The sequence below is a fragment of the Nicotiana sylvestris genome, chromosome 7 (assembly GCF_000393655.2).
Source record: "Nicotiana sylvestris chromosome 7, ASM39365v2, whole genome shotgun sequence".
Taxonomy (NCBI): domain Eukaryota; kingdom Viridiplantae; phylum Streptophyta; class Magnoliopsida; order Solanales; family Solanaceae; genus Nicotiana; species Nicotiana sylvestris.
The window spans coordinates 103,276,593-103,348,681 of NC_091063.1; the positions used below are offsets into that span (position 1 = coordinate 103,276,593).

Here is a 72,089-nt window from a genome sequence, read left to right on the forward strand (position 1 = left end):
GATAGGGCGACAACTAGTCCATGCCCAAGATAATATCAAAGTTTACCATACTAATTAACAATAGATCAACTCTGGTCTTAAAACCACCAATAACAACTAAACACGACCACCATGCGATCCACAATAATAGAATCCCCCACAGGTGTGTACACATAAACAGGAGAACTCAAAGAATCACGAAATACATCCAAATACGAAGCAAAGTAAGATGACACATATGAATAAGTGGATCCCGAATCAAATAAGACTGATGCATCTCTATGGCGAACCGGAACCATACCTATAATGACTAAGTCCGAAGCAACTGCCTCTATCGCACCCGGAAAAGCATAGAATCTGGCCTGGCCTTCCCTTCTAGGGCGACCTCCACCTGCCCGTCCGCACTTCTAGCTGACTGTGCTGGTGGAGCGGCAACTGGGGCAGCAATCATGGCCTGAGAAGTTTGCGGACCTTACTGAATCCGTGGAGCTTAAGTAGTCTGAGAAGATGCACCCTTCCTGAGTCTGGGACAGTCTCTGGCCGTGTGGCGGGTATCACCACACTCAAAGCAAGCTAATTCTGAGATTTGATAATCCACCAGAAGGAGCCCAAATCTTACTCTTTTACCATTGCCAGGCAGTTGAAGACTCCAAAATCTGATTGAGTTGGCTTCAAATTTGAAGCATAAACATATATTAGAAGATTCAGCAAAAGGCCGATATGAACTGGGCAAGGCAAGACAAGCTAGAAATGTGCAATGATAGCTCTTATGCATGAGTAGAAACTCCTAAATTGAAATACTTGATAAAATCTAGAGATAAATCCACCTATAGCATAAACTCAGAAAACTATATAGAAATCTTATTACTACAATGTTTGATCATCTTCTGGAAACATTTGTTCATGGAACGAATGAAGCAGATCGATATAATGTTTTACTGCCAACTCAAATTTTAAGCTTAAATGCTTATGGAGATGAGTGTTGGGAAATGCTATAAAAGAAGTTTGAGAGTAAAAATATGTCAAGAGCACAGTAGGATCAAGCAATTATAAAAAAAACGATAAACAAGTAGGATATGTTTAAGATTAGACATGCATAGAAGAGTGTGGACATAAGGATAGAATTTAGCAATCACTTGAAATCATTAATTTCTCTATTTTAAAGCACAAAAAGGGGACAAAAGAAATTTCAGATCCACATTGACATGGCTGTGTAATAATGCTAAGGGATTTATGTAAAACATAAAGCATTGTCGAAAGAAGAAGCATGTGAAAAATAAACCCTCTTGTTAAGTTACCTGTGCTTTTAAGAGAAAGATAAAATGAAAAAGGGAACTAATTTGAACGTAAGACATGCATTTACATGGTTGAGGGATTTCTGTGAAACATAAACGACTATATATAATTCCAAAAATCATGATCATGACGTACGCTTCAAACACATGCATGTATTCCTTGTTCGTTTGCATGTTTCACATTAATTCGACGAACACAAATAGATAGTAGCAAATTAGTTGTCAAATACTTAATACATACATTTGTTCTATGCATCAACAGCAACATGCATAGAACAACAACAAAAAAAAGAGTGAGATCGATCGATGTGGTTTGATACAAAGTCATTCAACAAAACATACTCCGATTAATTAAGCTATATATCAATCATTTCGAAACCATGCTTTCTTCATCTTAATTGCAAACATTTATAACCAGCCGAAGGATTTGTGTGAAACAACATAAAGGGCTAGCATATTCGAACTCCCACATAAACAAATGCACCTTAATTATATTCACCTTACTGTTTCACATCACATAGTATATAAATCCTTCTACTATATACCCACAACCACGCTTATGTTTGCAAAACAAATAAAAAGAACGTTACACTAATTTGATTTTATACATGTACATGTTAGAACATGCGCAGCGGAAGCAAGCATACAACCATGCATCAAATACATGTAAACTAGACAATGCTATAATCACTAGATTAGAAGCACTAACTTCTTGAAATCGTTGCACAAATCCTCCACACAGCAAGAATCCAGGGCTGCAGTCTTCTGCTATATGCCTAGTAAAACCTTGGACGATTTTTGCTTTTGGGTGGGCAAGAACAATACAACTCTAAAAAGTGGGTGAAATTAGTCTTCATTAATTAAGTAGACTAGTTTTGGCCGAAATTCTACTCCAAAAACGTGTAGGATTCTGCTTTCACAAGTAGAATCCTACTCCAACTCTACCGGATGACTTTTCTCCCAAGTCACTTTTTATCCAAGTTAAGTCCAGGTTTTTACTAGGTATAGCAGGGACCACAGAAATAATAAGATGCTACCAATTATAACATTAATTCGCAATTAGCATGAATTAATTTACTATAATTAATTGTAGTTTATTCCACTAAAAAACTGCAATTGAACTCCTCAATATGAATTTCGAAAATTCAATAACACTTATTTTAACTCCCCATGTTAAGATCTCAAATACCATTCAATTAAATTAAATCACTGAAAATTTAATTTAATCAACTAATTAAATCTTTTATAATTCCGCTTAAACAATTTCATGTGACGGATACAAAATTCACTGGTCGGGTATCACATGAAAACTTATAAGCTTACATAAAGGGGTATCATCAAACTCAAAACCGAGTCATGGATTCTATCAACTAATTATTATTTCACAAATGTTATTCATTATTGTCTAATCTATTAGGCATACACTAACTCTGAATAGAGTCGTACCTTTTGATAAATCAAAACAATAAATAAATTACATTGATCATAATAATTATATCAAGATTAGGAGTATAAGTTCATTTAATGAATTAGAGAAAATATTTTATATATATTTAGTACAAAAATATCTTTTCTCTACTTGGTCCGTTCAATATACACTAAGTATACTAGCACAAAAAGTCGGAGTAAAATCACTCCCATAATCAAGACAAATTATACTATAATCTTGTGCTACAATCATCAAGATATTTTGTCCACTAATATCTTTGATTGTGAATATAGTTTATTAATTATGAGAACCGACAATTTAATCTTCTGTGCATGAGCTAAGACTTCATACACTAAATTGTCTACTACATAACTAAAAGGACACATATGTAACAAATGATCTATTAAATAGTACTTTATTGAATTGAATAAATTAAATAAATAATTGTTCCATAAAGAATAAAATAAAATACTATGTCTAAACCGCATGATTAATAGTATATCCCAACAGTATCTTCGATCAATAGTATATTTATTTATGCATTTTGAGGTCCAAACACAACCCAAACTGAAATTTATGTTCAAACACAACTCTAAATTTCAAATACCATTTTCACTTGAAATTTTTTTTCACCATTTTTTAGAATTTTACAATCTTATGTCCAAACGCCTACTTGTCAACACAACTGCAAATAACACCAAATAAAAACTCCTATAATAAATCTTAATTAGTTGCCAATTCCACATAACGTAAATTTGAAAGCTCAGTACCCATATAATGAAAAGTACTCTAGAATAACTTAGCATCAATAAGCCAAGTGTGTGAAAGGGTTGGCGGCTATGCGAAAGCAATACAGATTTAGGTTAAAAGAATGAAGGATTTATCTAAGTTCAGTTTTGCCGTTGAAGTTATTTTTGTGTCAAATCAATTAGGTGGTTGAATTTGAAATATTAAAGATTGTACATGTATATGGGTGTGTACAAAAATTTAATAATTAAATGATATCAAGCTCAAATCATGCTAACTTATAGCACATTTTGCCAAGCTTTTAGGAAGTGAAAAGCACTTTTCTTACCACCAAAGGATATGACGCAGTAAATGGGACTGCTCCTCCCTTAATTAGAGGTCTCGAGTTAAAGCCCTGGGTATGAAAAAATTCTTGGTAGGGAGCATTTTCCCCCGAATGGGGCCCTACGCGGTTCAAGTCCGGATATAGTCGGGCTCCAATACGGGTACCGGATACCGAGTGAGAAACCAAAAAAAGAAAAGCACTTTTGTTCGACAACAAATATTTTTAGGAGATTTATATGTATTTGGCCAATAAGTGAAGTGTTTTTAAGCAGTAGAAGAATTAATTTTTTCATTGTTGAGAGATTTTACAAATTTCTACTTCTTGGCAAAGGTAGAAAATTAATTTTTTCAAACAAAAATATTCTTACAAAAACTTATATTTACTAAATTATCTCTCATTAATTTAATTCATATATTTCTCAAATATAAATACTGCCTTTCCTAATCTTCTCTTTTGTGGTTTAATTATATTTATATTGAATACCTTAATTATCCATTTTTGTTCAATATTTTAATTTTAACTAAATAAAAATTAAAACTTAATTAAAAATCATGCATAAAAATGTTTAACGAATTTCTTGATTTAAATAATATATTTGAAAAACAAATTTTAATATTGTTCTCATCGTAATTTGAAAACATTTAAAGGCACTTTTTGAAAATATAGGTCAAGCATAATTTATTTCTCAAATATTATAAAAATATTTCTCAAATACAGTATTCTCTAAAAGTACTTCTCTGAAAAAAATAGTTTGACAAAAATATTTCTCGAAAACAAGTAATCCTTCCGTCTCAATTTATGCAACACTTTTTGCTTCTCTAGAGCTAATTTGACTAATTTTTGAAGTTGAATTGGATAAGATCAAATAATATTTTTTAAAATTAAAATTAAATACTCAAAAACTATACGAAAAGTACTATACATTTCAATTTTTCTCGTGATATGACGAAAAATATATTTTAAAATATCGATCAAAGTTCATATAATTTGACTCTCGAAAAGCGAAATGTACCACATAAATTAAAAACAGAGGGAGTAATTTTTAGAAGTTGGACCAAACAAACTCTTACCCGAGCAGGTTTGCCTTAGTTGAAGTTGGGGCTGGAACGAGACAAAAAGCTTTATTTTGTGCCTTACACAGCTGACACTAGTTGTGTGAGCCATTATTTTGTCTCGCAACAAAATGGATCCAATATTTTTGTGGACATAAATGTATAAGAATTAGGTCCACTTTGTTGTGCTACAAAGCAAGATTTCACGCAAGGATTAGTTACTTCTTATAACAAAGGTTGATATCTTATTTATTTTAAATAAATACCTTTTTAAAAAATTATATTCCATAGCTACTTTTTAATTTTTTATAGCCAAATATCTATTTATGATCACCTCCTACTCTTAAGTCATAAAATAAGCTTTGTATTATTTTTCTCTCGCATGTCCCCTCAAATTTCTCCTATTCCAACTTTTCCCAATTCCACTGTTTCCACATGCCTACAGCACTCGCTATTTGCTTCAGCAATTGCTGCTTGCTCAACGTGGCTTGCTGTGTCAGGATTACCCTGAATAGAAATGTTCTGATCAACAATCACAGGTGCTATTTCCATATGACAGTCACCAGATGCATCTTTTTCATCAGCGGAAAGGGGACCTGGACGACCGTGGCCGTTATTCATTAATACCGCCGTCCTCAACCTCCCAATCTCATTCACAGTCGAATTTCAATCTAGCTGAAGAAGGAGAAGAAGTCGTGAAATTTCTCTCTTAGGTCTAATATTCTTATTTGCTAAAAGAGTACACAAAATCGACACAGCCAAACAAAAGACAATAAAATTGTAGTCATTTACACACAATTGCTCTTGAAAAAATAATGGAAAGATATTTTCTCGCTGTAATGGAACTTGTATTTTATGTTAATATATTTTAATGTATCTCGTTGTATTTCATTGTATTCAATATCTTTTTTTTCCATTGTATTTCAATGTATCTCGCTGTATTCTATGTATTTCATTGTATTCATTGGCTTTTTTTTCATTGTATTTCAATGTATCCCGCTGTATTCTATGTATTTCATTGTATTCACTGTCTCTCTATATTCCATGAATATATTTATATGTTTTTTTAATTAATACTAGTTTTAGCGTACGCGCTTTATGCGTGTACCTATATTAATAAATACACTTAAAAATTACATACATGTTATTAGATAATTTGTTTGAGTTATGAAATATAATTTAAGATTTTTTTTAAAATAATAAATATTATTCCCATTTAATTAGCTTAACAAATGAAGGAATTTTATTTAGATGCCTTATTGTTATTTTGTCCGGACTCATGTCGAAACTTATGAAAATTGTTAATATTTACAATTCTTTAAAGATTTATCAAATAACACAAATTAAAAATTAAATCTCTTGGTCTCTTAAAACTTTTGCGAATGAAAAAAGTTAGCATTATACTTTCTAAGAATTTGATAGTTACAATGTAAAGTTTAAAGAATGAGTAATATTGAACTAATATTTTACAAGCAAAAACTTAGTATAAAATTGTAGCGAGACATTTTCCTTTGTTAGACTGAATGCAAAAAAGAAACAAATGACAACTTATTTATAATCTGCTTGCCTTCTACAATTTTACCTTATTGCCTAAAATTTCTTTTTTCACCGATTTGAATATTTATTTTTTACTATAATTAATTTTGCTATATTTTATGATTTATTTTACAGTCGATATTCTTCTTACAAAAATAAAATTTATGTACTTTAAGTGTTTTGTCAATTTAACAACAAAAAAAATCTTATATGATGAATTTGTAAAATAATTGAATTGGATTCGTTTACTAATTAATAAATTCAACGACTTAATTATTTGTTCTCAACATTAAAATAAATAATTCAATTTTTATTAATTCAAATTTTGAATATTTGCTCATTCTAAATATTTGAGAATAATTATAATCTTTCCAATAAGAATTCGATTTACTGTGATGACCCAAAAGGTCATCACTTACTTTTAAATTGAATTCTGTGTTCCGAAGCCTTGAAAACCTCATTTAGCATCACCTCGATTTGCGTGCGCAATCCGGACGCGTAGCCGGAAAGCCTAAATATGAAAATCTATGAAAAATGATAAGTTTTGACTATAAAATGAGTTAATTTGACTTCGGTCAATTTTTTGGGTAAACGGACCTGGACCTATGATGTGACGGTCCCAGAGGGTCTGTAGGAAAATATGGGACCTGGGTGTATGCCCGAAATCAAATTCCGAGGTCCCAAGCCCGAGAAATGAATTTTTAAAGAAAATTGTTTTCTGAAATTGTTTAAAAGAATTTGAAATGAATTTTGATTAGAACATGTTGGTATCGGACCCGTATTTTGGTTCCGGTGCCCGGTACAAGTCTTATATGTTATTTAAGATAACTCTGTGAAGTTTGGTAAGAAATGGATGTCATTTGACGTGATTCGGACCTAAATTGCAAAATTTGATGTTTTAAGAAGTTTGAAATAATTCATTGATTTTGAGGTTTAATTCGATGTTAATGATGTTAATTTGGCGATTTCATCGCACGGATAAGTATATATGGTGTTTTCAAGTTAGTACGTATATTTGGTTTGGAGCCCCGAGGGCTCGGGTGAGTTTCGGATGTGTTTCGGAAGGTTTTAAACTCTTAAAAAGTTACAGGTTTTCAGCTGTTGGTATTATGATATTTCCTTCTTCGCGTTCGCGGGAGGACCCTCGCGAACGCGATGTATTAATTATGCTGAAGGAAATTCCTTCTATGCAAACGCATAACCCAGGTCGCGAACGCGAGGCGTTGTGGGGTTTTCCCTTCGCGAACGTGAAGGCTAATTGAGCCTGGGCAGGGGGTGGGGCATTAAACCTACGCGAACGCGACCACATGGATGCGAACGCGAAGGCTTGAGGGGTCATTTCTCCGCGAACAGGAGCCAAATTCCGCAAGCGCGAAGGACTAGCAGGCCTAACCCATCGCGAACGCGATGAGTAATTTCGCCTAGTTATTTTAAGTTCCAAAAACTGAACACATGACGGGATTTTCATTATTTTTCACAAACTTCATCTTCTCCACACCTCTTGGGCGATTTTTGAAGAATTTCTTCACCATAACCTCTTGGGTAAGTAATCTTTAACTTGTTTTCTTCCATTTTTATCAACACCCACTAGATTTTTAGGCCTAAAACATGTGATTAAGGGTAGAAATTAGGGATTTGGGTAGAGTTAGGGCTTTTTGATTATTTGGGAATTTGACCTCGTTTTGGGGTCGGATTTGAAAATAAATTATATATTCGGGCTCGTAAGTAAATGTGTGATCGGGTTTTGGTCCGAACCTCGTATTTTGATCAAGCGGGCCCAGGGTCAATTTTTGACTTTTTGGGAAGAATGATTAGAAAGCTATAATTAAGCATTGAAATTGGATTGTTTAGCGTTTATTGATGTTATGAAGTTGATTATGTATAGATACAATTGATTTGGAGCCGAATTCGAAAGGGAAGGTGGTGTTTGAGGCTTGAGCTGTCCGTGGAAGTTCGAGGTAAGTGTTAGGTCTAACTTTAGCTTGAGAGATTAGGAGTTGTGTCCTATTTGCTATTTGCTTCTTGTTGAGTACGACGTATAGGCATGGTGACGAGTATCTATATGTTGGTGTCGAGCATGACCGTGAGTCTTAAATTGATATTTGTTGTGTTCTTAAATGATACTACGGATGCTTTAATTGGTAATTCTCGATATTGAGCAAGGATTTAGTTTATTTTTGTGGAAAGTAATTATGATTGAGTATTGGTGTTAGCTGAGATGAGTAGGGATTGAGTTAAGATTGGTTATAGCTGATTCTTCCTTGCCGGGACGTATATACTTTTACTGTTGAATACTTTTGACGGGATAGTATCACACCTCCCTTTTACACCCGGAAGAGTATAAGGGAGTTTTTCCAATTAAAGTGACATTATTCGAAATGAGATTATTTAATTATTTCAGAGTCGCCACTTGGGATAGTTTATGGTGTCCCAAGCCACCGATTCAATCCCGAATCGAGGAAAAGTTTGACTCTATTTAACAGTCCGCGAATCAGAAATCCGAGTAAGGAATTTTGTTAACCCGGGAGAAGGTGTTAGGCATTCCCGAGTTCCGTGGTTCTAGCACGGTCGCTTAGTGATTTATACTTGGCTAAAATTGTCTAATTACTTATTTAAAAACCTATGTGCCTTTACTTTTTACCGCTTTTAACCACTTGATTTGTTTGTAATTAAAGAATTGAGTTACGCGTACTTATACTCTTTTCTTTTGGCGCGTCAAAAAATCATGTCACGCAAACGTGTCCACAATTAATAATGCTTGGTTTATTTATATTAAGAAAGGTTTGGTTGAAGTTGCGCGAACGCATCCCTTGAGTTACTTTTTTTGAAATTAAATTCGCAATTATGTTACGCAAACGTATACATAATCACAATACTAGTCTAAATCGAGCCTAAAGCAAACTACGATGTTCTTGAACTATTATTATTCCTAAATTAGATAATCACATGGACAAATCAACCAACGATCTTCATAACTAATCAACCATCTATTGCGTTAATCTTCTTTTTCTTATTTTGAATTATAAGCAACATAAATAGTGGTATCAATTAGGTAAGTAATTAAGTATGACTATTTTCCTTTTCTTTTTCTTGAGATCATACAAATATACATCCCCACATATGAATTACTACAATATAATGAACAAGTACGGATCAACATAGTGCAGATGCTTTTGTACCAAAGTCTCAATGTGAAATTAATTAACAAAGAGGCTACTAAAACAAAAATATGAGATGAATTGTTGGGATTAAATTAAAATCTTATTCTAACATTTTTTTTTATTTAGTGATCTTTCAAAATGATCCTAACGTGAAAATGGATCATACAGACCCATAATTGGTACTAAAAGCAGAAAGCAAAATGCAAAGAGCAAAAAGCCAAAAAAGCAAAAAAAAAAGAAGCAAAAAGCAAAAAATAAAATAAAATATTTTAGCCGCTTTTAATATTTCCGGAAAAATTCAAAGCTATTTAAAACACATCGTAAGCCATACTACATAAATGCACCTGCAGTCCATGACACATTTTATTTAACATTGTTGGAAATTAGAATCCGACCACTTGAAATGTACTCCCGAATTTTAGTAGCCATGATAATTATATAATTAACGCGCCTAAAACAACTACGCACCTTTAAGTTTGCGAGAGCCATGAGTTTTTAGATTTTATTGGGCATAGCGCACCTCGATTATTCTAACTAAGTTTCGAAATCATCTCGAAAGAACCGTAAACTATCACGTAATTATTTATTACGGCACACCTCCTATGCTATTAGAATTGTAATTACCTAAATGTTAAAGTTCAAACTAACCTGATTACATAAGGACATGAATTGGGCCAACCAGTGAATAAATTTAGGCCCAAATTGAGTCCAAGTCTAACAAAGGGGGAGGGGCATTAATATTTGACCCTAATCGAATCCTTGTGATCCCAAATCGATCCAACTATGAGGATTAAGCCCCAAATGGCCATCATGGAATCAGATCACAAATGAAACTACGGATCTTTGGCATTAAAGTCGATGCATCATTGGTTGTTTAAACAACAAACATTTTCATTAAGTCAATTGAATTGTTCAGGCTGTATTTACAATTCCCTATGCACAATTAAATTATTAATCTGCCCACTAGCACAATCTTTGCATTCAGTTTACATATATTGACATATGTTTTCATACGCCCCATTTCCTCACCTTAAATTCCATTATTAATGGCCTGAAATTAGTAGCTACCTAACAAAGCAACAAGAAATCAAGTATAACACACTCTAAGCTAATATGTAAGGGTCCGCTTGATGGGTTTCCATCGAGTTTCTTTCCAACAGTCCAAAGTAGCTATAACAACAAGAAAAAGTATTTTTATGCCAAAACAAGCTAATGACAACTCTTTGCAATGAATCTACAATACATTAATAATGTCAAAACCATGAGGTTTACACAAAATGAAACTAAACCAATCCGAGCACGTTGAAGTTATCAGACTCCAGTTTTCATTTTTTCAATTTCAAGCCAAACATCATGATAAAGGTTCAGGAGTAGGTACCTGGAGATCAATGAAATAAGAAAAGGAAGAATCAGCAGCGATAGTAGCGGGCAATCAACAGCAATTTTTTTTGACCAGTTTCCAGCCCAGAAAAGTGAAATAACAACCCAGAAAAACAGCTTCAATCCAAACAAGTGAACCATAAGACCTTAACCCAACTTGATCTTAAATCATTTCCACTGTCAGCTAACCAGAAATAAGTTCAAGTGTAGGAGAAAATTCAGAAATCCACTATAATACTCAATGAAACAGTAACTCTATTGCAGAGTTCAACCCAGATTCAACAAGAAAAAGCAATTCAAACCATTTCAACCCTCAATACATCAAAGATGGTTTCAGCCAATTTGAGATTGAAAACCAGAAAACAGAAATCAATCAAACAGTAATTTCCAATTTCCATTCTCTTTAGAGTTATTTCTTTGTATTTCCGAGCACCTTTTTTTTCCAACTCAGTCCCTATCCCTCCGTATATATCCACTCAATGTCTATATCTCTCTGTTCATCCGTACTCTATCCGTGTGTGTCTATTTAAAGACTAGGACCAACTCTCTTTTTATTCAAATCTTTTCTTTTTCCAGCTTGTATATTCCCTTACCATGTGTATCCCTTAGCCTTTTAATCACACACCCCTGTTCTTTTTGATTTCCAGCTCTTAAAAGGGTCCTTAAACAAGTGTAGTTTCCACTATCAATACCTTTTTCTATTTTTTAATTCATTCCACTAACCTAGTGCTTTTAATTAATTCATTAATGCAATTTCTACCCTACCACTACTTCCTAAGTTAGGTAAACAATCTCCTTTTATTGAATAATTCCCAGACTAACCCTTTAAGTTTATAATTATTCAATTAGAATCTCTGAAAGTTATAAACATTTACAGAACTGCTAGGCAACAAAACCAAAGGGCATCAGTTTCTGAAACCTAAATAGGTTTAGCATTGAAATAGAGTCAAAAATAATCCTTCATATGAACAATCTGAACTGATATTAGCAAGAAACGAACATTGAAGAGCCTATTTGAGATTCGACCTTTGACACATTTAACATAATCATCTTAACAAGGAATCAAAACATCACGAGGATACTAATATGCTGCCTATTAGAATAATATAAACCTAAATTGAAAATTGACAACCTATCGATTCAAAGGCAAATCCATGAACTTAAACAATTATTCACAGAATCTGTAGAACAAACCTACAATCAGAAATCAAAACAAACAGGACCAAATAAATTTAAAAGGAAAATTGAAATTAACAGAAATAAATATGGATAAATAAACTAACCTAAAGCAAAGAAATCGGGTTTGAAGCTAGTTGTAACTTCACTCAGAAAAAATTGACCAATCAAAAACACATGTAGAAGAGAAGGAGAAGAGGCAGAGGTGAAATGAATTTAAAGAAGAAAAAAAAACAATAAAGGGAACTCACCGGCTAAACATGAAATTACCCTTGATACCCCGATTCACCCGAAACTGATGTTACTCATTTGTTCTTTGTCAAGAACAAATGAGTAACATCGGTTTTGTAGTGAATCGACCTTCTAATCATAGAAAACTAGAGGCTTGACTTGATGCATGTCATCAGGTTCAATGGAAATTGATTTTGAATTTTTAGGGTTAAAACTTGGATTTAAAATTCGACGAGTCTTGGTTAGATTCGAAGGAAACTAATGATAGATTTAGTAAAAGGGGTTCGGGGTGGTTCTATGGTGTAAAGATGAGGGTGAACGGAGCCGGCGCCGCCACCCTGAGGCGGTGAGGGTACGGTGGCGACGTCTCTAGGGCTTGGTTAGAGACGAAAGGGTTGAAGGGTTCTGAAGGGGGCGGGTTTGGTTGGACACATATATACTGGGGGTGGAATTGGATCCAGACCGTTCGATCAAATGAGATCAACGGCCTGGATCATCTGACTAAATGGAACGACACTGTATTAGACTCCTTTGAGACCGGATCGGTCTCTAAAAAACGGATCGGGGTCGAATACGGGCGATGGGGTGTGTTCTAGACCGTTGGATGAACAATTCTTTAACGGCTCGGATTGAGGCGAGTCCAAATGACGTCGATTGGTTCAGTATAGGGCCGAACCGGTTGGGACGGGTTTTGGGCTGATTTGGGGCGGGTTTGGGTGTATTTGATTTGGGCTTTGGTGGTTAAATTGAGTTTGGCCCAATTTGATTTTCTTCTCTTTTATTAGTTCTCTTTCTTCCTAAATTATTTTCAAAATTAATAACCAAAAATCCTAACTCAAATTATAAAACCAAAATTGACTTAAAATACCACTTTAAATAATATTTATCACAAGTAATTACATACTAAAAATAAAATAATCACACAGTTTGACATTAAACACTTTAAAAATACAAAATACGTTATTTTTTTATTCTTTCATTTTTGTAAAAATAATTAATTTACTACTCAACTAAAAAATTATAAAATTAAATCCTAAATGCGAATGCAATCTATTTTTTCATTTATTTAAACATATAAACATGCACAAACTCATGCAAGTAATGACAGAAAATACCACGAAAATTCACAAAAGTGCAAACAATAAAACAAACAAATTTTGTTTTGATTTTGTGGGAGTAATTCATGTGAGACAAAAATCACGTGCTCACAGATAGTATAGTTTATTGTTGATCCCTTACCGGGACTCGTGGTATGGTTGAGTATACCTGGTATGGTTGAGTTTAAGGTATATAAATATATTGGATCGGGTTGCACGCCACAACATTATTATATATTGGATCGGGTTGCACGCCGCAACATTATTATATATTGGATCGGGTTGCATGCTGCAACATTATTATATATTGGATCGGGTTGTATGCCGCAACAATGTTATATTGGATCGGGTTGCATACCGCAACAATAATATAAATGGATCGGGTTGCACGCCGCAACAGTGTTAAATGATAAGGGATCGGGTTGCGCGCCTCAACAATGTTATTATTGTTTGTTGTAGAACTTGAATTGCTCTCTTATCACTCTTTAGCTTCTGTTGGATTTGATATGTTCCCCGTAGCATGTACCCCCTCCCATTTATATTGTTTATTCCTGTTTATTTTTTTGCTGTATATTATATAACTGCACAGATTTATCTGGAGTCTGGTCCTAGCCTCGTCACTACCTCGCCGATGTTATGCCAGACACTTACCAGCACATGGGGAAGGTTGTGCAGATGCTACACTCTGCACTATGTACAGATACCTGAGCAACATTTGGAAAGTAGCACTTGGGGAGCCAGCCTTCAGTCCACTCAGAGATCCTGAAGTAGTCCTGCAGGCGTCCGCAGACCCGTCGTTCTCTTTTATCTATTTATATGTTCTGTTTTCACTTGTTTTCGAGACAGACTGTATTTCCTTGTTCAGACATTTGTATGTAGTATTCATAGACAGTCCGTTGATATTGTGACATCGGTTTCTGGGTAGAGACGCATGTTGGCATTTCCGTACTGATTTTGGCATATGTACTGATTGTGACACCGGTTCCAGGTAGAGGAGTATATTGGCATTGTAGCACTGGCTTTGTTATTTTTTTGCTGTTTAAGTCTTTCGCTCATTTTGTTTATCATTAATTTTTAAAGTGTTGATTTCCTGTTAATTCAAGTTGTTAAAAAGGATTAAAATGAAAGAGTTAGAATTTCTATAATTTGCGGCTTGCCTAGCTTCTACGAGTAGGCGCTATCACGACTCCCGAGAGTGGAAAATCCGGATCGTGACATTTACAAATAGTAAGAAAAATCATATGTTTTGAATCTTTATGTTTTCAGAATTCGTCGCGTGCTTGACTCCTACAGAATTTTGCTAACTCACGTTTTGCATAATAAAGAATCTTATAGGAATAGTTCAATACAACTCTAATATTAATGGGCTTTCTATAAGGAAATTTTTAATAATAAAATTTTAGTTGATTTTTAAGTCCTAAAATTAAAAAAATAATTAAAAGACTATTTTATCTAGTATAAAATCTATCATTAAAGGGAAAAATTGGCGAATGATATTTCGCTAGAAATTTTTATGCTTTTAATATAGTATAAATAGATAGATAGGTAGATAAAGATTTTAATGCTCTAATGAGATGTACAATTGCTCCAACTACACCAAATAGTTATGATATTTGGGACGACTCTAATTACATCTGTCAAAATATTAATATAACATTTCAATAAACGGAGAGAGAAGAAACCAAAATTGACAAGAACAATTTGTTAACAAAAATTATTTTGCATGTTTTTTCGCTTTTGGTTACCAACTTAGCCGATAGGTAACAGAAATAGACTAAAATTGTGTAAAACTTACGTATAATTTGGATTTGGCCAAAGATAAAACTTTATTATATTTAATTATTTAAGTTCAAGCACAATTTATATTATTTATAAAAAAAATAAAAAGGACAAAGACTTGAACAATAAATATGCCTGACGGGATTTGAACAAAGATAGAATTTTATTATGTTTAACTATCAAAGTTTGATACTAAATATGATTAAATTATTTTTTATCAAAATAAAAAGGCCAAAGACTTGGAAAAAGATTGCCTAAGGGTTCCTAACATGGTTAAGAAGAAAAACTTGGAAACTTTGAAGGATTTTAGAAGAGTCCTAATATTTAGGATCTTGTACATAGTTAAAATAAGGAAGTATTTAATAAATAAATATTTAGTTGATCTCAAAGTCCAAATTTTTAGGGAAATAATTAAATGATTATTTTGTCTAGTATTAACTTTATTTTAGAGGGTAAAAAGGCGAACGATATTTCGCTAAGAGCCTTCGTACTTTTAATATAGTACTAGTCTTAGGGTACGCGTGTTGCGCGTATATCCGGTATCATTGCATACAAAACTTTAAGAAACAACGTTAACATTACAAAATATTCTCTATAAACTAAAAAGAAATACTAAAGATAAAAGTGCAAGTGCATAAAAATTATATATATTAACATGTTCTATTTAGCTAACTTAGTAAATAAAGAAATGTTGTCGTACTATAGTCCTTTGGTGCCTTATTATTGGAATTGTCAGTAAACTTGGATTAGAAGAACCTTGTCAAAGCATATTGTCATAGGCGGATCCATAAAAACTAAATTAGAACGAATTTTAATTTGTTGGGTATATTCTCTAAGTTTTTACTACTTAACACAATACACTTTTGAAATTATGGGTAGGTAAAATTGTATATTAGTTCAAATAGATAAAAATATTATTAAAAAATAAAGACTCCTAATCCATAAATTAGTTCAAAAGGCTCATTTTCACCTAATATAGTTTATAAAAAAGTAGTCCTAAAAAGTTAGTATAACTTTTCTAACTTTCCTACATCAAAACTTTATTAACTAAAGAAAAACCAAAATTTTTATTAACTAAAGAAAAACCCCTCCTAAACCTAAAAGGAGAAAAAAAATATTTTAACTAAAGAAACCTCCTCCGAAAGCTAAAGGAAGAAATTTAGTACTCCTAAATATAAATGGAGTTGAATGAAAAACTTTCTTAGTTTATATAAATTAGGAGAATAATTAATTGACTATTCTTATATAGTAAGAAATTAATTAAATGGCTATTCCTAAATAGTAGGAGATTAATTAAATGATTTTTTCTAAATATTTGAAAACTAATAAAATGACTATTTTGTCCAGTATGAAATCTATTTTTAAAGGGTAAGAAAGGCGAACGACATTTCGCTAAGGGCCTTCGTACTTTTAATATAATATAGATAATTTATATATTCAGATGTATTATATAATTTCTCTGAAGATTGCTATATTTTTGGGGTATTTTTCGGTTGAGAATCTTTTTTATAACTGAAAATACAAACTTTGTGTGCTATAATTGAGTTTGTTGAGTTATATTAGGAGTCTATTATGTTGATTGATTCACTTTTCGTTTAAAAATAGTGCAATCCCATATTTCACGCCGTGAATACAGTCGAATACAATAATCTATCCAGCTGTAATCTCATGTTTCACGCCATGAATACAGTCGAATACACTCGAATACAAAAATCCGTCTAATTGTAATTCTCCGTTTTCACGCCTAGAAATGCTACTGTAATCATGAATACAGTAGCTTAAATACATCGAATACACTCTAAAAAATCTGAAAATATAGCTGTAGGAAGTAATGTAGTAAATGGTAGCTACAACTAGCTAATAACCTGTCACGACCCAAAATCTAACCATGGTCATGATGGCGCCTATCGTATTACAAGGCAAACCTATTTCCCAAAATATTACTACTAATTAATTTTAAGGATTTAATAAAATAATACTAACATTCAAATTTCTCATAAACTAAATCAACTCTAAATATACTTAATATAAAAATACGGAAGCTAGCCCCAAACATCGGGGTGTCACTAAGTCATGAGCGTCTAAAACTATGAACTAAGAAATATAGTTGTCTAACTATCAATACAGTCTAAAGAAGAAATAACAAAAGGAGTAACAAGGTCCTGTGGAATTAACAGCTACCTTGCAATCTCCACAGATAGCTGGCCTGAACTCAATGATCGCCACGCTCTAACTCACCTGGATCTGCACATAAAGAGCAGGGTGTAGTATGAGTACAACCACCTTAGTAGTAACAGAAATAACTAAGGAACTGAGCAGTAGTGACGAGTTAAGTAAAACAGTCCAATTATTTATTTTCATAATTTACAATAAACATGAATAAACAAGTAAATTCCATAAAACCAACAAATACCACAAAGAAGTTAACAGGTAAATGCAGCAACAACAAAAGTAAATGCAACCTCACAACAATGCCACTCTATCACTCAGCACTCGCACTCAGCACTCCACACTCAACACTCAACACTCAACGCTCAACACTCTGCGCTCACTGGGGGTGTGTACAGACTCCGGAGGGGCTCCTAAAGCCCAAGCGCTAAGCACGGACAAGTCACGTGCCATCATATCAATACCTAGATCCGCACGATCAACTCACATGCTACGCGGACAATTCACGCGCTATGGTATCAATACCTGGACCCCCACGGTCAACTCACGTGCTACGTGGACAACTCACGCGCTATGGTGTTAATATCCTCACAACCTGCAGGTCCTCGGCCTTACTCAATCATGTACCTCACTAGCCTTACCATCATCAACAAATAAGGGGACACAACCCACATCACGTATCACAGCATATTAGCAATTGATAGAGACTGAGGTAAACTTGTACAATAATTTCTATAACTGAGTACAAATAATGTGAGCATAAATAAAGCCTAAGCATGATCTCTAACATGAAGGCAGACAAGTTCAACAACAAGTAACTACGTAAACACAGATGATGTCCATGAGGCCTCACGGAACGGACCAAGTCTCCATCCCTCGAGGTATACACCCACACACATGTCGCCTAGCATGGGTATCACTTCCAAATAGTCGCACGATGTCAAATTCTCCAGGTTTATACCCTCAAAGCCAGAGTTAAAACTGTTACTTACCTCAACAACGTAAAATCCTACTCCGGGATGCCCTAATCTCTGGACTCAGTCTCCAAAAGCTCTGAATCTAACCATAATCAGATTAATACCATCACCATGTGCTAAAGAATCGAATTCCACAATAAAAACTACAAAATATGCCAAAATTCGAAATCGGCCAAAATTCGGCCCTCGGGTCCACATCTCGGAATCAGCAAAAAAATGGCAGAATAATAAACCTTGTTCTCTCCCGAGTCTAACCATATAAAATTTATCAAAATTGGACTCCGTTTGGTCCCTCAAATTCTCACTTAAAACTCTCCAAAACTCAAACCCTAACTCCCTCAATTTCACTTTGAAAATCATCAATCAAATCCCAAAACGAAGATGAATTATGAAATATAACCAAAATCAAGTAGAGTACATTTACCCCAATCCCTATGGTAAAAATCACCTCCAAAATCACCCAAATCCGAGCTCCCCAACTCAAAATATGACCGAATGAACAAACCTTAGTTTTATATATTTTTCTGCTAGTTATTTTGCTTCGTTTCTCATGCCAAACAATCTCAAAACTCGTATTTTATGCCTCTAATGGATTTCTTGTGAAATTCTAGTCAAGTTAAGCTTTTGAATCACTCAATTTGGCCTTATAATGAATGAGATATTAAAGTTTTAATATTTGCAAATAATGCAGATTTTTAAATACGTCGTCAGTGGCAATTTCGTAAATAATCTGAAAAATCTGGCAACCTAATTCTTAGTAAAATGTTCATAAAATCCTCATACGATGTCTAAATTCGACGATTCTTTTTGCTACGGGTCCGTGATTACGATACATATCTAATGCTGCAATCAAAAAAAATCGGAGCTCATTTGTTCAATATGATATCATTTATGCTTGAAGAAATGACGTCGAAACATAACAAAAAATGAGCGCAACACAACCCAAACCTATCCGAAACTCGTCCGAGGCCCTCGGGACCTCAACCAATAATTCCAACAAGTCATCTATCACTACCCGAACTTAGTCGAACCTCCGGAACACCCAAAACAACACCAAAACACCAAATCAACCTCGAATTCAAGCCTAAGAACTTTCAAACTTTCAACTATCGCCAATTCAAGCCTAATTCTACCACGGACCTCCAAATTATATTCCGGACACACTCCTAAGTCTAAAATCACCCAACGAAGCTAATCGAATCATAAAAATTCAAATCCGAATTAGTTTACATATAAGTCAATTTTCGGTTGACTTTTCTAACTTAGCTTTCTAACTAAGAGACTAAGTGTTCATTTCACTCCAAAACTACTCCGAACCCAAACCTACCAACTCGATACAACTCAACACAACTGAACAATACATAAATAAGCATAGATGGGGAAATGGGGATATAACTCTCAGAACGAACGACCGGGTCGTTACATAACCACTAAAATATGGAGAAGGCCTAAAAATGTCATTCAACTTTCAGAAATGGTCTATCTATGTCATCCGTTAAAAAAATGCTCATTTCATGCCACTGCCGTTACACATTTGGCCCATCTATGCCATTATTGACTAACGGCGCAGTGGTATGGATGGGCCAAATGTGTAATGGCAGTGGCATGAAATGAGCATTTTTTTAACGGATGACATAGATAGACCATTTCTTAAAGTTGAGTGACATTTTTATGCCTTTTCCGACTAAAATATAGTGATTTTTGAAAGTTTCTCTTCACACAACTAGTACCAGTTGTGTGAGACATAAAAGTAAAGTTTTTCTGTTAGTGACAAACAATATAAAGTGCAGAGAAGGCCTCTCACCTTTAAAGGGGCTTTAGCTCTGCCTCTCAAACTAATTTTTTTTTGTTTGTCATTTTAGCCTTTCCTTTTCTTCCCTTTTAAATGTAATTAATGAAAACTAGGCAACTACTTGCCTCAAACTCTGGAGAACGACTCATGCCTCGTCTGAGCCGTCTCCTATTCGCTTGCGCATCTTCCCAACACAAATATATTTGGATATCGTACCAGTAAAGTTGTCAACTTTTGTTTACAAGAGTGGGAACCGTAGATGCTATGAGGGAAGGAATGTAGCTAGGCATAGTCTTTATATTTATTGTAATAATTTATTTCTTTGGTACACACAGTTCAATTTTCAGCAGATATTTTAGAGTTAGATGATTTCATCGAATATATGCATTTGGTGAGACATAAGTAACAGTGGTAAAATAGTCGCAGCTCGCACTATGGCTGTCCAACGGGCCGGGCCCGCCCGCGTCCCGTTCCGGTCCCGTCCTGCTTCAAGTTAAATGGGATGAGTCAATATTAAACGGGACATGGGATGGGACGAGACGCTATTTCGTCCCGTCCCGTTTCGTCCCGTCCCGTCCCGCGTCCCGTCCTGCCAGATTTTTTTTTTTTTTAAAAATTAGCCGTTGGGCAACAACTTAAATTGCAAAAATAGTCGTTGTCAATGGTCCAAACAGCCCTTACCCCCTCCCAAACTTTTAATATAACCCCTAAGTTTATTAAATTACACTTTGGACCTATTTTCTATATAAATACCTTCCATTCTTCTTCATTTTTTCCCACAAAAAATCAATCTTCTCTCTCAAATCTCTTACATTCTAATATTCTATCTATATTCTATATTATTCTCTCAATTTTGTTACTATCAAATATCAACTATCGAGTATCAAGTGATAACTTTCAAGTTTCAACTTTCAAGTATTTGGGCAAATCTTTTGGAGCAACTTTCAAGCTTCAAATTAATTCGTCAAGTATTTGGAGCAATATTTTGGGTAATTTCTTCAAATTTCAATATTTAATCACGGTGCACTTGTTCCATCTCCTAATTTTAATATAGGAGTATAATTTTTGCGTATCATTTTAGTGCTTAATTTTGTGTTTACTTTACGTGTTATATTTTCGTATTTTATTTGTGTGTTTAATATTTGTGTTAGTTTTTTAAATTTAATTTCGTATTAAAATTATGGCACCTAAAAATGTATTTAGTATTTTTTAATTTATTTTCTGATGCTTGTAGTAAAATACAACACGCTTGTGGCTATATTTTTCGTGCTCATAAACAAAGTAGAATTCGTGAATTTGCTCAACAATGTGCTAGTGCTAACCTTCCATTTAGAAAAGTTCCAAAAGATATTTGTACTAGGTGGAATTCTACTTATGAAATGCTTAAAGTTGCTTATGATTATCGGGTGCCTATCCAAAAGGTATTTAATATGTATAATGCTCACCCTGTTGATCAAATTGTTGATTTTGATTGGGATGAGATTAGAGAGCTCACTAAATTTTTAGAAAAATTTTATTATGCTACAAAATAATTTTTTGGTATATATTATCCTACTGTTACACAAATATTATGGTATATTTGTGGAATTTCTGTTGTATTTGGTAAGTATAAAATAAATCCAACTTATGCACCGGCCATTAAAGAAATAATTTTAAAATTTAAAAAGTATTTTTCCCTATTCCCGAAGTTTATTTAATTTCTATTCTGCTTAACCCATCTTTAAAACTAAGAGGTGCAAAGAGACTTGTTCGTAAAATTTATGAGATTTAGAAATTCAAGAAAATAAACAACCATCTCTCGAAAACTGCCAAGCTAGCATATATTCTTATGCTAGATCAATATTTGATAAATATAAATCTATGGATACAACTGGTTGTGAAACTGCTCCTTCTACTTCTAAGTCTAGAGCAGAAGTTTTATGGGAAGATATGGATGATATAACAGGTTTTGATTCCTCTATTGATGATGAACTTGATTCTTATCTTAATCAAGGATTGGAAAATATTAAAGACGAAGAAGGCAAGGAACAACTTTTGTCATGGTGGAGGGAGCGTGGCAAGGCTTTTCCAACACTTTCAATTATGGCCCGAGATATCCTGGCTATTCAAGCATCATCAGTAGCGTCAGAGAGTGCTTTTAGCGCAGCAAGATTTCAAATTGGAGATCATAGACATTCATTAGCGGAGGACAGTCTAGAGATTTCCGTATTATTCAGAGATTGGATTAATTCAGAAAGAAGAAATCTTGGTTTTGAAAGATTGACCACTAGGGAAGAAGAAGAATACAATGAGATACTAACCACTGGGAGCGATGACGGCATGGAGCTCGTGGAACATCAATCAATATTGCCAATTCCAGCAGAATGTCAGAGAGATATTATTGATAAGTTACAAAGAAGCTATATAGGAGCTTACAAATATTAGTATGATAATTTATAATTGGCTACTAAGAGGCCTAGTTCAAACAGAACTCTTCCTAAAAGGTGGCTGAAGATTAGGTGCTCTTCAAAAGAATTATATTTGTATTTGAGATTTGAAAGTTCTATTAATAAAATAAAAGGTTCTAACCGTTGAATTTTATTTATGAATTGTCTTAGTTACTTAATAGTTAATACTTTGAAATTATATTAAATAAATTATAGCTCTATTATAAATTTATAATTATTAGAATGTTTCATTACAAGTCTTTTGTTTTAATATTTTATAATTCTTTACTTATTTTTCTAATTTTCATTTTAACATAGTAACATTTAAGTTTATTAAATAAGTCAAAAATCTAGCCGTTGCAAACTTTAAAAACATAATAATTTTCAAAAAACTAGACGTTTTTTTTAAACAAAAAAAAATACACTTAAGGCCCACGAACCCGTCCTGTCCCGTTCCGTCCCGTCTCATCCCGTTTGTTAGCGGGACGGGATGGGACGAAGGTTTCGTCCTGTTTGTCCCGTGCCGTTTCGTCTCGTCCCGCCACCGTCCCGCTTAAATATCGTCCCGTCCTGTCCCGTCCCGTCAACGGATAGCCATAGCTCGCACAAGATGATTCGAACTCCATCTCAATATAAGAAATTTATTTCTCTGGTTGAGTCCACAATTTTGTAAGACTTCAGTAGCTCAATGCAGGAGGATCTCTGTATGTAAAAGGATGGTTTTTGGAGTGTGCAGCACTTCCATAGTGCTTGCCCTTTTATGCATTAATAATTTTTTTTGCTTACTGATCCAACATATTAGTTGTGTACTTTATAATCCCTAAGCACACTGAAGCACATAAATTACACTCACTAAAAAAGGTTTGTCAAATTGTTGCTTTATCGTATTATACTAAAAGTAGGGAGTTCTAAATATCAAAGTTGAATTACCAAAAAGTTCATAAAATTGAAGGACTATTTTACCCATTAACTATATAAATACTACTTCAATAATATTCTTGTACAAAAAGGTAAAGTACTACAATCACCTTCCAATAAATAATAAATTTGTACTTAATGCAGCCTATCCAACTCCTAAGTATTCCTTTCATCTTCCCATACTTTATTGCAAATGTACATACTATCTCAACCTTTAGAATGCCCATTTAATGTTTACTCCTTTGAGCTTCCAACAATTATTATAGATTCATGTATTTCAGCCTTCTCTCCTTCTTTCATTCACTTTACAAAATTGGACAATGAAATCAATTAAGCAATTCTTCTTAATGTGAGACCATTTGTCAATTGGAGAAATGGTCATTAACCGTTTGTTCTTTTCATTTGGCATACCTGCTAACTGTCTATAACACATAATACCAATCTATAATTTTCAAATGAGGTAATATTTTCTTTTCCTATTAGTTTTACGAGTCTCGCGCAAATTTTACAATTGTTCATATTTTTTATACAATATTTCCATAGTCTTTATCATGAAAATGACTATCTTTTGTTATGAAAAGTTTGGCTACTATACTATCCTTATTGATTATCAGTGAAAAATAACGTTAAGTTTGTTATTTTCCTTTTGTTGTATTATTCAAGTGTTAGACTAATTACCAAGCCCATTAGTAGACTTAACTTCTTTACTCCCTCTTCTATTTACTTTTACCATTAAGAAGTCATGGGTTATGTGAAAGGGCTACTACGTAAATCAAATATATTATTATTAACTTATTTCATAAAGAGAAATCTTAGATTATAGAAACAAATAATCTAAGTAAAGAGGGTGAACAATAGTACCTACAATGCACGGTTAGTGTTAAATTATTTCATAAGTCAATTGTTATCATTTGAATCTAAGTTTCAACGATATATAAGTAAAAGAATATAAGACAAGTAGAAGAACATAATTCAAATCCCTTATAAACCAACTATCATTCGGTAGGATTTAGGACACTATAATTATTACATATCGAAATTAGTTTCGGTGGAAAAAAAAAATTAAGTATGTGAATACATTTGATATACATCCATTTTATAGAACTTTTAACAAATCATTTAGATATTTTTGGATATTTTCAATTTTCAAAAGTTTGTAACAATTGATAAAGGTTACACGTGTCAGAAACTAGTAATTATAAATATAGTAGAGCTCATTATAGTAGTACAGCTTGAAGAAATATGTTCCAGAGCAATTAGATATTTTGTAGGATCAATTACCTTTGTGGCTTCATATCGCTGTCTTTTCGGCCCTTTCCATAACTAAAAATGTACAAAATCACAGAAGTGGAGATAAAACGTAGAGAACCTAATGAAAACCCTGTGAAGTTAAGGTGAGGTAAATGAAGTGAGAAAGAAAATGGAAAAACAACTAACGAACATAATGCAAATACTACTACTTAAATCGGCCTTCGAGTTGCTTTACATTCGAAAATAACTTGTTATTAGAATTCATTGCAAAACTCAGCTTGAAGGAAATGCTAGAGCCCTGACATATGCTGTTGGATCCTATACCTATATGCCTTCATTCTCTCTCTGCCTTTTCTCATTATGGCAAGAACACAAAATTACAAATGTGACTATAAAATGTAGGGTGGTGACTATTATGGACTACCCTACGAAATGAGACTCGATTGTAATTGTAACTTATCCTAAACCTGCAGATGGGAAAATCAAATTGCCAAATAGCATCCGAATCATTACTTGAGTTGACATCAGATTGAGTCACTGACAACATAGCTTACACTGTTGACTTAACAAGGCTTATGATGTTCACCGTTGACAGAGATGTCTCTTGAGTTCTTGCAACAGAACAGACTTGACACTTCCGTTTCTCACAACTTACTGAATGCCGTTTATCTTCTGCCAAATGTGTCCCATAATTTCTCTGCATTCTCAAATCCAAGATATATCAGAACGAAATAAAACTCAAGCGACAAATGCATATAATACTGCTTAATCAGCAGACAAATAGTCTTAATATGACATGAAAATGCATGACGTAGTGTACAGCATACCATTGCCTAGGCAAATTTAGGCATTTGTATGAAAATTGATATGGATTACATATGATTCACGTCCATTGTTGGATTGAGAAATGTCTTAAAAATATCCAACTTACCCACTCTATTGGCAGACGTTAGCTTTTAGATGTCATCAAAGAAAATTGAATGACTATTGTGTTGCTGAACTCTTTCTTAACCATGAACTCCATTGAGTCTGCAGAAAGTAATGATCATCGAGAAAGTGAAAACATTATGTCCTGTACTGCAGATTGTATTACTTTATTTAAAAAGAGACTTTTGACTGGTTTTTAGTAAATGCCCATGGATCCTCAGAGGGTAAATAAACTATCTGTAAAATAGAACCACGCTATGCTGCATCCATATTCCCCATCCAATTGCAGAATATTCAAACTTTTGTCATCTTCAACTTCTATCCTCTAACAAGTGCATGTAACAGCGAGGTTGGTACTGATCAATAATTCATAAAGCAGAAAAGCATACCTTAAACTATGAGCCTTATTTGTGGAAAAACATCACAAAGGTTTTACTAAACATGCTTAAGACTCTTGATTCGTGCAAGTCAAATTTTCTACTCTCATAATTGATGCTCTTAAGGGCCTTCTCAAGAACAAAATGGGTTGTACAAGCACACACTCTAGGTAGCAGAAAAGCAGACTTACCTCGAACATGCTATCCAGGTTAGTCGTATTCCAATGTGCTAATGGCTGCAACCAGTCTATCATAAGCACTTCGAATTTTATGTCTTTCTTCAATTGATATGGTAATATCCCCAGAAGACTGCAAACACAAAATTGATTACATGCAACGAACATCAAAATGAAGCCTAATGCTGGTCGAATTAACATAGAAACAGATTGCCTCTCTTTTTTCCTTACCAAAACCAATACACAGAGTTCTGTTCATCAATCTTTTGGAAATTAGTTCTTAGCATAACATATAGTAAGCACCATTGCACAAATACATAAAGTAAATGATCCTTTCTTCCCTTCCCTCTCCCCCCCCCCCCGGGTAAATATGTACTCCCTCTAACAGCTTAAGCATTTAGATGAGATGGTCACACATTATTCATTGAATAGAGCAGGCAGATGTCCTGGATTCGAGTCTTACCGTCACATATTATCAAAAAGAATTTCCATGTGCTTGGCCCATGAATAAGAATCAGGCTCGCATGTGAAGGGGCGTGCTGATACATAATTAAGCAGATAAAACTGTACTCTCAAGTTTTTAGATGAGATGGTCACGCACTATTTAACACTCATGAAAGCTTGAAGCAGCACTAAAGGCCTCTCTTTTTAAAAGTTTCGGTTTATCAATTTATACGGTTTAACAAGGACAAGAGCTAGCAACACTTGCAGCTTTTGAAATTATTATGCATCCAAAAAAAAAAAAAAATATAACCACGACTCTGGCAAAGTAAAACATAGGGACCAGTAACCTTCATAGTATAAATTACAAATGAGTCGTACTATATGCTAGCTCGGTTGAAAATTAGAAAGCTTTCAGCTCAGAGTTTGAAGTCATACCTTTAGCGTTAGCATGCTTTGTAATATATTCGTAATCTGTGTCTTGCATGCCAGAAGAAGTTTCTGCATCTTAACATCCCCATGCATAAGCAAGAGAACAGAGGCTATAGAAAGAATTCTGCTTGAATGATCCTTCACCAAAGCACCATCCTGATGAGGCAAAAGCGTTGAAACATTGGCACTGATGAATGATTCCATCACTTTCAATATCTGATTTAACAGTATGTTACTCCTATCAAGTAGGAAAAAACCAGGAAGGAGGTAATAATGCCTCGTCTGTCGAATCAATATCTTAGAAGACTCATTATCTTCCTCTGGAATGTGCTACATCAAAGTTAAAAAACAAACAGAAAGCCATGAGTTGAAGGTACTACAAGCAAATGAAATTAAGAGCGAAATCCCAGCAAGAATGCAAATTAAGAACAAGTCCCTACCAACAACACAAATCACAGCTAGCATGGGTTTTCTTTCATTTTTGTTTTTTTTTTTTTTTGGGGGGGGGGGGGAGCGGGGGCCAATCTCAATAAAGTCGAGTTAGAAGTTGTCATTCTTGTAAACCACAATTCAATGGTAGAGAATTATCTAAGCACCATGAAAGATGAAGCAAGTAGTAATCAGCTGATCTATAACAAACAGTTTATAAAGTTGCAGGAAACTAACCAGCAAAAAATACTTACAGTCATAACGTCTAAGAAGTACTCCGGAAGGACATCGCTTAATCTATTTATTGTCTGCTCGGAAAGTCTTGTAGGTTTTGAATCCAGTGTGATAAGCAATCTTATAAAACCATATATGTTATCTACTGGTCGTTTGTGAGACTGCAGAACAAATAAAACCAAGAGCTCAGTGGCTGGAGAAATATTACGTTCAATTATCACAAAATGAAGCACTATCAATACAGTAACTCTTGCTGTTTAACTCACTATCTCATCAAGAACAACTTTTTCCAGCAACTGCAGAACGAGCACATCATCTCCAATCTGCGACAAACAAGAACAAACAGCCCTAACAACTGATTTGAAGGTTCCACGATTTGACTTCCCTTCATGCTTCTTAGTAGGATAGATTTTCTCTGCAGAAAAGCATCCAGGTTCCTGATTTAATTTTTATAAACTATCGGTCATAGCAAAAGAACAAGTAATGTGATGTCTGAAAGAGAAAGTACTTTCGCATCAAAAAAGTGAAAGGGCTTCTTAGTTATACTCAAATCTCAATACCTGCCAATTTCTTTGCAGTAATCCTTCTATCAGTTTCTCTTCTTATTGACTGTTAAATTGCTAATCAATAAACTAGGGAATCATTCTGTCTATTAGTCCAATATCATTATCATTATATGCAATGTAACATACTGACCATAACATTTGCTCTATTTCTCTAAAAAGGGCCTGATTTGCCCCTCTACTTTCATTTATTGTTCAATCTTGTCCCCCGTTAAAACTTTCCGTTCACATATACCCATGCCGTCCATCAAAGTTCTATATTTGCCCCTATTTTAACGGCAATACACATAGCGCCTTCTGAGAGATTGAACCAACCCAACATTAAATTAAAAAAAAAAAACAATCCGACTCGTTACCCAGAACCCGCCCAACCCTATTCCCCTGTTTCTATTAAACGCTGCACAATCATAAGCCCTAGCAACATCCACATCAGCATCAAAAGTTCCTAACCAAATCCTCGACCCTTTTTTATTAGGATCTCTTATCTCTGCTGCAAATTTACCCCATGGCCTTCTCCTTACTCCTTTGTAATTCTTCTTATTTTTGTAATTATTACTACTAGTGGGAACATACTGGGTTTGTTGTTATTGTTGTTCGTAATTATTACTACTCGTTGTATCTGTTGAAATAGTTGAGTGGAACTAACAGAGCTGTCGGAAGTTGGGCTGAGATTAGTGTCTGAGTTTGTTTTGAATCTGGGAATCGCTGAAGTCATGGGAAATTGGTTTGTACGACGTGGGAGAATCTGAGAGTGAATGATTGGAAATAGAAAGCTCTGTTTTTGCTGAGGTGAAAACAGGGGAGATATGATTGGAAAAGCACTATATGGTTATCATTTATGCAAATTTGAATCTCTACTCTGAGAGCTGTTAACATTGTTCTTGAATTATATGTAGAATTTTCACATGCTAATTAATTGGTTTTGCTAGATTTTGAGGAGTTCCACTTCAATTTAAGATGGTGAATTTGGGGTTGTTTTCTGGGAACAAGCCTTTGAAGTCAAGGAAGGTGAGTTTTGAATCCCATATTATACTCAGTGGGGCCAACACCTTCTGATATGCGGTTCAGATGCGTTGCTTGGTTCATGGAATGTGAAAAAGGGTCTATTATTGAAGCCTTCTCACCAAGGGGAAAAACTGATATGGTCTGGAAGCATTGGGGTATGCCATAGGGGTTTAAGAAGAGTAAGAGGGGAATAGGGTCGCACAGACTATGGGTAACGAGTCGAGTTGGTTTTTTTTTTTAAATGTTGGGTTGGTTCAATTTCTCAGAAGACGCCACGTGTCTTTGCCGTTAAAATAAGGCCAAATATAGAACAAGGGTATATCTGAACCGAAAGTATAATGGGGGATAGGATTGAACAATAAATGAAAGTAGAGGGGCAATCAGACCCTTTTCCGATAAATTTTGTTTATATATGATTCAGTTGTTAATAATTTAAATTAACCATTAGCTATAAACACCATAAGCGTCAACTACATATCGCAAAATAAAAGTATTGATCGTGGAGGAATATACCCCTTTTCATTCTTACAATCATCTTCAATAGCAAATTCAAAGATACTGTGTTAAAGATATATGTACATTTTATAATATCAAAGAGGGAATAGTTAATTTAGCAATTTTTGTCAAAACCTTAGTTATTATGCAGATCACATATAATGTCAAACATTAGGGGGAAATATAACATGGTACTTATAGAAACACTATTTACTGTAAAACTATTTAACAAAGGAAGCTAGGCTTGTCACTTCTATTGTTATATTAAACTAGAGGAGATGTACTAAAACAGGAAAGGCCTCTACACTTTAGTTTGGTTGCAAGCAAGAAAGAGAATGCTTCTTTTCCTACAACAGAGAAATCACATGTTCAATTGGTCCAACAGAATAAATCATTCCGGAAAACCTTGATTCCTTTAAGAACTTTGTGCTTCCATGCATAGTAAGGAAAACCAGTTAGATCAAACAGCACATCGGACTTTATTTTTGGCTCCACAAGATTTACACTAAAAGAAAAAAGACAAAGACAAACACACACACACACACACACACACACACATATATATATATAAAACAATCAGAGATACACCTAACATGATTCCGAATTTGAAACGGATGGGGGGGGGGGTGGCTGGTATATGTATGTATTTAAGTCTTAAAGTACTAGAATAGAGAAAAACCAGGATAAACTTGAAAGCGTGAAAGCAAAGTGATGAAGAAGCTAATATAATCTGCAATCTGGATATGGCCAGCTTTGTAGGATGAGTGCAGAACTTCTATGATTCGGAAAAGGATAAATGGTTCCAACTCGTGACCTGCATTAAAAGCACATAGACGAAATAATATCATGAGGATGACTGCTAGTACTCATACAAGAGAGAAAAACCAAAATGATATCTATTTGTGCTTCCTCGATTATATCTTTGACAGAACATCTTTTGTAACTATGCTTTTAGATAAGTACTAAAGAGAAACTCCATTTATTTATTAAAGTTATATCATTTTCTCCTGATACAAGAGAACGTTTATTTAAGATTTGTTTGAACCAAATCAAACCATAAGGCCTTTCATTAGACGTAGTTTAGAACCACCACGGCCTGAAAGAACATGGACCAAACTCTTATAAACTCAGGTCCAAATTTACAGTACATACTGACACACTAACGCATTGGTAACACTCATGAAAATCCAATATAAGATTACGAGGAGATCAACGAAAACCTTAAAAAAAAAAGAAAATCTTCTGGTTATATGCACTAACATACTCCATAAAAAGGCTACAAATCGATGGCCATATTCTGGGGGAAGAAGATGAAACACACGATGACATAATACAATATTATCAACACTTGTGATGAGAACGTGGATTGGAGACAACAGTCGGTAGGAAATAGACGGATTAGGTTGACTGAAAAGGAATGCTTGAGCTTCCATTTGAAGATAAGAGATGGAAATAGTCGTGAAGAATTTATATTTTTGTTATTTTTAATTATGTTTAGCCGGTTCCCTGCACCCGTATCCATACTAGGATTCATATCCCTGAATCTTAGAATTTACATCTTGAAGGATCCGACCTCTAGATCCGCACCCGTGTCCAAGCAACTTAGATCAAAATATTCAAGTAGAATCACACATATTTTTTGGCCAAATACATAGACGGCTCTTCAAAGTTTGCCCTAGTTTTCATTTTGACACCTCAACTGAGACCGTCTCCTATTGCATACTTGATCTAAACTTAATTGTACCTATTAGACACAAACTATTGAGATGGCACAATGAATGTAACACACCTTTGAGAGCGTGAAAAGCCAAAAAAAATTATCTTTTTAATTTTCTTTCTTCTGCCTCTTTCCCTCTCCCGGCCACCACCTCCACCTTCCCCTTCCTCCTACTTTCTCCCGCCACCGCCAACTTGCCACCCATTAAACCTCTTTTGCTCCACCCATTTAAGTTAGTGAAAAATTCCATTTGTGCCGTTTCTCTCCACACAATAACCCATTTCTTCTTCATCTATGAATCATCTACAAAGTACCACAAAATTTCAAACACCATAGCTAACTGCCATTGAAAAATCAGGCGCAGAGCTGACATCCCATCACCAGCCACTAAAGGAGTGTCATCTTCATATTTAGATCTAAACCCAACCCAGTGAGCAACTAATTCATTCTCAGATCCTTCAATTATATCTTTTCCATATCTCAAGTTCTTCGTTTCAGCTATCGTAGGAGCCTAATTCAAAGTGGAAATTAACAAACTTGACAACAATGATAAGAAAGAAATCAACACTCCTAGATTTGACAGTGAAAAGAAATAATGTTAAGGGAGTTTATGTATGCATACTGTGCAGTGGTGGTAAGTAAGATGCCAACAATGGAGGCATGGAGTGATCCAGTTGCGCATTTTTTATTGAGAAGCAAGTTACAACTCTCTGTTTTTCGGTGTTAATGGATTTGGCTGAGCGGAATTTTTCTTTTGGAGCTTGTGGGAGATAAAAATGGAGGGGTAACTCATCAATGGTAACCAACATGCAATCGGTGCAAGGTGGCGGTAGAGGCCTCTGTAGGGAAGATAGAAGAAAAAGAAAAAAAAGGAAAAAAGAAAGAGAGAAAAAAGAATATGAAGGGCCGACAAATAGAAGGGAGGGGGAAAGGACGACAGACGGAGGGAAGGTCGGAAGGGACTATCAGATAATAATGTTCTTTTTTAGCTTAAAAGCCTTTTCTTTGTCTTTATTAAAAAAGGCTTGTCTTTCTTTGTTTTTCTTCCCTTTTGTCTCTCCGTTAAAATTTTTTTGTTGTGTTAATTTACACGTATCACCCATCAATTTGTGCATTTCCATGTCAGTGTGCTTGGAATCACGAGCTTCATTTTGAAGAGAGATTGAGACTAACTGTTCAATAGGCACAATCTGATCGAGTGTTGGATTGTCTAATAGGTACAAGGGTCAGTTGAGGTGTCAAAATGAAAATTGGCGCCAACTTTAAGGGGTTGTCTATGCATTAGCCAACACTTTAACTTCATCTCAACCAACTATCCATCCCTTCCTCTATCACCATTTCATCTGCGTGTGCTGCTTCAAGCATTCGCCTTTAATGGGCCTTTTTTTCTATTTTCTAGTTTCTAGTTCCCACCTCCATGCTCTCTTTTTTTTAATCAGGTAAAGTAATATTTCATTAATAGAAGCATCTAGAGGATGTAAAAACTGATCATAAAAGAGATAAATCTCCCTGCAGAACATACAATCAAATCCACCTAACTACTCAGGGAGCTTACAAAATCAAGAAATAAAATAGGATAATCTACATCAAAATGGTTCCACCCAGCAAAAAGATTAAGCAAACATCTAAATTTCGGGATTTGTAGGGGAGTTGTTTTTCCATCAAAACATCTCTGAGTCCTGTCCTTCCAAACACTTCAAATGATACATTGGTGGATCATTTTCCAGAACTTCTTGATAGATTCCCAACTCTTGCACGGTTCCAAATGACAAAATGTTTCTTTCAAGGTCCTTGGCATAACCCAAATTATACCAACAAGATTGTAGAACATATCCCATATATCTTTAACCACTGTAAAATGCAAAAATAGATGATCTGTACTCTCACATTCATTTTTACATAGATAACATCTATTGCACAAAGATACTCCTCTTCTCATTAAATTTTCTTGTGTCAAGCAAGCTCTTAAAGCTGCCAGCCAACTGAAACAAGCTACATTAGTAGGTACATCAATTCTCCAAATAAGTTTCCAGGGTAGTGTTTAACTAAGCAAAACAATGCAATATTTTTTGTTTAGGACATTGTAGACATGTAAAAATTTATTGAATTCAAATTCAATAAATAATTTGGATTATATTTTAAATATATTAGTCCGAATAAATATTTTGGGCTAATATAATTGGATTAATTGTATAAGTCCAAATTGGGCTAGCCCATTTAATTGGGCTAAAGTGATGAGCCCACCTCATTAAGCCCAAGATGTCATCTTCCTAGAGGCCCAGTTTGGTGCCACGTGTCAAATGACGTGGCGCGCCAAGTCAAGCGGAAGAGCCAATAGGACCATGCCACGTGTCAAAATGACAAGGCATGTCCAGTCACGCTAAAAGGCCAATGAAATCGCGCCACGTGTGCAAGTGACATGTTCTGGCCAATCAAATGCAGCCATGTCACACTTCAATTTGATTGGTCGGAAAGAGTTTGTTCTTATCACAATTCTTCCCTTCCACAACTATAAATAAGTGGGTCTTCATAACTCAGAAAAGACACCAGAAGTTATAACAAGAAGCAAGAGAGAGCTCGTGGATCAAACGCCGCAAATTTCTCTACAAGTTTCAAGCTTCAAGCAATCAAGTTCAAGTTCAAGAAATCAAGTTCAAGCTCAAGAACGAAGAACAATTCAAGTATTCAAGATCAAGAACGAAGTCAAATCAAATACAAGACATCCAAGATCAAGGCTACTTGTTTGTGATAAAATTCGTGGCAACAATCAAAGTGTTCGCGATGGATAAATCAAATTACAATTCAAGATCAAGCTCAAAGGCCCTTGAATTTATACTAGAAAAGTAGAATCAGAGGAATCATAGAGATTGTAACACTCAAATATTCGAAATAAAATACTACGATTGTTGCGATATTTTCGGTCTTGATTTTATTTTCTCGACGCAATTTATTGTCTACAGACATATTTAAGTATATTAAAGTATGCTTTTGTTAACAACTTAAACTTTTAGATGAGATGCTCACATACTTCAAACAATTCAATATACCATTGAAGCCTCTATCATCTTGGCAGAGACTCAAGTAGCTTCCACGACTGGCGGGCAGTACCTGCCAATGTGTGCCGCCTGCAAGCCCAATGTGTTCTTTTTTTATTCTTCTTTTTGGTGACTGCCTCCCACCATAGCCGGCTACCCCCTTTCCGTTCATCCTTCTTTGTCCAAAAACAAATGTAATTCTTATTTCATCATTGTCCTCTCACTATATATATTTGGATGTGGACATACACAAGGAATGTGTTTGTGTAGCGCGTATGACAACGTTCCTTTTTTCTTGATACCCTCCTTGTTTCTCCCACCCCCAACCCACTTGCCATTTTTCTATACCCCTGATACTCAACTCAAATTCCCCATACTTTGATTGCTCTTTTGCATTCTTGATTTTCTTATTCTATAATTCCATCATTTTGTGTTGCCCATTTGGACATACTTTAGTGGATATTTGAGATGTTTGACCTTAATCTTAGTTTTCAAGATGTTCCAGTAAAATTCATCTCCCTTACAGGAGGAATGGCGTCAAAGAAGCTCAACGAACTATCACTCACCCAAATGGAGAATTCTAGGACCTCCAATTCCTCCATTATTAACATTGAAACGACCAGTACTGCTGGTGACGATGAATATTCATGCCCGGATCATTGTTGCGATGGCTATGCATTTGATATACTGAAAGCCGATAGGCAAGGGAGTGAAGGGACTGAGAATCGTGGTGGTTTGTTACAAAGGAGTTGTTTCCATTGGTGGGTGGAGAGACTGAGTTTCTGCAGCAGCAGTGGTTGGATCTCTCAGCTAATTACGATGCTTCCTACGAGCAGTGAGCACTATATCTCCTCAGCAGAGATTACAGTTGAAAGAAGTTCTCAATATCTCGGAGTTTTTCATTCTATCGAAGGACTGGAAAATAGAAATTCCACATCTAGGATTGTGGAAAACAAGTTTACTTGGAGGATTTTGACATTGCATATGCTGCAGCTAGCGCATCTGACCGTGCTGCAATTAAATTCCAAGGATTTGATGTAGATATCAATTTTACATCAGTGATTATGAAGATCTGCAGCAGATAAAGAACTTCACCAAAAAAGAGTTTGTGCACAGACTTCGTCGATAGAGCATTGATTTCTCCAGAGGAAGTTCGAATACAGGGGAGTCACACTGCATAAATGTGGATGATGGGACGCATGGATGGGGCAGCTTCTTGGGAAGAAGTAATCTATCTTGGACTACTTGAGACTTCAGAATGAGATAGAAGCTGCAAGGCATACGACAAGACTGCTATAAAATGCAGGGGGGGGGAGGCAGTCACCAATTTTGAGCTAAGAACATAGGAAGGGATATTAAGTTGTGTTGCTGATATGGGAGCACGGGTCATAATCTTGATCTGAAATTGGGCTGACAATCAACATGGAAACACTAGCCAAATGGGAAAATCCCAGTGCCAGCATGGCTCAAATGGTATACCTAACCATAAAAAGTCAATGAGAAGTTATTTTTTTCTATTTTAACATGGTACCAGAGTAGGCAAAATTCATGGATTCAAGTCCCACCGCCACCCATTATCAAAAAGATTTTCCACGTGCTTGACCCACGAAAAAGAATCAGGCTCGCAAGTGAGGGGGCGTGTTGAAGAGATAATTATGTATATTGTGCTCTCTCTAACAGCTTAAACATATACTTAGATTAGATGGTCACACACTTCAAACAATTCACAATTTGAGCGCCAGTTAGTTCTGTAAAAGACCTTGGTATTTTCATCTAGTTAGAAAGATAAAAATCAGTGATGTCGAGGAGTTAAACTTACATATGCAACATGAGACTAAAGGTTGAAGTAGCACAGTGTCCAAGAAAGAAAAGTAATATAGGCAGCATATTGAGAGCTCCTGAATATCTCTAGGAAGCCTCATGAACGGACCATAGCTTACAGTTCCTACAGTGCAAGAAAAAGGGTTAGCCTGTGAGGAATTAATAATGTGAGATTAAGAAATATGAAAGAAATAAAATATGGAATTAGATCAGAATGAATCTTAAGTACCATTGAGGCAGGTGCAGTAAAAATCTCGTATTATGTGCTGCATATTGTCATATTCTTTTGCCAGTGGACCATTCAAACTAGCAGCTTGTCCAAGACGAAGTTGAAGACGCAACACAGCCTACAAGAGGCAATTATGGGGGAGACAAAGATGATGGTTCAGCTAAATATGAAAACTTGTAGAGCAAATGGATATGCATATGCCATAAATTTCATCTAGAGTAAGAACAGTATGGTGGTAGCTAAGTAGGTACCTTTGCATGTAATGGGTGTTTATCACCTAAGAGGACTAACAGCTTTGGAAGCTCCCTTATCCACGCAATTTGATGATTAAATATTTCAAGATCCTTAGGATCCAGATAAAGCCAATCCTGCTCCTACAATCACATGAAATTTGACATTAGATTCAACGAAGAAAGCATATAGGCACATCAACATTGTGCTAATTGCCTAGCAACAAAAGCTAATCCAGTTGCTCATTCTGATGACTGCTAATACATGGCTTTTCCTTCAATTAAACAAATAATGGCAACCAGACAAAAGGAGTTCGCCCTTCAATTAAAAACAAGGAGTCAGGGCGTATACACATTAAGAATTTTGGGGCCTGTGAACCCATCCTACTTACAAATAAAAATATATTTTAGAGTAAAATTTTCCATATTTTGCTATATAGGGCAGAAGGCACCCATGGTCAAATTTGGCATTTGGTGCCTCAGTTTGAGACCTATGGTCACATGTGCTATTAAGGTTTTTGTTCGGTTTTTCTTCTATTTTTTTTTTCTTTTGCCTTTTCTTATTATTTTTTTCCTTACTGATTCTCTCCTTGATTGCATCCAAGCTGATTAATTCTTCAAGGCTTTATGGTATACAATAACTTAAGAATTTAGAGATTAGCTATTGATTACTTCTAATTAAGATTTATTTTTATTTTAAACTACTACATAAATTTTGTTAAACTATTAATTAATTACCAAAATAAATAATTTATGTGAGTGTAAGATCTATTATAAGTTATACAAAGAAACTTGCTTAATTATTTTTATTCCAATTTCTCTTAGAACAAAATGCAGTTTTCTTTTTTGGTAAGCAATTCACATAAAAGAAGTAATCATATGCTCCAAAGCGTTTTGATTTTTTCGTGCTTCTTTTTATCCTAAAACTTGCATAGGTAACGGCATTAATATTTGTACAAATTATAATTGATAATATTAATGAAAAATAAATTTAGTTTACTAAGATTATAGTTAATTATCTCTTTGAATAATGTTTTCTAAAACTAAAAATAAGTCATAAAATATCCAAAAAAAAATTACATTACTCACATTATGACAAGTATTAATTTTATGTCAAAATCATAGGTGCACCCATGATCTTAAAATTCTGGATACGCCTCTGCAAGGAGTTATCATGAATAAAAATGGGAACACTCCAAAGGCATGCTAGGAATATGAAAATGTGCATTCATTTGATAGGAATCTTACAGGAAGTAACATTTCCTCAATAGCAGAAAGGCAAACCAATTTCATTGAGGACTCTGGACTGCATTTCTGCAAAACTGTCGTGAAAGCCTGCAAACAAGTGAAAATTTTAATACAACTACAAAAACTGGCAGCATTTAACACATGAAAAACAAATCAAAAGGGGATCATAATTCTAGGGTCTAAATACAGATAATAATAGAGGACATGCCTACAGAATATAGAGATATTCCACATCATAATATTTTTTTCAATATCTCTAATATGTGATACTAAAACTGAAAATTACAGTTGTTCGAAATTTGACAAGACTGAACCATAAATCAAGAAAAACAATTTGAAGAAGTTACTACAGAGACACGTGAGTTGAAGTATAGGTTTTCAGTTTATTGCGCAAACCTGAAGGATACGAGACTTCCAAGCACCATCATTGATCAAAGACTTCCAAGTACCAGACACTTGCATAATAAGTTTTGGGGTAAAAGCAACCAGTGGAACTAAATGCTTCTCATGATGAACTTTACCGGCCTCTCTGCCATTGCAAATCTGCAGCATGGTAGGCATTCTATTACAGCACACCATCAGGATTTAGGGCTAAGACACACATACTCATCTAAAGAGACAACTTGAATAAACAGGAGAGAGAAAACTGGAAGAAAGCAAAGCATAAATTTTCAAAGATTCGAAGCTTTTTGGGGTAAAACCACTTAACTCTTAAAATCTAGCTTTGAGCTTTCTAAGAATTTAGCTTTGAGCTTAATAAGTAGAGAAATGGCATAAGTTGCCCCTTAAACTTGTCCGGCAAAGTCATTTACACACTTTAACTTTACGGGCGACCCATCACCCCACTATCCTTGTCTGAAGCGAATTTATTTACCACCTAAAAGGTGACTTGGCAAAGAATGTGTCTTCACATTCCCATAAGCGCGTGAAAGCAAGAAACTGTGAAAAACTAACTAATATGTACACGTGTCCTACTTCAATTGAGTGTTGTTAGCTAATTATACTTAATTATTGATTCTTAATAATTTTGCATATTTTATTTTTTCTTATTCTTTACTCTCTTTTTTCTTTTTGTCCTTTTCTTCTTTTCTGTTCTCCTTAATCTTAAGGTCTCTGGTCTTCAATGGTGAAACCACCATAACTGTCCGACCAAGATTTGGCCGGTTTTTGGCCGGAAAATTATTGTCACCACCCGACCTCTTTCGCTCCCATTTTCATCATCTCCATCACCTCACATAAACCTCTCCATCAACTAAAATTCCAAACTCCACCAACAACCTACATTCTCATTTCCATGATTGGCCCTTTCGCTGCCAGTATCCCTCATTTCCCTCCATACCCAAATTCCAAAAATTACTGCTACATTCAACCTAAAAAGACTTAGCTAAAATATGCCCTTCAGATCTGACATTTAATTCCAAAGACAATCTCCAAAGATTAATCATGGCATAGAACATGAGAAGCTATAAAGAACAATAACATGGCATTTTCCATTCTAATCACCAGCATATGAACTTTTCTTATAAAATTCAATGGGCTTGACAAATAGTTTACGGGTTCCTAATTAGATGTAGCTAATTTCCAAATTCTTCAATTATTTTTTATATTATTTCGAGTAGTCTACTCAAGGGGGGAACAAACGCCGGGAGGAAGAAAAGAGGAAAAAAATGGGGTGGAGTGAGGGAAAGGGTTTATTCTAGTGAAGAAAAAATTAAAAAGGAAAAAATATGGTAACGACACGTGTCAGTGCGTGTAAAATACAGTTTTGATCGGATATGGTTGTGACATATTAGGGGGTAAATAAATTCGCTTCAAACAAGAATAGTGGGGTGATGGGTCGCCCGTAAAGTTAAAGTGAGTAAATGACTTTGCCGGACAAGTTTAAGGGGCAACTTATGCCTTTTCTCTAATAAGTAAGCAGTAATGATTAAAGTTCAGATTTTTATCTCAAGCTCTACCCATTGTGCATTAATTTTATGGCCAAAGCTAGTTTATTTATTCTTTCCTGTTGTGAAGAGCTATTGTCAGTGGATTTACCTGCATTACATTATTAAAGTGTTAGAAAAATGTGACTTAAGTATCATTAATTCATGTAAACATTTTATTCTTTCTTTTTGATAGACAGGGGCAAGTAAAACAAGCTCACTGAGTTCAGCAACGAAGGAGAACAGAGTGCAGACCACTTTTCACCACAGTCAGGCAGGTAAGCTGCAAACCTAGCAAACATTGAAGAAACACTGACAATGATTGAACAATGTCAGGAACAATTTTTCTTAATTAGTTCCATCTAACATGCTCTTACAGAAATTGCTTTTGTAAAGGAAATGTTATATAGCTGGGCCGGTTTCCGTAGAAGAAGAAAGCAAAAGGCGTGAAAGTTCGCCCCGTTAGCTCTCATGCGGATAGTTTGGGAAGAGAAAAATAGGAGAGCTTTTAAGGGGATTGAGTCTCCTTTTTCACATCTTAAGAATAATCTTTTATCTTTGATCGCTTTTTGGTGCACTCATATAGCCCCTATTTGTATAGAAGATTGGGCGTATTTTGTAGAGAATCATGTTCTGATGTAAATTCTCTACTTTTTGGTATACTTCCTGTATACGGGAGTTCTCTCCCTTTTGATTAATACAACTTACCTTAATAAAAAAAAACAGAAATTGCTTCTAAGCTTGTTGAGTTTTTCCTGAAAAACCTAAAATTACACCTGTTAACCTTGAAGCAAGATATCTATCTATGGTTCTCTGCATACAGAGTAAAGGGCTTACTTATACGTATGTAAACACTCCTATTAGTCTCTAGAAACCAAACCACCCAGATCTTGATTGAGCATTAAAGGGATCCACCACACTCAGCAAGATAAAAAACTCCTACAATTTTTCTTACTCAAATGTGCATGTGTTCAAAAGTAAGAAGATTATCTAATATAATCTGAGCATATAAAAGAAGATCTTCTTCTACCATCTTCTTAATAATATTAAATTGAAAATGCCCTTTCTGATAGAAGGAAAAATTTGTAATTTTAGGAAGTGAAAAACCGTTCTTGTACTCTGCTCTCAGCCAAGTTTAAGACATAGGGTGGGATGGATTTAAATACAACTACTGGCAAAGTTATGTACTGGCAAACTGACATCTGGATGGATTTAAATACAACTACTGGCAAACTGACATCTGGTCATATTAGTACATAACTTAGTTTACATATTGCAAAGAGCTGTTTCTGACTGCAAATAAATCGCTGTGAAGCCATAAAGTACTCCAACACAGATATTATGATTTTACAGGTTCGATTGGTTAAGTGATGCTTCACGATTTTATTTTATGAACTGCACTCAGTATCTCGTCATTAAACATTCTGTTTATTTTACTCAATTACAATTATGGACGAGTCTATATTCCTCGAGATGATATAGTTATGAAGTAACTTCACTAAACGCACTCTCATTCCTCTGTTACTTTTGCACCTTTCACTGTCCAAATTCTTAATCTTTTACAGGTTCACAGCTTTTAATTACCAAGCTATCAATCAATCAGTGAGTCAATCCACTAGGCCTCAATTCCAAACTAATTGAGGTAGCCAATATGAATCCTTTATATATTCCACTCTACTCAGGCCCACTAATTCCAATATTGATAAAGTAATTGTCTTTAAAGCAATTTATAAATCATCTAAAAACTCTAATCCACACTTATACCCACCTGAACCTAATTTCAATGCAACAACAACTAAGCCATAATCCCTACTAGTTCATGACATTCTTATGGATTCTTTGCTTCCCTTTTTTTTTCCTGATATTTCTTTCTTTTTTTAAGCTAAGATTGTAGGTCTTTTATTATAGGTCCTTTGAGATAACCCCCTTCCATGTGAGTTTAGATCTACCTCATTCCCTTTTAATTTCCAAGCTATTATTCCCTCAATTTTCCTTTATGAAGCATATAATGCTTTGTTTTGCAGTCGACCTGAGCCAAAAAAATATTTCAGAAATATTACGTGATCTGTTTCCTGTATTTTTCTTCTGCTTCTTGCCATGTGTTTTGTCGGTCTTGATTCTCTTATCCCCTGCTCATCTGCCCTCTATATCTGGGTTCTACGAGGTGTCCAAACTCTAACAGAACCTGGAACATCATTATCATTCAAATTATATCCTATATTAACCCCACATCAACACTATTGTCCTTTAGTTCTCTAATTTAACACCCAAGTTTTCTATTTCTTTAAACTAAATAACGGGCTTGCTTCTCAGTCATAGGCACAAAATATTACAACCAGCTGAACTTAATGTTTTTGTGCTGAATTTTTATAAATTTTACATCACAAACCTTTTCAGATAGAGAACTCTCGATGAACTCCAGAAATCTTTCCAACAATGCAGGAGATAATTTGGACCCGTAACTTAGTTGCAAAAATATTTCTGTAATTGCAATATTCAGTGTGAAATATCGGTCACCGTCCTGCAATGTGCAAAAGGAAAAAGATAGAGCAATCAGAGAAAAATTACTTTCAATGAACAAAAGGACGAAAAGCAAAAGGAAAAAAAAGAAAGAAGAAAAGTTATTGCATCCATTACACAATGATGTTGATTGCCAAGGATGCAGATGTATGAAAATTTTAGCAATAAATAAGGCTTTCAACAAGGTAACTCGTAATCTCCTTTACCTTTACTCTTCAAAAGATGTTTTGTTTAGAATAAGTTCAAGCATTCAAGACCTGTTTATAAAGACATAGACATTACCTATCAGGAGGAAATCCTCAATCACACAGCTCTATCTTACTACAATGCGGACAGTGGGAGAGAAGAAGGCAAGAAGCTCATATTTCAAGTTTGAAAATATGCGCCTCAAGGCAGCTGGCTTTATGGAGATGGTAAATCAACCATGGATTCTTACCTGTTCGATGGGAGACCTGATTTCATATTTGCTAATAAACCAGCATCTCTAAAGAGAGATATGAAAGAATGAAATACGGGAATCTGAAAATTGAAAGGGTAAGATACTCCGGAAGATCTTAGAAGTCAACAGAGAAGCAGAGGAAAGAGAAATGACTGAAGAAGAACTCATGCAAAGACTTGCTGAGCTGGAATGACAAGAGATTGCTAGATGTGAAGAAATCTCCTGGAGACAAAAGTCAAGGTGCATGTGGCTCAAGCAAGGGACAGAAACGCTAATACCCAAAGGAGATATAACATTGACACGATTAAAAAAACCAAAGAAACAGGAGTCACAGAGGAGCAGCATGAGATAAAGTCATGTATCCTGGAATTCTATACAAATTTGCACAAAGAAGTCGAGATACGGAGACCTTCTTGGGATCATAGCATCCAACAAATCATAGCATAGCAGAGCAATTGGATGCAAAGCCCTTGCGGAGAAAGAAGTAGCAGAGACAATAAAAGAATGTGCTGGCGACAAGGCCCTAAGCCATAATGATTTCTTTCTAACATTCTACCAAAGTGCTAGACAGTAATCAATGGAGATCTCATGAGTGCCATAAACAACTTTCATCAACATGAATCTTTTCAGAGGAGCCTAAAAGCCCCACACATTGCTTGCTAAGGGACTAAAATATGTCAGACCAAACAGCATATTGGAGAGTTTCTTTGAAAAAGGTGATAAAGGAGCTGGTGGCAGAGCCATAAATAGCATTCATCAACGGCAGACAAAAACGGGCACAAGCCTAATTGCAAATCACCTACTGGATACTAAGATAAAAAAGAGAATCAACGTACTCCTGCGCAAAATAGACCTGGAAAAAGCTTTTGACCCTGCAAATTGGGTTTTCTCCTCAAAATGTTGAAACTGATGATACAGGATAAATGGATAAGTCGGATTGGGTTTCATACAACAACAGTCGGGTTCTCAGTCATCATTAAAGGGTCCCCAGAAGGTTTTTTCTCCAATGCATGGAGGATTGGAGCAAGGGGACCCTTGATCGCCTTTCTTATTCATTATTGTTTAAGGAAGGATAAGGCGCAATGCTAAAGGCAAAACACTTGAACTGGATTAGTGGATTTTAAACAGTCATCAGGCCTCAGGCAACTCCCTCAATCATTGACATCAAGAAAACGAGACCATTTGAGGAACTTGAACCGATGTAACAGAAGGTAAAAAAGAGAAGTTACATTAACGCAATTTTCAGGTATATTCTGTTTAGCTTTCCAATTTTCTGTTGGAGGTTTATATGCCTATGAGTGTTTGTGTGCCTTTCTATCTTTATCAGTCCCTATTTATGGAGTATTTTATAAGAGAACTTCTTTCGAAGATAACTTGTTATTCACCTAAGTGAATCAGAAAGATTATAAGGATCGAGTACATTCAGTTGTCCATTTCTTTGTCCCTATGGAAGTGCCGAGCCAAATGAATACGGCTTTTGGAAAAGCAAATCAGTTGTTACCACCTTAGTCATAATTTTGCATATATAGTAATAGTAAGTGTCTCTGAACTTAGGGAAGGCAGAAAGTTTAGTTGTTTTGGTTCAAACAGTAACATAGTTAATGCTTCATTACTTTTCTGTAAAAGCAAATCAGTTGTCACCACCTTAGTCATAATTTTGGATATGCGGTTATCTAGCAACATGGTTTCAGAAAATTGTCTGTGAACTTATGGAAGGCAGGTGTAGTTAATGCTTTCATTAGTACCTTTTGAAGCTTTTACACATAAACCTAGGGAAAAGTAACATACTGGAGCAAATTCTATTCATTCTCTGACAATATTAGCAGACACTCTTGGTTGCAAGATAGGAACTCTACCGATCATGTATCTTAGATGCCCTATTGAAACCAGATTCGAAGCTACAGAGACATGGCAAGGCATTTTGGACACACATGAAAGAAAGTTGTCAAATTGGAAGAAACAGTTCATATCTCTCAGGAAATAATGGTGTCAATCAACAGTATTCGAGATGTCCTTCAAACATACACCGTGACTCTTCACAATTCCATCACCAGTGATGTAGAAGCTAGACAAAATCAAAAGGGACTCTCTTTGAGGGAAGGAGGCAACAGGAAAGGAAAGCTTTTCATTTCGAAAAATAGGAAACAGTTATTAAAAGCAAGGTAAATAGACGCATGGGAGTCATAAATATAAAGCTACACAACAAGAGTTTGCTCCTCAAATTGCATTGGAGATACAACCTCCCCAGAGATGCTCTTTGGAAGACACTGTTACTGAAAAGTATGGACAGCAACAGAACTAGTGTACTAAGGAAGTGAGCAGACCACATGGCAATGGATCCAGGAGGCATATCAGAGATCTATAGTCTTTTTGCCAACAACATCATGATAACAGTTGGAGATGGCAGGAACACTTCTTTCTGGCACTGACAGGATACATGGATAGGACAATCACCTTTGGAGGAAGAACTCTATGATCTGTAGAGCTCTGCTCAAGACCCACTAACCACAGTGGCTCGGTGCATGAGTTTTGTTTTAGATGAATCGAAATAGAGAGACTAACTCAACTCCTACAAGCACTGAACAGCTATCAAATGCAATACATCATGATGGATCTTTTGCACTGAACACATCAGAAGGATGGCATCTTCACAGCAAGTACCTGCTACAAGACTTTATCCCAGCTCAATAGAAAATTTTAGAGGTGGTGAATGAAGAAAATATGGAAGTAAAGCACCTTACAAGGTCTCTTACGTCGGTTGCACGATGGCACATGAAGCTGTATTCACTCAATCAAACCTCTAGCACAGAGGTTTAACCCTGAGCAATAGATGCTTCGGGTGTGAAAGAGACACAGAAGATGTGAATCACCTATTTCTACACTGTTGCAGTTGCAACAAAGCTATGGCAGATGCACCTCACTATTTTTGGAGTCAAATTGGTTATGCCAAGAACAACTAAAGAACTCCTTTTTGCTGGACTGGGAAAGGAACTAGCGAAGGCAAGAAGAAGTTTTGGAGAACTATTCCTATATGTATATGGTGGTCAATTTGGAAGGAAGATATCATAGAAGTTTGAGGGCAGAAAGGAAAATATCGACAAGCTAAAGTACAGTAGTCTTTCTTTTCTGGCCTTTTCGTGTAAGTTTCAAAATGAACATGATGTAGATAGTTTATTGGAATTCCTCCGTCAGCTCACTGATAAGACCAGCAAGGGGCTTGGTCGCTGTAAGGCTACTGACTTACCCTGTTATGCAGCATCTTAGTGCAACTAACCAATACAAATCTTATTTACTTAACAAAAAAAGTGATTTCTTTGTATACAGTGTGTGCCACTGTAGCTTGCTACTCTAATAACAAACAGCAATACCACTAGCAACTAACGCTGAACAATGAGATGCATAGACATTGTTTTGCAAACAATAACCATCCCTTCAATTTATGTGTTGAGTAAGATCATTAGCATTCTGCTCTGTTTTTAATTTCCAAATAGACTTGTGATTTTTCTCATTTTGTGTTGAAGAAAAGAGTATAGGAGGAGTAACCATTCTGGCTAACCTAACAGAGCATTATAACATTTGAAAATTTCTAATGGAGTCAGATAGTGTTTTTTTAATGAAGTACGGAGTCAGATAATGTTTTCAATCAGAAAAGAAGCATTCACAATGCTTCGCCTTTCTACATGAATGTTCAGGCTAGAGCCACTATTACACTCTTTATTTTCCGTCAGCCGCTATTACCTGGACACTTGTAATATTAGTCTAGCTAAAAGCAGTAGGAAAAGAAATACAAACACAGCCCAGCCAATGCCTGTGACAATTCAAGGGTAAAAATGAACCCTACGATTGGCAACTAGAGAAGGTAAGGGAAAAGTACAAGGAAGGAAAATAAAAGAGAAAAAGAGGGAAAAAATTGGTGGGTCCCACAAGAAGATTGGTACTCGCCCCTTCCTTTTTCTTCTTTCTCTTGAAAACTTACAAGGGAAGGAAAGTGTACATCTCCCTTCCATTATCTTTCTTTCCCTTATTTCCGGGGGGGGGGGGGGAGAAGCTAGAGAGGATAAAAAACACAAAAAATAAACAGAGAGCGGCATGGATGAAGAAAAATAATTGAAGGAAACTGTACCTTCTCTGACAAGCAATGAACCGGACTCAAGGGGAACTCATCCCATAACTTCTTTAAATTCACTACTGAAATACTTTGGTCACATATGCTAAGGTTGTTTTTATGGTGAGGTGGCAGATTTTGGGAGTCTTGTTGATATTTGCCAGACGCATGAACAAAGAACCTCACCACAAGATCAATGCTTTGAAGTAAAGACAACATACAATCGAAGGATTGTGCATCTATCTGGGCTGTGGAGTGGATCAGTGGACTAAAGTCCTGGAAGCAGCTAACTAGAATGGGTAAGAGATCTGTCAACTTGTTGACAACACCAGAAAGACCTACAAAACAAATGACATCAGGATTCAGATTTAGCAATTCTCGACAAAAACAAAGCCAAATAAAGTCATAATGAATGCAGATGTTAACAGCCCTCCTTCATCCTCACAGAACAATTTGATGAAATAGCGGTCATCTTTTATCTTTTCTAAGAAAAAGAGTAACTTCACCAAAAAGAAGCGAAAAGGGAACAGAAAGTGAGCCCTTAACAGAAGAGAAAGGGAAATGAAAGCAAGAGAGAACCAAAATTATCATTCATTAAGAATCCAATTCTCAACCAAGGTCTTCTATAATCTATACGTTCTGGACCTCCAATGCTCAGGGATCAGATCAGTGTGTTTAATAGCGATATACACAAAAAAGGGACAAGGTCCTTGGGGCATGAAATGAAGGACTAGATGTGAAGCACACTATTTACAGAAAATCAAAAAATACCAAACATATGTGAATTTATTACTATGATAATCAAATTGCAATTAAAGTAACTCATTGCGACATCCAATATACAATAATGCCAATGTCAATCCAACTCTTCGAAGTTAAGATTCAAAGAGCTGATCACTTTTTGTTTGGATCACTTTACAGCCATTGTTTAAAGTGCACACTTCTCTATAGTGCATGACTTCATATATGAAGCAATAACCCTCGCTGTGCAAGCGACGAAACGATGGCTTTTAATAACACTGGTTTAGATATACTGAATCTTTTCCCTAACTGCATTTCTTGTCTCAAGCTGTTTATCAAAGGTGAAAGGCATTGCTAAATTTGGAACTCACAAGTCAATCTCTTTAATCTCTTACCATTGCTTTTAAAAGGACAAACATGCTTAAGCTTAACCAGACTGCCGAGTCATGTGACTACTATACCCCATCATATAAAGCATAGAGTTAACTCCATATTCTTTTGCCTCCCACCTCCCAAAAGAATAGCCCTGGTAATTGATTCACAAAGTACATGATGTAGCTAAAAAAGGCAGTTCAGACAAGATAAGCAATGTGTGTTGGTTTAGTTGTGTTAAAATATTCTACTTATACAATGTGTAGCATCTAGTCAAGTAAGGGGCCGTTTTGTTCGAAATAAGGTTATCCCAGGATTATAATTCTGGGATTATAACCAGGATTATAATCCCACCTTCTATATAGGATAGATAATACCATGATTTTGATATAAAGTTTATACCAGTATTAACTAATACCAATAACCAAACGGTGGGTAGATGCAATCTGAAATTCAATACCGGGACCTAATCCCGTAACTAAACGACCCTTAAGAGTTTCAAACTGTTCCTGACCTAGCATCAGAGCTCCCAACAATTGTCCTTTAAGTTGGTAGTAGGCCGATACCAGCTTATGCTCAAGGTTTTATCACTTTGCTCTCCCTATACAAGTCAGGCACTGAGAAAGAGCTTATGACTTCGTAGTTGCAATTAGTTCAACTAGCACAGGAGTATGGAAGGCAGTTAGAAGGTAAGCAGTATTTCAACTTTGACTTGGGTGATGGGAAAAAGCTGATATTTTGGGAGAATTCATGGTTGGGCATGGCCTTTAATATAATAGTTCTAAACTTAAACAGAATTGCTACTCAACAAGATGTTACTGTTGCACAGTATAGGAAGACAGTTGATTTGAATCTCAAATTTGGCCAATGTCGGGACTGGGAGATAGATGATGTGGCAAACTGCTAGGAATGCTGGAATTGAGTGGAGTGGAAAGAAGCAAAGGAAGATTAACTAATCTGGAGGAGCAACTGCACAGAAAGTTGTCCATCAAGTGGATACAATCTCTTCAGAACAAGGAGCCAGCAAGAAACTGAAAGCAGAAAAGCCTTGCTTATCTGTTTGCAAAGGTTACTAACCAATAAAACTGTCTTGTAGATAACCAATAAAAATATGTTGTTTTGGCTGCATAGCCCTACATGATAATCAAGCCTGATGCAAGATCAGGAAAGGAACTACTATATGTCGCATATGCTATGTGTACTATGCAGATATGGAAGACTCATGAGTTTGTAAAAAAAAATTCCCTTATGGGGGTCTAGCGGATCGTACCAGGCAATATGAAGGAAGCAGTAATGAGGTGGAAAGCAGTGAAGATAAAGAAGTTCAAGAAAGTTTGGATCACTACACCATGGTGCATTTGCTGGAGCATCGGGAGAGAAAGATCAGAGACGCTTTGAAGGAAGGGCCACTCCATTACATTTTCTGAGAGCCAATTGTTTGAAATATTTTAGCTTTTCTGCGTAAATAGGATCTATTGAATGATGAAGAGGATACTAAAGAACTTATCAGCTCCTTTACCTGCAGACTCGTAAAAGGGAGACTGGAATTTATGCAGTAAATAGAGCAACTGGTTGATTCAAGTACAAATGAAACCTTTTGCTTACATTTAAAAGAAAAAGAAAAATTTACAGAACCAGATCTATTCTGGAATCCTTTCCTGATGTTACTGCCAGGGAAATCTGCAGATTTATTTATGCTGCAAAAATCTGTGCCGCAAAAAAAGTTTAAACGACTCTTGTCCAGAAGCAAAGTATCTTAATAGCAACCACAGTTACCTACGGTCCAGCTGACACTACTAGTTTTTACCATATTCATTACATCCAAAAACATAGCATATGTTGAGTGCTTTGATCACACATTGCTACTATACCAATAAGATCGTTCTAATATAAGAGTCTATGGGCCTAGAAAATCATTAAACTAGAACGCTAGAACTCAGGACTCAGGAACAACATCCAAGCATTACTAAAACGATAACAATTGCCTTATAATAATATTTAGAACTTCTTTAAATGACTGTCTATCATCAATTCCTTAGGATTGCTAAATCATGGGAGACCTAACAAAAATTAGTTCCCTTTTTAATGTTTCTCCTAAGAAGGATTTCCAGCTTTTCAGAAAAAATTTGTACATGTAGTTGCCAAGTCCATTAATCTTGGGGAAGTTAAGCTTTTCAACATCTCCATGGTGAGTTATTTTTTGCTTATACCATAGGGAGGAGAGTTAATATTTTTATTTTTATTCTTTTGATACTGAGAAATCTTCGAGTACCAGGTAGCACAAAGTTCGAAACTCAGTGGATATGGATCTACTACTCTACCCTTCTCGACTTAAATATCAAGCTTTTGTCTATTGCGGGATTCAAACTCATGACATGTGTCTAATTCACAAAACAGGCATTGCACTCTTACAACTAGACCAAAGCCCTTGGGACTAGGGAATGGAGTTAATATTTGGAGCATGCTTTGCTTGTTTAGGTAAATGTGGGGAACAATAACCCCCACAATTGATACCATGTTTAGTAGATGTTTAACACAATCGAGGAGATCATCGAAGCTTTCATGGACCAGGTATTATGTGATTGTGCATCTAGAAGATAAAGTTGTTACCAATAGCCTAATGGTTGGTAGGAATACTTAAAGGTTCATCAAAGTATAAGTTGCAATTAAGTACACAAGAAGTATATTTATATCCAATGCAAGGATTTATCATAAGCAGCCCTGATCTTTGAAATGAAAGCAGCAGATCTGGAAGTTCAATTCAAGGCAAATTCTTACCAGTAGATTTATTGGAGACATCAAGGTCAAAAGCATGCAAGCTAGCCCGAGCTGCATCCTATACAAATGAAAGAGTAAGCGCCGAATGGAAGAAGCTTACAAGGAAAGTAACTGGAAGCACAGTACAGAACAAGTTTAGCAGTAATTAAGGGCAAATTGCAGTATATCAACAACAAGTTGACAGAACAATCTAGCCATCCCACCCCTAAAAAAGAAGGAAATACCGACGAAAAATAAAGAAGGAAATACCGAGGAAAAATGTAACATGCACGCCAAAGGAAGGTAACTACAAGGGTCCACTTTTGCATGATATTTGGAACAGGAAAACTTACTCCATAGGCAGAGGGTTTTTTCTGAATCTGCAGGAGTACAAATACAAGGATAGGCCACTCATCAATCTTATATTGTATACCATGATGGCAAGTAAGAACATCCATTCCAAATGTTACAGTATTCTTTCCGATTTATTAGGGTCATCGCACAGCTGTATTCCAATTTATTCTACATCAGGTCCCCCATTTTAGTATAATTTAATTTGGAGGCTAAACAAGAAGTCATGTTGTAGCATCTTATACTGGCTAAGCTTTTCAATGAGATTATGGCGGTTAGGAGTTATACTGTACACAAAGTGTTCGGACATTACTGTACAAGGAGGCAACACCTTGGTGCCCACTACATATTTTCACCTATAAAACAGAACAAAGACGGTAAGTTCTTCCCTCTTCTCTGTTTTCAAGCATCATCCCAGTGATTATTTAAAGGAAGGTCAAGTTACTGACTTGGACAGCTAGCTAAATCCTCCATAGAACCTACTCATGGGTTCTTAGAAAAGTACAAAACATGCATTTGTTTATCAAAGAAAATAAAATCTAACAGAAACTGAATAGGATATAAGACATAAGTATGTATTATAGCGCCATTAGAGACAGACATGTCAATTCTGCTAAGTTATTGCAAATTTATATATTGCAGACATTCTTGACTACCAAAACAAATTATTTCCTATGATTAACATACAAAAAAATAATTTCCTGCAATTAACATAGAACCATAAAACTTCAGAAAAGTATACACTCGAGCATGCTGATGGCATAATTAACAAGATAGTACATTGTCACTTAAGGAGTCGCCTTCTTTCTGATTACTGCACGGTAACAGTGACAAGCAGCGAACCAACCCAGCAAGAGCATTCTTTAGCCTGCCCTTGTCTTGCAAGTAAAATTTGTTCTTCTGCAGAATGTCCTCATAGTTCTGGAGAATCTGTACAAAACAAGAGGCTTTTTTAGAAAAAACTCCATCACGACATCGAAGACAATAAACCATAACAGAATGAACAGAAATGAAATACAATACACTGATACATAAAAATCTTACATCAGATAAAATGGTGCAAGAAGAAAATAAAACAGCACTACACAGCAATAGCAATTTCATCATTTTGAAGGCAATGGGTTGAGAAAAACACAAGGAAAACTCTTCTTCTCTGATAAGTAACCTAAATATAATTCATTTATTATCAATCTGATAAGTGACCTAAATATAATTTATTTATTTTTTGATAACCCAGGAATCGCCGAGTGCCAATGGTGCACGGTCTAAACTCAGTGGATAATGAGCCCATGACCGAGCCCTAGTAAGAGAACAGCTTATAATATGTGGGTTAAAACACAGTACCAAGGTTCGTAATAGTGCAGCTTGTGATGTAAATACATTCTAACAATATCTTCCTTGACTGATACATTCTAAGTATAATTCTATTAAGCACATTCTCAAAGTTGACATTCCACACTATGTTGTCCGGACTCTTCATTTTAGTTGCCGCACCCTTGTCGACACGATGCTGGTACGGGTAAGGGTATGGGATTCGTACAGGGTGTGGTCAATCGAGACCGAGTACTTTAACCACTATCCATGGAAAATTTGACGAAAAATGAAAAAACGAAAGATTGAATTTTAGTTGCTGCCTACTAGAGCCTATAGCTTGAGAAATTCTCAAAAAGGATTGAATTATTGGTTGCACTTCATTACCTATAAGTTTACCACATAATATCTCTCATAACTTTGGATATTTGCATAGATCTATTTTTAGAATTTTGAATTACTTTTAGCCTTGTGGGATTACACTGGGTGGTTGTTGTTGTTGTTGTTGTTGTTGCTGAATTACTTTTAGCCGAATCCCCACCCGTACCCGTACATGGATCTGTACCCCAGAATCTTAAAATTTAGATTATGAAGGATCTGACCTCTAGATTCCCATCCGGATCGGATACCAGCACCCAAATCCGAGCAATATACTGGACTTGCATTTTCTAGAATGTATCGGTCAATGAAAATATAGATAAAGTTTCTTTTTTTGTTTGTTGAAGACATAATTAAGTAAATAAAAGTGTGCTCTCTCTAATAGCTTAAACTTTTAGATGAGATGGTCGCACAATTAAACATGGTATCAGAGCAAGCAGAGGTCCTGGGTTCGAGTCTCACCGCCACCCAATATCAAAAAGAATTTCCACATGCTTGGCTCATCAAAAAGAATCAAGCCCGTACGTGAGGGGGCGTGTTGAAGACATAATTAAGTAAATAAAAGTATGCTCTCTCTGACAGCTTAAGCTTTTAGATGAGATAGTCACACAATTCAACATTGTTCTTTCTGATAAATCAAAATATAGTTAGAGAATTACCGTCAACAACTTAAAACAATGCCAAATTAAAAATCAAGTTAAAACCTGCAGCAATGTAAAAACTTTCCACATGTAAAAATCTATTTATTTACCTTTTCAGCGTACAATAAAAAGGATGATGGAAAATACTGGATCAAGAGGTCAAAAAATTTGAAAGCCATCAACCGCACTTCAATAGCCATGTTTGTCATTGCATTAAGTATATATGTCATCATCAAGGAATTAATTGGTCCCTTATTATCCTGCAACACAAACGAATAGCGTTAGCCCCCTCTTTTATAGGTGAAACATAGTACAAAGTCCTGCAGAATTTGAACAACCAACATTATAATCACAGACAGAAGAATAGAAGAATAAAGCCATCTGCTCCCCAAATATTAAGAGAATATAAGACGATATAGCAAAATCACAAGCAGGAACAAGGCATGCAAAGGAAGGTTTAACTTGATCTGACAACGCAAGACTAACAAGCAGGAACGGAACTAACAGTAAAATCCGAAGGCAATTGAAACAAACTCTATCTTTTCTTAGGAAAGAATATATTAGGGACAAAGTGGGTGTGACTCCTATGGAAGAGAAGTTGAGGGAATCAAGGCTGAGATGGTTTGGTCATGTGAAGAAGAGAGACGCTAATGCCGCGGTTAGGAGGTGTGAGAGATTGCCCATGGCGAGTCAGAGGAGGGGTAGAGGGAGGCCTAAGAAGAACTGGGGTGAGGTGATTAGGCAGGACATGGCTCTGCTCCAACTTACCGAGGACATGACCCTCAATACAAAGGTGTGGAAGTCAAAAATTAGGGTGGTGGGTTGATAGACAGTCTAGAGTTTTGCCTTGTCTTACTACTAGTAGTACTAGTACTAGTCGGGTACCTTCCTATTCCTAGTCCCTTGTTTCTATACGGTATGTCAATATTAGCAGTAGGATTGGCACTATTCTTGTAGTTTCATATCCATGGATCTCTGTCATTATTCATTGTATTATTTGCTTACACTGTCTTATTACATTATTGTTGCTATTGTTTCTCTATTGCTCCATCTTTTTACGTTCTTGAGCCGAGGGTCTTTCGGAAATAGCCTCTCTACCTTCATAGATAGGGGTAAGGTCTGCGTACACACTACCCTCCCCAGACCCCACTTCTGGGATAGTTGTTGTTGTTGTTGTTCACTCGTGGATAACAAATCACCAGCAGAGGAAATATACATTTTGCATTGCTTCATTGAAAGTAACCTAGTGACCAAACAACAAACAAGCAGGTAACCTCGCCTTATCAGACTTTGTAAGAGTACTGAGTACCCAAACAACCAAATAGAACGTAACTATTATTCTTCCAACTAGTTTTAGGATACGTGTGTTGCACGTGTATGTAGTGTCTATCGATTAAAAATATATATTGGCGTTAAAATAAAAAATAATATTTGTTTAAACGATAAAAATATTTTTTATCACACTAAAATAGTAATTGTATTCAATATCTCCTAAATATGCATAGATGATGAATTTAGTTAAATTAGTTATACATTATTTCGTAGTTATACACATCTTATAATATGATATACAAATATGTTAAATTGTGTCTCACTTGAAATCTCTTTATGAATACATTTTGTCTTCTACTATTTTGTCCTTTTTTTCTTAAAGTTTGCATTTTAACAAATTTAATTCTTAATAGTATAACTGATTTTGTTTTATATTCATATTTCTTTTATCGCTGATGGTCTTTTTATGAAAAAGAAATTATGTACTCTAAGATTTGTGTAAACTTGAAAAATAATTTTACCAATTCGACAAATTTGGAAAGGAATAAAATTGAATTATTTCGCTAGTTAGTTAATTCAACTCCGGGAAAAAAATAATTCAAATACTTAATTATCTTTTTAATCACTAAAGAAAATAATCTATTTTTTAATGATTCAAATTATTAATATTAGCTCATATCATATATTAAATATTTAATTATAACTATATTTTGATCCACAAAAACTCTTTTATCAAATGATAAAATTGAACTTTTGCATTTTATGTTTGTCGTACTGTTAGTAAATGACTTTTGTAAATTACTTTTTGCTTTTTTTCTCTTGCTATTATTAAATATTTTCATAATTATTTTTTCTAATTGTATTTTAAAATCTATATTAATATTCATATCTAAGCAAATTATTGATCAAAGAATAAAATTAATACTCAGTGGACCAATCACACATAGACTACTCACAACATTTATAGGTTAATTACTGACTTGCATAAAGAACGAAGCAAAATGCTTCCAGTTTCTTCAATCTTTTCTTTATTTTATTTTGTTTACATTATAATTGTTCACCTAAAATTTAGCACAATTATATAACCTCTTTTGAGCTAAAAAAGGTTCAACTGTAAAAATTCATACGCATAAGGATTTGATATTATTTAATCATACTTCAATTGTAAAATTTATATAAGGAAAAATTTAATAATTTTAAAGTCCTAAATATAAGGACTTCTTACTTAATTCAAATAAGGAAAGATTTAATAAGTATTAAACCTAATTTAATTTCAGACTCCTAAATATTATCTAGGAGAATAATCAAATGACTATTTTGTCTAGTGTGAACTTTATTTTAAAAGGGTAAAAAAAGACGAACGACATTTTGCTAAGGTCTTCGTACATAGATGACCAAATTCCTGTAGGGACTTCTCACATATTGAATCTTTATGTGGTAAGCCTCAACCCCCCTTCTCCTTTTTCCATTTAAGATAAGAAGAAAACTGTCTAGGAAGTTATACGTGAAGGCCAGGTAGTATGAAAAAAGCATCATACACTCGTTGCCCTTATTCCATTGACGAAATTATAGAGAACTACAGTAAAGGATAGCTCTTGAAACAAGCAAAAATTGTGTTACGAAATGCTAAGCACTACAAGCATGCCTATGATTTACTATGTTGCTCGGACTCTCCGAAAATGTGGCCGGATATGTGTCGGATCCTCCAAAAGTAGTGCATTTTTGAAGGATCCGACACGGGTGCGTTTACATTTTGGAGAGTCCGCGCAACATAGATAATTTATAAGAGGAACAAAATAGTTAGAGGAAACTCGATGTATATGAGAACCTGAGTCTTGAGAAATGGGGTACATGAGTTCTCGATAGATGACCATTTGACGTACACCAGCTATGATTTGTCAATTTGACGATCTGACCAGATCATTGAAGCATGTTTCTTCCACTTAGAGTTAAAAAGGTTCGGGGTTGGGGAAACTAGTTGTTAGTGTCACTAAAAAAACCACTTAAAATAAGTAAAATAAGTGCAGCAAGAAAAACAGCAGTCACTTAAGTCGATTATAGCGCACGGCAAGTTGGCAACTACTTCAGGTGATGAATACGTGCTCTGGGAAGTATTGTAGTATAGATAGCAAATGCACTTTTACCCATAGAAACCATGTCAGGTGCTAAAGAGAGGACTGGAAGAAAATGGTTTAGAAACTACCTCTTTACAGCCAGGAAAAATAACTGACTTGAGAAGCTGATAGAGTGTTTCACGGACCAATTTATCATCGTCACTGATACGTTCACGTAGTTTCTCAATAACAGCAAGCTTATGCAGTTTCAATTCAGCAGGGAATTTAAGAAGAACATCTCTAATTCCAATTAAAGCATCTGGAAGTCAAAAGAAATTGAGCATGGTTAACTACCACATTATGCCATTGACTATAAAGATGAGAAATAAGGCCGAAACGCAATAGAATAGGATAGCAAATGCTTTGCAATCTCAAAACACTTGCCCTACTCAATATAGGATGTTTTGTAAGAAACCTAATCTTTTTTTTAATCAAAGGAACAAAATGAATTAAAGAAGAAACACAAAGTAAACTTAAACTAGTGAAACACTAGCTCTAACAAATGACATAATTTCATCTTCTATAATCATAACACTGTCACTTGTGTTCTTTTGCTTCATTTTTGGTGAAACATGGCTGATGTAAATACTTCTTACCCTAGCGCCTTGTTGGATGTTGTTAGCTCATTACATGACCTGTAAATTCCCGGCATCTTCTTATTTTAATTATTTTACTATGGTATCTAGGCTAGCTTATATGCACCTTGACTTTCCCACCATCTTCCAGTTGCTGGTTTCTTATATAAATGTTACTCTTTTATTGATTAAAAAAAAAAAAAAAACACTGCCACTTGAAAGTTTCTTTTCTAATAGAAACCCCAAAAAAACGAAAAGAGAAAAAGCAAAAAGAAGAAAATATAGAGAATGCAAGTGCCAAATGTATACAAAACATATATGTAGCAAATAGATATAACATTACATGATGCAGTTTATGTTTTATTTTTTATTTTTTAAAAACTTTTTGCCCTTTACCGCAATAATGTTAACAAGTTAGTACCTTTACGAACTTTAGCATTGTGATGACCTGTCTGCTGAAGAAGCTCTTTCAACGTTAAACCTTTCTTGCTCACAGCTAAACCAGCCTTCTCTGAAGCTACACTTTGCTCAGGTAGAATAATTGCTGCAGTTGATTAAGTCATTAATAAAAACATACTTTAATCCGTCAATCTTCCTCAACTGCATAGACACCTTTATATTACACCATTTTGATCAAAATTTACATCACTAAATGGAAACCAAAATGGTTCAAGGCATTAACTTAATACAAAAAAATGGCTGTTACGGTCCAAAAAAAAGGAGTCATCTATTTACCACTTTTTACCTTGTTACAAGAATAGAAATCGTATATACACACATAGGCAAAATATAACTAACCAAGATCACCATTTTTCTTTACCTTTGGATTTGATTTCAGTGTTAGTAGCATTCTGGGCCGGAGGCAATTTTCTTCCAATTTTCCTTTTTATTTTCTGCAGATCAATTCTTAAGCATGTTAAAAGAAAAAAGAAACAGAAATTGATTGAAAAATTATTGAATGGAATTTTTACTTTGAAATCAACACCACGCTTTTGCTTCTTCTGAGCTTTAGACTTGTTGACCATTGTTTGGAAGCACGATGAAGGTGGTGGGTGTGTTATCAGGAGTTTGAAGTAGGTAGGGTTTTTGAGCTAAGGTTTTGCAGTGGCGCGTACTGACCTTGGAAGGAGGAAGAAAAGAGAGCATATTAATTGCATATAAAGCCCTTTTATAATTTTATTAAAAGATCACTGATAGGCATAATTTGAATACAAGTTGATACTACCAAATGTTAAATAGACACTTTAATTTTGCTATGATCAAATAGACATTTTCTTGCCAAAATTGTCTCGTGAATACCTCCCATTGACCGGCCAAACGTGTGTTTTCACTCCAGTGTTAGCCCGTAAAATCCTCTAGGCTCTGTTTGGTAGTTAGAATTGGTATAATTATTATGATAATAATTACACAACTTAATAATTATAAAACATAGTAATTACGATAACTTACACAGTTAGATTAAATTTTAGATGAAGTAATTATCAAAAATTTAAAAAAAATATAAGTATAAATGATAGTAGAATTGGTATTTAAGATGCATATTTCTTGAATATACATTAATTAGTAGTCATGTATTTATAACTAATATTGTTTTGCTTTAATTAATTATAAAAAATAAAAACATACGTTTTTGTAAGAACAAAATGTATGTTTGATAAAATAAATTAACATTTATAAATATAATATCATGACATTATTCAAATGATTGACAAAAGTAATCTATCCATTTTAACTAAAAAATGAACAATATGTAATGTGAAATAGCAAGTCAATACTACTAAAACAAGTAAATTGGAACCATAAACATAACACAATTTCAAAATTCAAAAACAAAAAAAAATTATGTCAAATTCCAACATAATAAAAAATAAGTTCCAATACAACTTAAGATTAGAAAACATAATAAGTTTATAACTTCATTCAATAATAAAATTCTACTTTAATGACATTACTCATTATATGCCAAGTTTGTTAATGACTCATTATTTCTAATATTATGGGGTGTAGTTTCAAAAACTAGAATAATAACGCACGTACACTAAATGAAGAAAATAAAATAAATAAGAAATAAAATATACAAGTAATTACATAGAATTACAAGAAGTAAAGGTAGAGAAGTAAAGATAAATAATGTAGGAAGAAAATATTTTTTAAAATTAAATAAGAAATAAATTAAATAAAATAAAAAAAATAAAAAGAAATTAAAATAGTTGAAATAAAAAGTTATAAAGAAAATAAATTAAAATAAAAACAAAAATAAAAGAAATTAAAAAGCAATCTTGTAATTTGATGATAGGCTATAATTGTGTATTTTAGTCGCTTATTACACTCTAATGTACTGCAATTTAATTGAGTGTGAGCTTTAATCGCTATTGTTTTGCACTAATTGTGTATTTTATGCCTTGTAGGAGTGATTCCAAGCTATGTAGATATTATGAAATGAATTCAAGTGATTTGGAGCTTCGCAGTCTGAGTAAAAGCCCAAAGAATTAAGCTGAGATCGTGTTCGGGGATCAACGGATGATAGTTAAGAACGAAACGGAGAATCGAGTGGGCATACGACGTATTGTCTAGTAAAATGCACATAACTTGTCGTTCAAAACTCCATTTGGGCTCCACAATATATCATTGGAAAGCTATTTGAAAGGGCTACAACTTTAATGTTTTGTATTTTCACGAATTCCCACTATCACAACGCATGGAGCGGCGCGGGGTGCGCCGCGCTTGTGGAAATTTCCTGAAGCCTGTCAGAATTAGCAATCTGAACTTTCTCACTGCCACCCGCATAGTACGTCACCCCATGCGGTACGGTAGTGCAAATTTTATGGAGTGATTGTCCTATTTCGCGTGGGAGAAGGTATTTTTGTCTGGGCCCGACCTTGCTTGGTAGAAATACATGTAAAAACGCTATTTTGAGGGGGGGCATACTTTTGACATAATTTAGACCTAAGGAGGCTAAGGAGATCGGGGATTCGACCTAAGGAGGCAAGAACATACTAGGAGCAAAGCGGAGAATTCTTCTACGAGTTTTTCCCTTCCTTTTTCCTATTTTCATTATTGGTTATGAATTCTAGTATTGCAGTTATGCATACTATTATGAATAGCTAATTTGTTATCTAGGGTTTTTGTTGACATCCAATTTTGTCCCTCCTTTCTTCTAATTAATTTTCTTGAGCTTCTAAGTTATAATAAACCGAATACCTTATTTTTGTTACCATTGTCATTAGTATTAATATTTGTATAAGTATTACTATTTATATTATTATTATTATTAGTATTAGACTATTATTATTATTATTATTATTACTACTACTACTAATACTAAACAATATATTATTATTATTATTGTTATTAATTACTAATATTATTATTACTATTGTTCATTTAATAGTATTGTACAATGTGTTTAAAAGACTAAGTATGACCCAACTTAGAAGCTTGAAAGAATACAAGAAGAAGAAGAAGAAGGGATTTTTCCATTTTCGTCCAAACAAAAAGCCCAAATGTTGTCTTCTCAATCAGTTAGCTCCAACCCAATCGGCCCAACTCCCCCTTAAAATATTTCACTCCCCTAATTTTAACCCTAGTAAAAATACAGCAGTACCTCTATCCATTTCCTTGTCATCTTCGCCATTTCTAGAAAAACTTCCAAGCTCCTATAATCTCCAAACCAGACATTGCTGCCTCCATTTTCACGCAAGACTTGTCTCTCTTCTAAATTATCAGACGTTCCCCTCTCTCTTCTTTTTCTTTCATCATTCCAGTGAGTATAGAGACACATGACTGAGGAATCCACCTATTTTGAGCTATCAACGGCTCTTTTCAATTACATGTTTGTTTTCTTCTCTGATTCAACGGTTGTATTTTGAAATCAAGCCCTTACACGTGACTCTTGAACGATTTTGAGATTTGCCCGCCTAAATGAAACTCTACGATTTCAATTCCGTCTATAAATACATCTCTAGCTCCCTGGCCAATCTCAGAGAGAACAATCTTAGGCACAGCCTACATCACACAAATTGTGCTCCGCTCGAATACTATCATTTTTTACTCTCGCTGCTGATATCACCTCTAAAAAACTCTAAGAATTTCTTTTAGAACTTATTCTTTCTGTCTCGGCTTACTTTGGCCATAACAGAGATACTCGAACTCGTTCGGCTCGAAGTTCGGATCTGTTCGTGTCAATATAGAGTAGGTTCGAGGTTCGACGCCCCAGTTCACTGCCCCACAAACGGTAGATTCGACTCCTTTCTTGTATTTTCATCTATTACCTTTTCAAAATTTGTTCTGTTTAGGAATTCATGTTTAAGTTTCCTGTTTTTGTATGTTTAGTATAGCTAATAAAATGACAAATGGAGTCTAAGAATTATGAACAGATTTCTTTAAAGAAATATGAAATCTTTTAGAGTTTTAATGCTAGAAGCTTCTGTAGTTCCCATTGTTAATCTGTTTTCATGTTTCAGACATCGAAACTTGAAGTGCATACTCCATGTTAATAAAAAGCTAGAAATCTTTTTTAGTAATGTATTTGTTTAAGGTCATGATCTGAATTTGTCTGAAATGCTAATGTGAATGTGCGTCTTTCTTGTTCGTATTGACGCACCGATGTCTTCTGACTTTCATTCTTTTGTACATGCTCTTGCTTTGGACTGAATAATTTATGAACTTTAAAGAGTATATGTGTAAACCGGTAGCTAGAAAAAATAAAATAACATAGGTTATCTGCTATTTGCGTTTACTTTCAAAATGTAAAGTAGATATGTAACGAGGTTACTGACAAAACTAGATACCATGACTAGAGGTTCAAAATCATCTGCATACATGAATCTGACTATAGCTTTCCTTCCCGTGTCTTAAACATCGCTTCAATGTCTTTATTTCCTTTGTATTGTAAAGGGTATGGCTACAAGGATACTTAGGTCCTTTTAATCTCTGTTAATATGTGGTCATTTGACGAATTGAGATTTGATCTAAGACTTCTATTTCTCTGTTGAATATTGCATGCTGTTAGGATACTACTATAGCTTGCAAATCACTCTCTTTGAGAATTAAACAAATGACTACGTCCAGAATGATCGCATGAATTAGTTTATGATCACGCCCAACTATGCTTTGTAAAAAGGCCCAGAGTCGAACCCACAAGAAATTAACCTATCAATTACTTTTGTTAGACTTACTAAATTCCACAGAATCAACTTCCCAAACGTTGTAAATAACAATTGGAGGTATTTCTACTAACTAAGAACGAATGTAAATAAGTAGCTGAAAACTAACTATGATTAAGTTGTAAACAACTAAGAGAAGATTCTAAGGTTTTAATTTCCCCTATTGATGGAATCCCTTCGGGTTATGTTTCACCTAGATTCAGCCAATAATCTCTATCAATCATAAGCACTCTTATTACCGTAAATCTCTCCCGAGTAATCACGATAATTTACTAGACGCACTCTCCCGAGATACGCTAACTGACTATATTTATTATAGCTCACTTTAGACTACACCCAATGCTTCGTTATCCCTAATCCTGCCTTTAAACCCTCAGTTATTGATCCCTCTTATACTTTGGGAGTGGTGTTGTTCACAATTACCTAAATATGCACCCTCTCCTGAGTTATGCACACTAGGCACAGCTAATTGAGGATCCTATCAATTAACTACAACAAGAACGTAGTTGAACAAATAGAGATTTAAACTGGGCAAACTATATTAACATAACAAGAAATTCATCCTTCAATAGGTTCCATCAAAACCCTAGACTAGGAAAATAGCTACTCATGACAAAACAGGATAAAACTACGAAATTATTCATAATGGGTAATTGCAAGAAAATAAAAGGAGATAGAAAAACTCTAATGGTTGGTTGATCTTCTCACACTTGTTCTTGCCTCCCAAGTAGTCTAAAAACAAGCTTAACCCAATCTTGGGTGAGTTTCTACAGCTTACAAGGGTTTGTAACAAGGTTTCCCGAATTTACACTTTGGTCTCCAATTTTCCTGACACGTGAACAGTGCACCGCGGTTGCGGCAAGACCGCGGCTCGACCGCGGTGAACGCTGAGCATTCTGCCTCGACGCTTGATCTGCCGCGGTTCCACCGCGGTCGCGGTGGATCTTGCTCAGTCCATCTTTTTGCTTCTTTGTGCTCGGGTACTTCTTGAGTGGACGTTTTCTTCATATTATTGACTCCAAAATACTCCGCAGTGCTTCTTCACTTAGAATATTCCCTGCGAAACAAAAGAACACCATTTAGAGCATTTTGTTATCAATTTGACTATAAAACAACAATAAAGCATGGTAATATTAAGGTGTAAATATCATCTGACTTTGCTGAATAAAATAGGACGTTTTCTTTTGTATAATTTTTTACGAGCTAATATTTTTCTGCTCTAGCTTCTTTGCTAACTTTCCTCTTTTATTCAAGATCGGGTTTCACTCTCTAATTCCTTTTCTCTTTCTCTTGTTTTGCATGATCGACGGAGTGCCAAAGAGTCCCAAATGAGGGACTCAATGCGACTTGACATCGCCGTTGGAATTAGAAATCGCATCTCCTCTTCATCCATTTTGCTCGCTTCCTGAAGCACAACCGAACTAAGAAATCAAAGAATGCCGAGAGGGAATAGAGGATATTTCCCTCCATGTCTTGTTGATTAACCTTGTATTATACCTTATGTGTTTAACTACTAACCTATTACTTTAACTCTTTTGCTTGTCTTGTGTGGGCATTTAATTTAAGAGCACTTATGGTATTTAATTATCTTGGATAGATTTAGAGATTATTAATTCCAGAACAGAAAGAGAACTAATATATTATTTAGAGGGCTTAGAGTCAAACCTTCCCTTTGAAATTAGTCAATCTTTTGCTACACATTTTATTTTATAAAATTTCTAACACGAATGGGTTTTTCTATCAGGTACCTATATGAATTCGAACGAGTTTCTAAGTCACGTTTTTTTTCTTTTTGAGTCTTGCCCATTTAGATCGAACCGCATTTTCAAATAAACAATACAAGTTCAAATTGATCTTTCTTTCAAGTGCACAAACAAATCTCAATGATTTTTTTTGGAGTTTAGTTAGCTGATCTATTTTTTTTCTCCTTTATACAACTTTCTACACTTAACATTTAGCCTTAATTACTTTAGTTCGGTCGGTTAACCATTTTAATATGGATCTTAAAGGGTGCCTTAAAAACCTTCCCTTTAGATTAATTGAGCCTTTACCTAGAACCTTTAGGTTAAGTAGACCATTAAAAGAGTTATACTTTATTAATTTACTTTAATCAATTTAGGTGTCCTAATTCACCTTAGAAATAATTAGGTGGCGATTCTTTAACTTTAATCATACTCGGAACCGCCTATATGTTGTACCTTACTTTAACCAGTTTAAAATGGGGTATAACAGCTTGACGACTTTGCTTGGGACTAGGTTCCAACCATAACAGACATAGATTAATTAAGGCTTGTATGGTTACTTTATTTGACTTTAAATTATTTACATGCCATAATTGCTTTGCTTGATATAGACTGTCTATGTGTTACTGTTTTAATATAAACTGTCATTCCATTTCACTTCTTCCACTCCTGGAAAATTCACACAATTCACACACTTAAGCGGTTACGTGGTTTGTGGCGGTGCACTACTAAAACACCCTTTAGTCGGAATGATCTTGTGGATTTAGTCGATCAGCGGTGCAGTCGACAGCCACAGACTTTCCACTCTCAAGTTGTCCGCTTGAGGGAGCCTTATGTCTTAGAAAGCCAACTCTAGTCTACCTAAGATAGAGCGAAACCAATACCCTCTTTTAAGAACATTCATCATTTCATTGACTTAGAAGGCTTAATACCCTTGGTGTATTAAGTGCATTAGTTGACTTTACCTTAATGTCTAAGTGGCTCAACGACCTCAATTGACACTTTATCATGATCTATGTGCATATTTGAAGGATAACTATGCCTAAATATGGATTATTCGCTCTAATTTATTAAACTTTAGGAAAAAGGGTAGGACTATCTTTTACTATGACAAATATAAAAGTTTCAATCTTGGATCAACTATTTACTAGAAATCAACGACAAAAGAAAAAAAATTATTATTTTAAACTATGAAGTACATTGCATCTTACTTTCTTCATTTGACATGTAATGATTTTTACACTACCATTATTTTTGGGAAAAAGATTATTTCAATTAATCTAGAGCAATAGAATGACATATTATGACATATTTACTCTTTAAAAACACGCTAGGCCTACCTCTGGCACAAAGAGGTCACTTGCATATTAGGACGCGCAATTTGTTGACTTTACTTGCTACATGACTTTATTTATACATAATTTTGTTTGACGTTTACTTATCCAATTTTGCATTATTATATCTTGTTATTATCTCATATTGACTCGTTTTCTCTTTTTCTTAACAAAACAAATATTTTTTTTTTCAAATCTAATGATTAACTTGTAAGAACCATCACCTTCATGTTTCACAAAATGTAGTCACAACTTTCCACCGTTAGAGCTTGCTACACACATTTAAGACACATTCATGCGCTTCGCTACCAATCTCATCCAAAACTTTACATATCAATTAATCAAATACTACCAGTCTCCACCCACCCACCTTATAGGATAACAAACTCAACCTCATTTCATGTTGATATTTTTGCCTAGTTATTTAGTTTCAACAGAACTATCAGATCAAAATAATCATACAAACCTCTACACTCTTACAATTTTATCAGTCTCAGTTTCGAACTACGTCTGACCTGGTTCTCGTTCCAACAAGATACATAGGCAATCCTACTTAAGGACTCGGTCATCCTGTTGTTTTAAAATACTGTCTCCTCGGAATTGGAAACTGGGGCATATCCTAGAATAAATCAACTCTTCATATCTTCAATCATTTCCACTGGTTCAAACTTCGTGCTCTCAGAATTGGAAATCGAGGCATATTTTCTAAGTCAGCCAACTCTTCAAATTTCTTGCCTTTTGTCACGACCCCGGTTCGCCCTCCGTGAACCATCGTGACGGCGACTAGGTAAGCCGAATTTGCGGAAGAAAAACCAAAATTTACGGAGATACACAATTTAAAATGGAAATAAAGTAATAATAGTGTTTAAATATGTCGCTCGGCATACACCATGTTTAACTCTCAATACCAAACATAAATCCAAGACCCGGAAACCCATGAATCACAAGCTAAGAAAAGAAATACTACATAACTCTAACTCCGCAATTTCTAATAAAGAACAGAATAGTACAGAAGGGCTAAATACTAAAGGCAAGAATAGAAAGGGACTCCTTGGTCTGCGGACGCGGCAGATGTACTTCGGAGTCTCTAAGCATTCGCCTCCCTCAACGATAGTAGGCCTGATCAGCGGTACCTGGATCTGCACATGAAAAAAATGCGTAGAAGGGGCATGAATACACCACAACAGTACTCAGTAAGTGTCAAGCCTAACCTCGGTTGGGTAGTGACGAGGAAGGTCAGGGCCCTACCGAGGTTAAATACAATATAAGGGTTAACAGTGTGGAATAAAACAATATAAATAAGTACAACAGTAAGAAATAACATAGAATTGACAGAACAACAACAACTAGATCAGAGACAACACAAGCCACAGAAAGAAATATAGCTCAACACAGAGATAACAACCGGGGCACCTTCCAGGATACCGCCCTGTAGTCCCAATTACAACTGTCCAGTAGATCTCCCGGGATACCGTCCCGTAGTCCATCATATATATGTCCGAAGGATCTCCCGGGATCCCGTCCCGTAGTTCAACTATCAATGCACGGGGATCTACCGAAATGCCGATCTGTAGTCCCAAATGTAAATACCTAGTACTGGGGGAAATCTACCGGGTGCATTCCCGTAGTTCCATATAACTGTGCAGGGAGATCTACTGGGAATCTAACCCGTAGTCCCAAAGTAAATGTGCAGGGGGATCTACCGGGAATCTAACTCGTAGCTCCAAAGTAAACAGACAAGGGGGAGCTACCGGAATCCCACATCCGTAGTCCCAAAATAAATACACAGCAATAGCAAGAAGAATTCCAGAAATGGCAAAATTTCATATTAAGGCAACAAGTGATTCTAGCCTAGCATGCTGCACAGAATTCAAGTAAGGCAGGTTGAATCAAATAAAGCTAATTAAGTCACTTAGACATGCTTTCCTAAGCTAACAACATGCTTAATAGTGCAAGAAATAGAAACAGGAAAGGAAACATACTAGTAATTACTTAAGAAAATAGGATTTTCAACAATTAGCACAAGTACGCACTTGTCACCTCACGTACAAGGCATTTCAATTACCAAATATACCAATCCTAAGGGGAAGGTCCCCCACACAAGGTTAGACAAGCCACTTACCTTGAACCGGCTCAAAATCAACCTGAAACCATGCTCTTGCCACGAGTACTCGACTCCAAATGGCCCAAATTGCATAATGTAAATAACACTTCAAGTAACTGATTCTACAATTAAATTCTAAGCTAATACGTGAAATTATGTAAAATGACCAAAATGCCCCTTGGGCCAACATCTCGGAATCGGGTGAAATTTACATTTTCAGAAACCTCGTACTCTCACGAGTCCATACATAACAAGAACATTGAAATCAGAGTCCAATTGACCCCTCAAATCCTCATTTAAAAGCCTCTTAAACTCAAGCCCTAATTAACCATTTTTTCCCAAATCTCTCACCACTAATTAGATCTTTAATCACATAAAAATGAGTTATGAAGTCAAGGATGTTACCTCCAAGCGATTTCCCTTTGTTTTCATCAAGAATCTCTCTCAAAAGTTTCAAACCCGGGTGAAAATGGTGAAAGAATCCCTCAAATTCGCGAAGGCAACTATTTATATGTTCTGCCCAGTGATTTCCGCATCTGCGGTCCTGCTTCTGCGGAACTAACATCGCATCTACGACTTTTCACTTAAATGGAAATTTTCCGCATATGCGACTCCCAATCCGCTTCTGCGGTACCGCTGATGCGGTACCGCTTCTGCGGAAAAATAATCGCATCTGCGGTTCCTGCTAAAGAGACCATAATCCGCTTCGGCGGCCTATTAGCCGCTTCTGTGGCGTCCCCAAACCGCAGATGTGAAAATACCAGAAGCAGCAAAGAAAGGCAGCTGCAACATTTCCTCAAACTTCCTGCTAACCATCCGAAATCACCCCGAGGCCCCCGAGACCTCAACCAAAGCATCAACATATCCTAAAACCTCATTCAAACTTGTACCAATCTTCAAAACACTTCAAACAACACCAAATCAATCAAAACATATCGGATTCAAGCCTAAGTTTAAAAAATCTCCCAAATTCCGCTTTTGATCAAAAATCTAACCAAACCACCTCCGAATGACATGAAATTTTGCACACACATCCAAAATGACATAACGGAACTACTGCAAATCTCGAAATTCCATTCCGACCCTCGGATCAAAATCTCACTATCGAACTGGAAACTTTCAAAATTCAACTTTCGGCATTTCAAGCCTAATTTAGCTACGGACCTCCAAAACACAACCCGAACTTGCTCCTAACCCCAAAATCACCCAATGGAGCTAACGAAACCATCAGATTTCCATTCTGAGACCTTCTTCACACTGTTCTGACTACGGTCAACTTTCCAACACTTAAGCTCTCATTTAGGGACTAAGTGTCCCAAAACTCTCCAAAACTCAAAACCGAACATCCCGACAAATCACATTAGCAAAAATAAACTTAGGGAAAGTAGTTAATAGGGGATCAGGGTATAAATTCTTAAGACGACCAGTCGGGTCGTCACATCCTCCTACACTTAAATATTCGTTCGTCCTCGAACGAGCATAGAGACATACTTGAAGTAGTGAAAAGATGAGGGTAACGACTGCACATATCCTGCTCGGTCTCCCAGGTCGCCTCCTCGACCGGCTGGCCTTGCTACTGAACCTTTACCGAAGCAATGTTCTTTGACCTCAGCTTTCTAATCTGCCTGTCCAATATTGCCACGGCTCCTCAACATAAGATAGATCTTTGTCCAACTGGACTGAACTGAAATCCAACACGTGTGATGGATCCCCGTGATACCTCCGGAGCATCGAAATATGGAATATCGGGTGAACTCCGTCCAAGCTGAGAGGTAAGGCAAGCTCATAAGTAACCTCTCCAACACGTCTCAATATCTCAAAAGGGCCAATAAATCTCGGACTCAACTTTCCTTTCTTCCCGAATCTCATGACGCCTTTCATAGGTGAAACCCGAAGCAGAACCCGCTCTCCAACCATATAGGAAACATCATGAACCTTCCGGTCCACGTAACTCTTCTGTCTGGACCGGGCTGTACGGAGTCTATCCTGAATCACCTTAACCTTCTCCAAAGCATCCTGAACCAAGTCTGTGCCTAATAGTCTGGCCTCACCTGGCTCAAACCAACCCACCAAAGATCTGCACTGCCTACCATATAAAGCCTCATACGGTGCCATCTGAATGTTGGACTGATAGCTGTTGTTGTAAGCAAACTCCACCAATGGCAAGAACTGATCCCAAGACCCTCCAAACTCAATCACACATACATGTAGCATATCCTCAAGAATCTGAATAGTGCGATCGGACTGTCCGTTCGTTTGAGGGTGAAATGTTGTACTAAACTCTACCTGAGTACCTAACTCATACTGAACGTCTCTCCAGAACTGTGATGTGAACTGGGCACCTCTATCTGAAATGATGGAAACGGGAATACCATGCAGACGAACAATCTCCTGAATATAAATCTCCGCCAACCGCTCCGAGGAATAAGTAATACACACATGAATAAAATGAGCGGATTTGGTCAGCCGATCCACAATTACCCAAATGGCATCAAACTTCCTCAAAGTCTGTGAGAGCCCAACTACAAAGTCCATTGTGATCCGCTCCCACTTCTACTCCAGAATCTCTATCTGCTGAAGCAACCCACCCGGTCTCTGGTGCTCATACTTCACCTGCTGACAGTTGAGACACCGAGCTATGAATCTAACTATATCTTTCTTCATCTGCCTCCACCAATAGTGCTGCCTCAAATCCTGATACATCTTTGCGGCACCTGGATGATGAAATACCGTGAGCTATGGGCCTTCTCTAGAATCTACTTTCGAAGCCCATCAACATTGGGTACACAAATCCGACCCTGCATCCTCAATACCCCATCATCATCAATAGTCACATCCCTAACATAACCGTGCTGAACCTTGTCCTTGAGGACAAGCAAATGAGGGTCATCATACTGCCGCTCCCTGATACGATCAAATAAGGAATACCGAGAAACCACGCAAGCTAGAACCCGGCTGGGCTCCGAAAGATCCAATCTCACAAACTGGCTAGCTAAGGCCTGAATATCCATCGCCATAGGCCTCTCTGATGCTGGTAAATAAGCCAAACTCCCCAAACTCTCTGCCCGGTGACTCAAAGCATCGGCCATCATATTGGCCTTGCCCGGGTGATACAAAATAGTGATATCATAGTCCTTTAGCAACTCTAACCACCTCCTTTGGCACAAATTTAGATCCTTTTGCTTGAACAAGTGCTGCAAGCTCCGATGGTCGGTATAAATCTCACAAGGCATACCGTATAAGTAATGGCGCCAAATCTTCAGAGCATGAACAATGGCAGCTAACTCAAGGTCGTAAACAGGGTAGTTCTTCTCATGTATCTTCAACTGTCTGAACGCGTAGGTAATCACCCTACCGTCCTGCATTAACACCGCACTGAGGCCAACCCTCGAGGCATCACAATAGACCGTATAAGACCTCGAACCTATAGGCAATATCAAAATTGGGGTTGTGGTCAAAGTTAGCTTCTGAAAGCTCGCCTCATACTCCTCCATCCACTAAAACGGAGCACCCTTCTGGGTCAACCTGGTCATAGGGGCTACAATCGATGAAAACTCCTTCACAAAACGATGGTAGTAACCCGCCAAACCAAGGAAACTGCGGATATCTATAGCTGAGGATGGTCTGGCCAACTCTGCACGGCCTCTATCTTTTTTGGATCCACCTGAATACCCTCACTCGATACCACGTGGCCTAAAAATGCCACTGAATCCAATCAAAACTCACACTACGAGAATTTAGCATATAACTTCTTCTCTCTCAGAGTCTGAAGCACAGTCCTCAGGTGCTGCTCATTATCTTCCCGACTCCGGGAATACACCAGAATATCATCAATAAAGATAATGACGAACGAGTCAAGATACGGCCGAAACACACTGTGCATCAAATGCATAAAGGCTACTGGGGCATTGGTCAGCCTAAATGACATAAAAAGGAACTCGTAATGACCATACCGATTCCTGAAAGTAGTTTTCAGGATATTTGGCTCCTGAATCTTCAACTGATGGTAACCTGAGCACAAATCAATCTTAGAAAACACCAGTGTGTCTTGAAGCTGGTCAAACAGATCATCAATACGAGGCAAAAGATAATGGTTCTTCACTGTAACCTTGTTCAACTGGTGATAGTCAATACACATACGCATAGAACCATCCTTTTTTTTCA

General features: G+C 35.7%; 1 protein-coding gene and 1 pseudogene across 1 annotated transcript; one reads left to right on the forward strand and one right to left on the reverse strand.

The window, feature by feature from the left end:
- Positions 1 to 24,902: 24,902 nt before the first annotated feature.
- On the reverse strand, positions 24,903 to 58,757 carry LOC104244024 (uncharacterized). The gene is made up of 21 exons (XM_009799324.2): positions 58,552 to 58,757; positions 58,401 to 58,473; positions 58,002 to 58,124; positions 57,095 to 57,264; positions 53,730 to 53,879; positions 52,070 to 52,219; positions 50,960 to 51,017; positions 47,087 to 47,406; positions 42,394 to 42,525; positions 38,476 to 38,622; positions 38,080 to 38,166; positions 36,853 to 36,975; positions 36,602 to 36,719; positions 36,371 to 36,496; positions 30,479 to 30,613; positions 28,003 to 28,151; positions 27,757 to 27,897; positions 27,080 to 27,403; positions 26,216 to 26,333; positions 25,652 to 25,749; positions 24,903 to 25,417 (listed from the first exon to the last, which is right to left on the reverse strand). Exons 1-19 carry the CDS (start codon positions 58,603 to 58,605, stop codon positions 26,235 to 26,237), a joined length of 2,679 nt encoding a protein of 892 aa, XP_009797626.1. The 5' UTR covers positions 58,606 to 58,757; the 3' UTR covers positions 24,903 to 25,417; positions 25,652 to 25,749; positions 26,216 to 26,234.
- Positions 34,928 to 35,897, forward strand: LOC138872496 (ethylene-responsive transcription factor RAP2-7-like; annotated as a pseudogene).
- Positions 58,758 to 72,089: the final 13,332 nt, after the last annotated feature.

What these genes read in the sequence shown, in the direction of transcription:
- LOC104244024 (XM_009799324.2), bottom strand. Translation starts at nt 58,605, where the DNA reads ATGGTCAACAAGTCTAAAGCTCAGAAGAAGCAAAAGCGTGGTGTTGAT. An exon ending in CACTGAAATCAAATCCAAAG is followed by an intron (nt 58,125 to 58,400) that starts GTAAAGAAAAAT and finishes AATCAACTGCAG; the next exon opens with CAATTATTCTACCTGAGCAA. An exon ending in GCGACTCCTTAAGTGACAAT is followed by an intron (nt 51,018 to 52,069) that starts GTACTATCTTGT and finishes TCATTTGTATAG; the next exon opens with GATGCAGCTCGGGCTAGCTT.